Consider the following 72,089-nt stretch of genomic DNA (forward strand, 5'->3'; position numbering starts at 1 on the left):
ATTTTTTTTTCATTTTAATACGCATTCCAGAAGGTGGTCATAGGTCAAGCTTCCCAGAAAATAGACTCTGGGATGGATATGTGTGTACAAAAGTTTATTGGACATTATGTTTGAGACAACAGCATTAAGTGAGACAAGGAAGCGGAAGTGGGCAGGTTGAGAGATGTTGAAATGTGATGCAGCCGATCCCATGAGGCGTTCTAGACCCCCGTTCTTCCCAAATGGGGCAAAGGGGCCAGCCCATTGAAGCCCCACAACTGTTAGTCTGTGGTTGCAGTCTGCTCCCAGGAAGGGAGCACAACTTTGGTAAGGCCCCTCTCTTTAGCCTAGGGCAAATTCTGGAGAGAGACTCACCAGTGAGCCATTAGCAGCCAACACTTGCCACAGCTGGGGGAAGGGGTGCCTCAGTCCTGAAGGGGTCGTCTGGGCAGTGCACCCCAGTATCCTTTACAAAGACAGTTCTAGGCTCTGTTCTCATGGTTCTTATTGTAGTTTCTCTCATACTAGATGTATGATCTTAGACAAGATGCTTAATTTTTGTGCTTCTTAACCCACACTTTCCTTATTCCCAAATTGGGGATAATAACGGAACCAGGTAAAGTTATGATGAAGACTAAAGACATAATCTTTGTAAAGCATCTAGCAGAGTGCCTGACATGTAATGGGCTCTCTTTAAATGTAAGTTTTGCCTTCCTCTCTTGTTAAATAATAATCCTTTTTTCATGTCTAAGGATAGATTCCAAAAAGAAGGAAGATCTAACAAATATTAGATTGTCCTCGAGGTTCGTCCACAGATGAAAATGTTTTCCTGTTGTAAAATGCCATGTTTTCCAAGGAGTGATGACACTTTGGATCTAGGTTGTGCTTTCAGCCCGCTGAAGGATGTCATTCTTGTTAGAAAAAAACATATTGAAAGGATGTAATCTCCCCACCCCACCACGCCCTCGTCCCATCTCAACACCAAGGCCAGCCCTAGCATTACTCAGCATTAACTGTTAACACATTAGGGATTGAGATGGGGGGTATCCTCCAGAAAGGCTCTTTCTGCCTCTCTTATACATAATTTGAGGGGCTATCACTAAGTATCCTGCCAAACTCCTCTGACATCCCTTTATTAAGATGCATAGGGTTTAGATGGGATAGAGAGGGGAGGTAGACAGAAGCATTTAGAGTTATTTTTCTAAATCCCTTTTTAAATATGAAGCCAAGGCAAAAACAAATAGTATGCACAGTTCCCAACACTGTTTTCTCATTGGAATGCGTTAATATTATTGTTATTGTTTGATTCTTATTGATTGCCAATGACAAGTTAGTTTCTATAACGGTCATGGAGGAGAAAGGGTTTTTGCCAAAAGGAATTACATTCTAAGGAAGATCAAAGAGTGGGTGTTTCATCTGATACACATTTGCTCTCTGTTCAGATATGGGGACTTATGGCCTGTTTTGAAATTCTGATGTGCGTGTCAAATAGTCAGGGCTTATTGTTCATTCTTGCTTACTCTCTCCTTCCCTCCTCCTTTGCCCACAGAGGTTTCCTTCTGGCTTCTCCCCTGCTCGGCATCAGTCAGTCTGATGTAACTATCTCAGCAGGCCAAAGAAGGAGATGAGATGTCATAAAATCCAACCCTGTTGGTACATATTTTGATTTCAGAAAAGCTGAAAAATAATTGTTACTTCGGAAGTTGGAGGGCTGGGTCCAGAAAGGAAATTCCTGAGAAGGGACCTGGCCCTGGCATTAGCAATCCCTATAGCTAGGAGATATTTTTATCTTTGAATATGGAACAGGAAGATCATTTTCTCCGAACATTAGAATGAAATGGAATCTTTACCAGCCCGCCAGCAACCTATAATAGGAAAGGAGAAAATATTTGAGCTCTAACCATGGAGAAGTTAAAATCATAACAATAAAACAAACTAAAAAGACCCAAACAAACAAAAACCACTTTCCATTCCACTGTGTGAGCTAAACGATCACATCCCTCAAGGTATATTGGTTTTTACACTTAGATATCCACTTTGCCTCTCTTTAAAAGAGTGAGGTGTCTTAGGGATGCAAATTAGTTTTTCTAGGTCGTGTATATTAGCAGTTTTCATTATGCCATCTTGATGATTATATAAGGTGCCAGGTACTTCTTTTTTTCACTGTTAAAGAAAGTATGTAATGATTCCCTGAGAAATATTAGTCAATTAAAACTATTCATTTTAGCCCTTCAGTTTTGCTGAAAAGAGATGGTCAATCACCTCGTAACTGATTTATACCTGACACTTTGTCAAAATTTAATGGACCGTGTTTATGTAGCACAAACCTCAAAGTAAACTAAGTCTTGTGCTGAATTACAGAGTTCCAAGGAGGTTTGGAATGCTCACAAGACGGTGGGGAAAGAGTAGGATGGAGGTGTGAGGGGAGGGATGTGGAGGTGACCTGACACATTCTAAGCATCTCTCAAGATTGCCTTGGAGCCTCTCACTTTCCCTCACTTGCCTTGCTTTGCCACAGCCCACCAGCTCAGCCTGGCCTAGTGGCTCACCTGCTGGGGTGAGCAGTCTGTTGCGTTGTGAATGCCAAGTCCTCCCCCTTGGCTGCCTCTCATACGTCCAGAATTTCTGTCTCCTCCCACCATTTTCAGACTTGGATAAAACAGCATACCACAGGCATACTACACATGCTATACACGTTATGGTATCTGACATCCCAGCAGCCACCAAGATGACGTAATCCAGAAGAGTGGGAAGCCCTACCCTACTCAAACTTCAACCGATAGGAAAGGGAAACAGGTGGGGGCTGGTCAGATGAATTCCTTCTTCTTCCTCATGCCCGTGGACTGCTCTCAAGCACCATTTCTTAATATAGCCTGTATGCAGAAGTTCCTTTTGGATAGGCCTGCTGTGCAACCAGCTATGTTTCTTTTACAGTTGTGGCAAATCACTGGCCAGTGCAATATTGCCTCCTATTCCTTCCTTTCTTCCTTCCTTCTTCCTTACTCTGTCTGACTTCCCGAGCAAAGCATCATCAGTTAACACTTGCCTCAGCATCTGTTTTCTAGCTAAGACAAGAGGGCAGTGTGGAGTCTTCCGAGAAACTAGTCTTTTCAACATCCCTCATGGACTACTGTCTGAAACTTAGAAAAAGCGTGTACAAGTAAGAAATCCCTCTGAGGAGTTGGGAATGCTAGATAGCCCCCCTTTAAGATCCTGGTAGCAGAGGGTGTCACAAAAACACATCTCTGAGGGAAAGGGGAAGAGAGGTTTCTCTGCTTCTTCAGAGCAGCAACTCTGTAGGACAATGTGGGCACAGGCAGGCCCTGAGGGACCATTGGGTGGCAACACCAGTAGCAGGAAGAAGCCTAGCCTTAGTGATTGTGATGAAGAACCTTCACAGGAAAATCACGTAAGAGAATTAGAGGAGGAAAGAGTATGGCGGGTAGGTCCACAGTGGTTTGAGAGAACTTGTTCGGAAGAATTTGTGCGGCCCCTTTTAGAAGCTTTAGAACTATTTGGAAAATTGGAAAGGGGAGGATTAAGGGACGGGTTAAAGTTTCTGTAATATAAGTTGGAGCAAAGCCAACTTTTATAATGCAGTTGTTGAGTTAGAATGACTAAGGACATTGTATGTGAGCTAGCCACAGTGTAACGACTGTTTGCTGTATATCGCTGTGGGGTGTAGTGTGCTGGTTGTAAGGCCCATTTACTGACAGGACGTACCACAGTTGGCTTTACTTTATTGTTTGTTTTCCTACATCCTAAGCCTCGTAATCAATCCGTGAGATATTCCATTTCCCTTAAAATGATCATACCACAACATGACATCAAGCTTTCTGAAATAGGACTTTCCAGTTATATACTCAAAGCTAAATGCTTCTCAGATGGCAGCTCTGGGTAAAGGGAGATAGAGAACTTGACATGTGAAAAGAAAATATGTTCTAGGGGTAGGGCTCCTTATTAAAAGCGCCCTATTTATAATGAAAGGCAGATTCCAGAAACTCTCAAATTATGCTAGAGAAATTATTGTAATTACTAAGCTTGAGAAAAAAGTGACTACAGGAAAGAGCAAACAATACAACAGCTAAGTAGGACTGAGGGCAGAACCAATGGCTTCTTCCCTTAAATCTTAAATTATCTGTGTCACAATTTCTAAGTCCGGGAAAAACTGAAGGGCCTGCCCATTTGTGTAGCATAAGTGTCTGTAGGCCAAGGAGACCAATAAAATATAGTTGCAGTCATAAACGTATTCTCCATAACCTAGTCAGAATAGCTCAAAAGTCCATGTCAGCTATGCTCATCAAATTCTTATTTTGAAATCTTATTATTTTCTCTTCCTCCTAACCTTTCTCTGAGTATTTAGAGGGATGACTATTATTTTAATTTCAAGATAAAAATAATGAATAAAATTTCAGAATTATCACACATGACACAGGATTTAAGGTTCAACATCTACCTTATTGTCAGTAGATCTATTACTACTGCTTTGTTCTACTCTGACACGTTTGTCTATACATTATTATGTCTACACAAAAGTAACAAATGCATGCGCATTGCTGTTCATTTGCTGTCCCGCCTCTCAACCATCCCCTGCTGTCTCCATCTCAACCTGTCAATTCACTGTATCTTCTTTTCTTCAACCCAGGGATCAAATTTTGTTGATTTTCATTGATGTGTCTCCGGGATCATAGTGCTTGATATATGGTAGATATTCAAGAAAGTATGTTCAAAGAACGAAATTTATCCAAGGAGATCACTCTAGTGGATTAAATCTCTTGAAACCATCTCCTGTTCTGAAAAATCGAGACAGGCTTTACTGTTAGGCTACACACTAAACTACATGAAGCACATAATTTGAGACCTAATATTTATTCCTTTCCATTCTTTTACCCTGAAGAGTATATCTCAGTTAATCAGGCAAAAAAGAGACCACATGTATAACCATAAGATAGGAGCAATTACGTAATTTTTCACAGAAAAAGTATGCTTAGATTTGTGTGAGTGTGGAACAGGGCATTATCTTCCTCATCATCAATGTGATTATCCCCATCTTCACCATCCACTGCAGGGTTAAGAAACTCCACAGAGAAAAGTCTGGAAGGAGGAAAATGTGGTGCCCATACGGAAGCTTCAGGACGAAGTAGTGATGTACTCAGAAAAAAGCGCTACAGTAGGAGTCAGGAGACTGGGGTATTTGATAAGTTACTTAACCTCTTGATCCTCCATTTCCTCTGCTATAAAATGTAAATAGTAATAACTGCTTTGTCAATCTTAACTGGTTGTCAGGAATATCCAATAAAATCAGTACTTGAGAACTCTGAAGTTCTATATCGCTATACAGTGTTGTTATTGTTCATGTAATAACCCATTTAGGGGCATTAGAGTCAGACAGACGTGAGTTTAAATCCTGAGTCCCCTATACTAGAGCTATATGATCATGGCTGGGTTACTTAATTTTTCTGAACCTCTGTTCCTCATTTTAAAATGTGGCTAATCATAATTAGAGTGGACATACCAACAAAAGGCCATCATATTGCTGGACATAGCACTTGAATACCCTACTTACGTAAGTTTAGTTTTAAAATGTGGTTATTTTAGGGGACCGCCCGGTGGCTCAGCGGTTAAGTTCGCACGTTCCACTTTGGCAGCCCGGGGTTCGCCAGCTTGGATCCCTGGTGTGGACATGGCACTGCTTGGCAAGCCATGCTGTGGTAGGCGTCGCATGTATAAAGTGGAGGAAGAGGGGCACAGATGTTAGCTCAGGGCCAGTCTTCCTCAGCAAAAAGAGGAGGATTGGCAGCAGATGTTAGCTCAGGGCTAATCTTCCTCAAAAAAATAAAATAGGTAAAATAAAAAAAATAAATAATAAATAACGCTTTCAAAAAATGTGATCATTTTAAATGAACGGATGTTCGTGGAGGATTTCAGCTCTAGAGTTTAACAAATTGGAGCTTGTCATTTACTTACTAAAATAAATGGAAAAACTTTGATTCACTTTATACATATATAATGCAAACTAAATTAACTCTTTGAAAATGAGGCCGTAGTCTGTTTTCTCACTGGTGATGAGCTCCGGGAGAACCTAAGCAATTTCCACCAATTAGCAGTACCTCGGTCACATGATGCTCACAAACAGAATAATTGTTTCCCATCAGATCTCAGAACACAATGACTCCCTTAAGCAGTAGTTGACATGGAAGATTAAAATAGCATATAAGTCAACCGAAAAAATGAAGCATCTCTGATGAGCGAAAAACAATAAAAATAAGAAGGCTTACTCCTAAAAATGTTTACAAGTGGCAGAGGATATGATAAGTGCCAACAATTTAAATCAAGTTTTAAAAATAGATAAAAGACTAGCAACAGCCGCACATATAGCTTTTTCCCAAGACCGCTGGATTTGGTGGACAAAAAGTTTCAAGCCTACTTGACCAGTTTAACAAGGTTTGAATAACCCTGGTGTCTTTTTCTGTTTCTGATAAGACTTGAAGAGGAAAAGCATTTGAAATGAAAACACAGCAGTGATTCAAAGGTAAGAACATTCTTCACTCAAAATTTAATAAGAAAACAACTATGAAGATTTTCCATGAATAAACAAGAGTCACCTGAAAAGATGGGAGACTAGAATTTCCTGAACCAGAAGATTTACAGGTCAAAGAATAAGAGAAAGAGAAAGATCAGGCACATATGTAGTCGTGGAGTTCCTCTGGTGCGGAAGTGTGGAAAGCCATCTGCCAGATGGCAGCTGATGCCGACTCTGGGAAATCACACTGAAATCCAGGGCTTCCATTCCCTGCTGTCGGATGGAAACCTCTCCTGTACCCAGCACCAGGTTCTGCCTGTTCCCAGCCTTCTTGCTAAGATCTGCGCCCTTGCAGTCACCTGTGCCCTGTGCTCTGGACTTGTGTCATTCTGGACTCTTCTATTCTCTTTTGGGGCTGAATACAACATGTTTTTAAAAATCCTCATTGCTTTCTGTTATTCTGCTTGGGAAAAAATGTGAGTAGAAGAGGAATAAGAATGCGTGGATAGTGATGAAGGGCAGTAGACCTGTCTGTAATCACAGGTGCCTTGTTAGGACTGATTTATGCTTAGCCAATTTAGAAAATGTTTTTACCAAAACAATCCAGTCCTAATTCATAGAGCTAGGTAGTCTTTCACCCTCAATCTGACTTAAACTACTAACATGATTTAAGCTCTGAAATGCACACTTTGCCCAAGGCAAGGATTGAAAGTGAGAGTCAAGTCTGCAGTCTTTTACAAAGTATACTTTCTCAGCCCCTGTCACTTCTCCAGTTACCAAATCTTTTCCAACCTGTCTGGACCTTCTGGGGCTCGGGCATAAATCAGGAGAAATGTGGTTGGAAATGGCTTCCTTTTCTTCAAAGCAACATATACCCACCTCAATGGAGCATTAGAAATCCATAAGGGTGCATGTGGTTTCCATTATGCCAAGGGAAAGCCTGTCCTAACTGCTCCAAACTGTCTCCCCGGTGTATGACATCACAGCCCAAGTTGATTTAATAAATTATGGAGAAGTTCCTAGGTTAAAATCTAGAAGGGATCTTCTAGAATCTCAGATCTAGTTTCTTATTCTGATAGACGCAGAGAGAGAAGGCTGATGCATGGCTGCTTTGCATGGTCTCTGAAGAAGAGACTCTGTTATGAGATTTCTGGACTTTAAATACCACTATCCTTTAGGGAGTTTAGAACTCCTCAGAGGCTGTTCCCAGCCCGAGCCAGAATGAGCACAAGAGGCCTGGGAACAAACATAAGACACGCAGCCTGGAGGCAACAACAATGTGTTCATGGTTTTTTTCCTTCTTCTGTTTTTCTTTGTTTCCCTCTCTCCCTCCATCTTCCTTCCTTCCCCGATTCCTCCCTCCTTCCCTCTCTCCTTCCCTTACTTCCTTCTTTCCTTTTTCAACACCTTTATTATGGATGGCTTGACTTTTATTTTTGAGTTTTGTGGTATGTTTCTTAGCATGCTGGGCAGGTGGAAAAGGTTAATAAATTATATGTATTCATCAAATGCCTCCTTCTAGCTCCCTTGTTTTTTCCTTGATTATTATTATTTTTACTCTGCTATTGTTTCCATCAGTGGGGAGTAGCATTGAAGTTCATAGACAAATAGGTTAACTGCGATGATAAATGAATCCTTATGTGTCATTGAGAGTTTCAAGTAAGCAGGGAGACCAAGGACTCATGAGAAGCACTCATCAAACCCCCATGGTGAGTATGGCAAGAGATTCATGCATAAGCCCCATCCTCCAAAGATTACAGGCTAGTGGAGGAAAAAACAGACAGAAAGGAACCAATGTTTACTGCACACTGAATATTCATGAATTCCTTTCATAAGCATTAATTGATTGAACACCTATTCTGTGCTAGGAATTCTTCTAGGTGCCACAGATGTGGCAGGGAACAAAAGAGAAAAAGCTCTGACTGATTTTGTAGCGTAAGGGACTACGCACTTTGTCTATATGACTTTATTTGATGTTCCCAGGAACTCTGTAAGCCGCATAATATTATTTCCAGTTTACGCAAGAGAAAATGAAACTTTAGAGAGGCTAAATTATGACAGTTTGTTAGAGAAAGAGCCTGTATCTCCAGTCAAGTCTATCTGATTCCAAAGCCTATAATCCCACATGGCCTTCAGGGACTAAGGGAATCGTAAGAAATATCACAGGGCAAGGTAGACTAGGCTAAGTGCCAATTGAGAGGAATCCAGATGAGAGAGAGCTGGCAACAACTGGAGCAGCCCATGAGGGTTTCATAGAGGCACCCGGTCGGAAGGATAAAAGACAGCTTAGACAGAGAAGAGACAGGAGATAGTACATGTGCGCACAGCCGGGTGAGGGACATTGAGTAGAAATGGCTTAAATGAAAAGAAAGATTCTCATAGGAGAGAATTAAGAGACAGAGCCAAAGAGAGAGGTCTGGGACACACTGTACCGTGTCTTAGGAGAGTGGAGAATGTGGAAGGTTGGACTTAGACCTAATGACAGTATATGTCCTCCTGCTCTATTATTGCGAAAAGGATTTTTACCTTTTCAAAGTTGTCATTTCCTTGTCAGTAAAATAGAGGATAATCATGGATGTGTTTTTAGATGACTTCAAGAATGATCGACTAATAGAAACATTGGCAAATTACTGAACAAAAGGGCTGGGATATGATTAGATTTCTGGGGTGTAATATGGGATAGATTAGATGAGTTTTTTTAATACCCACTCAGATTCTCCTTTGGGCAGGCTTGGTGTTCGTACAACTGGATACATGAGTATTTAGCCAATAAAACTGGTTGAAGAATGTGAGAAATTTATCTACTATATGAAGTCATTGTTTCATATTTGTGTGAAGCTCCCAGCGGACTCTGAACACCAGATTTTTGTTCCCCTCTGCTTTCCACATTGCTCTTTCCCATGAGGAGACGCTTTTGATATCAGCATGGGGTATATGGAATTCTTTGGGGGTGAAAGGTGTTCTTTCTATTATAGTAACTTTTTATTTAACCAGTTCATTTCCATGTAAAAGCTGCTATTGATGCAATAAAATTAGAAGGGGCATACCAGACTTGTTTTTTAACTTTCCTCTGGTGGGGCAAAGTTGCTGAGCAAATTTGTTGAGCAGCTGGAATAGTTAAGGTCACACTAACATTGAAAAAAGAAGGTCCTGACATCAACATACCCAAAGATCTGAATAATTCTGGGCTGCCTCCAATTTTGAAATCCATTTCTCCAGGCTGTTCCTTTCTTCCTTTCTTTCTCCCACACTGGTTTCAGGCTTGTTCGCTTCTTCTAATGAACCCAATTTTATGTGAATGTTTTAATTTTGCCTGCTGTAATGCAAACAGTTCCTATGGTATAACCTTTAGGTCAATTCTATCAAGTATTATTTGCTCTGTCTGTTCAGGGAAAAAAAAAAAATCACTTTCTTCTGCCCAGATCTTGTGTAATTGCATGAATTCTCTGATTTAGTTGGCTCTGCAAGTCTCTCCCAAGGTGCATTGACTGCAGCGATGGAAGGGAATTCATTATACATTCCCTGCTGAAATGGTGACCTGCAAATAATGATGGGGAAATCAACCTTGATCGCTGTGCTTTCCCTTTAGTCTAATTTCTTCTGAACTTTCGACTGTAACTTGTTTTTTGGCTGGATAGCCCCAGGACATACTGGAGTCTGACCAAGGGGGTGCCGAGACCTGGATTTTCACACCATGAAGCTGGTAACAGTTTTGACTTCAATGCCTTGAAAAGTAGGTGATTTCAATTGCCCTGTTTCCTTTCAGGGGAAAATGCTTTCTTTGCACCTAAACAATCTTCCGGTGCTTTTGACTGACAAGCATATTGTTATGATTATGACTGGACTTCTTGACTCCTGCAGGGATAGCATTTAAAACTGCCTGAGACTGGCACAAATCAAAATATTCATCAACTTAAACTATGTCAGCTAAAATGGAAAAGCCAAAATTGTAGTGTTTTATATCATGTCAGAGTCTATGAACACCGTGCAAAACTGCTTAACTCTTTCCCTGCTGAAAGAAAATTTCAGCACATAATAGAAGGTATCCGGATATCTTTTCAAAATTATACCTGCCATATAAATATTTCTCCCCTTACGGTATCCGTTAATTGTTTGGGCTTGTTGATTCAATTAACTCTTTCCTTCATTCCCATTCAATGGTTCATTTGATCCGTCAGTGGATACTTTTGAATGTCTATTATACACATGGCACTGTGTTTGCCTTTGTGGGAAGGGAAACTAAGTTCTTGCCCACAAGTTGCTGGTAGTCCATTCAAAGAGAGGCATATCCATAAACAGCTATAAAATAGCAGTATGATAAGTGCTACCTGCTAGGCACAGATAAGCTGCCGAGATACTTTAATAAAGGTGAAATCACTCCCACTCAGGGAACGGTAAACTAGACATCTAAGGGGTTGTCTGCCCAAGCTCCACTTTTCAAGAATTTTCCTTTTCTCCTTTGGTGGTGGGCACATGGCAGCCTTTTTGTAAAATGGGATTCTGTCTTTCCCTACAAGCACTCTCTCGGTTACAGTTGCTTGATTGTTGACAGTGCTGACCTGATCAGAATCCCTTCCATTATAATTCAGGTATCAGAGCAAGAGTTTTTGGTCTCAGCTTGGGAGCAGGAAGAGTTGAAATTTAGGCCCTCTCTATAGAGGGGCCAGAGAAAGCGAGAGAGTGAAAAAGACAACATGCAGGGAAGAACAGAAACCCAGGAAAGCATTGTTCTGATGGAAATTCAGCTTCTGGTGCCTTCATAAGGCACGGTTGCATTTCTGTCTCAGTCTCTAGCCCTTCCCACTACTTCTCCCAGCACCTGCATTTCATTTTCAGGGAAAGGGTGGGCAAGAATGAGCTGATTTCTATTACTTACATCCTAGAGAACCCTATCTAGAGCAGAAGGCTCTGTAAGCAAGGAGAAGGGCGGATTTGTCTCCATTTAACAAAGAATAAGAAAAAGAAAAGAAGTCCTAGCATAGCAGGATAATATTTTGATGTATTAACAAATGTGTTTTTCCCCGTGATTTCCTGTTACCCTTGACCCTCCCCCATCCGGGCAGCTAGACCATGAGTCATTCCTTGCCTCAAGGGAGGGTTGTCACAGCAGAACCAGAGAACAAAAGAGACAAATTCTTGGCTTTTGAGTTTAAAAAGCTGAGCTTCAAGCTTCAGACAAGAAAGATTTGGAAGACTATTTGATCAATTTGAGCCAATTTTTTTCCTGCCCACGTAAAATAAAAATTCCCCTGGCTGGGAGACAAGAGGTTATTCTAAGGCGAAGCAAGAGGGGGTGAGTCCTTGAAAGGAGCTTCTGCACTCTATTCTTGCCCCCTCCGCCTGCTGAGCCATGGCATGAGTGGGTTTTTCAGGTTCTGAGAACAAGGAGACCTGTGCCTTATTTCCTGGTTGGAATCCCAAAGAGAACAAACCTTGGAGAAATCCCCTCTACTCAGCTCTGGCCAAAGAAGCTGCCATGTCACATCTAGAGCAAAAAGGTATGGGTTGCCTTAGAGAGTTTTCCACAGTCCTAGAGTGGTAAGGGAGGTGAGCCTAATATTTTCTGTGGCTCTGAGAGAGGCAGAGAAGTGGTTAAGGGAAAGCCAGACCTGGAGGAACCCCACAGACTGGTCCAAGTAGTGATGAAGATGTAATCCATATGAATTGAGCACAAGGGACCAGTGGGACAATATACAGTTTAGAGGATGCCAGCCTGGATAGAAAACAACCAAGAGCCAAATCCTGAAACATGTGAGCGCAATTCTGGAAAAGCAGCTCAGCCTCCCTTTGGGTGTAAATCTGAGCTTGACTCACAATTCTCTGTGCTCTACACGGAAAACCTCGCCAAATGGAGGCTCTGGTTGAGTGGGTTAGGCATCATTTAGATATGGCGTATACCTCCTAACATGGGACAGTTTCTGTTAATCACCCTAAGAATGGCTGGCCTCCCTTAATGGCCAGCCTGTGTTTCATTGCCTCATAGAACACGCAGGGACTCCTGATTTAATCCACTGTGCCATATCAATTGTCTATTGCTGCATAAAACAACACCCCCAAAATTAATCTCTTAAAACTATAACCATTTTATTTGCTTCTGATTCTGTAGCTAGAAGAGCAGAAGAATTGCCCACCTCATCCTAGTCCAAATTGCTGACCCACAGAATAATGAGAAAATAAAATAGCTGTTTTAAGTCACTGTTTTTCCTCAAAGTCTTATTTATTGAGGAGTCATTTAGAGTGAAATTTATCCTTTTTAGCTGTATAGTTTTATGTAAGCCATACCTGATTCAGGTAGTATTTAGATGAGACTTTGGGCTTTAGATTTCAGATGCTGGAATGAGTTAAGACTTTTGGAGCTGTTGGGTTGGAATTTGTTACAGCAGCGTCCCATTTCTAAGTACCAAAATCTGTATTAGTCAGCTGGGGCTACCATAACAAGACACCAGAGGCTAGATGACTCAAACAACAGAAATTTATTTTGCACAGTTCTGGAGGCTGGAAAACCAAGATCGAGATTCCAGCTGATTCTATTTCTGGTGAGAGCTCCGGGCTTGGAGATGGTTACCTTTTTGCTGTGTCCTCATAGGAAAGAGAGAGAGAGAGCAAGCTCTCTGTTGTTTCCTATAAGGACACTAATCCTATCAGATCGGGGCCCCACCCTTATGACTTCAGTTAATCTTAGTTACTTCCTTATAAGCCCTGTCTCCAAATATAGTCACATTGTGGGTTAGGATTTCAACATATGTATTTTGCGGGGGACAGAGTTCAGTCCACAGTCAGGGCAGTGGGTCACGGCTCCCTGACATAGAAGAAGTCGAGAGAGGTTTTCATAAAAAAAAATTATAAATGTGGCTTTAGAGTTATGAATGAACCCCACTAAGATTCAAAGAAAGCTACAAAATTTTGAGGGGAATTGACAAACCACCACCAGCTTGAGCTAAAAGAGACTGAGACTTTCCAAAATGAAAAGAGAACGCTGGACCTTCAAGTTTCTATGGACAGGAAGCAGACAGAGAAAACAGCTCAGCTGCAAATGTGGGGCATTTCTTACGGAAAAGGAAAGATATCTCAGAATGCAGAGCCGAGAACTGTGGAGAACCGGTGAACACCGGGGGCCACTCTCAGAGAGCAGAACTAGGTCCTGATTACTTTCCCTGTTCCCAGAAGAGGGAGACCTGACAACATATCCCAGACTACATTTCAGAATGTCTTCCATTTGCTTTGTGTGCCTCTTCCTTTATAAGGGAACGTGAACTGAAGCTATCCCGTCCTGTCTCACTTCTCCATGCTGAGGTGAGGGGACGACAGGTAACTTCATTTTAATTCACTGGTCTTTAGATTAAGAGGAGCCTCATTCACATCTGGACTTGATCAGATGATGCGATCCTGGACTCCATGTCTGAAACCATAATGGGAGGAGATTTTGGGGGATGAGGTGAGTGTATTTTGCACATGGAATGGATGTGAATTACTGAGCAAGAGGAGGCAGACTGTGGTGGATTGTTTGCAAAGATGACCACAACAATTCCTCCCATTCCTGTATGACTGTCTCTTTGCAACTTGATTTTCCTACTCCTCCCATCAAGATGTAGAGTCCATTTCACCACCACTTGAACCCAGGCTGGTCTTGTTACTTGCCTTGATCAGTGGAATGCAGTAGAACTGATGCATGTGACCTCTGAGCCTGGGTCTCAAGAAGCCTTTCACCTTCCCCTCTTGCCATCTTGAAACACTGGGATCTTCATGAATAGAAATTCAAGCTAGTTCTCTTGAGGATAAGAGACTAAATAGGGGAAAAGGGCTAGCGGGCAGGGCATCACCAACTGCCAGAATGCGAGTGGGGCTTTCTTAGACCATCCAGTCCCAGGAAAGCCACCAAATTATTGCAACTACCTGAGTGATCCCCAGCAATATCAGGAAACTTCCCAGCATGGCCTAGAGCAAATTATTCACCCACAGAATCATCAGCAAATAAAAGTGATTACTGATTTAAGTCACTAAGTTATGGGATGGTTTACTATGCAGCCGTAAATAACTGATACATGTAGCTAGAATGGCAGACTCAGTTTCACTTCTCTCATGGCATGTTGCACTAGCAATAGGAAGTTGGGGCAGGACAGGTTGGGGTAATTTTTCTTCAATGGGGATTACTATGACATGGGCAATGAAGGCTTCAGCGACTCATTTCTCCACTCATGCAGTGGGGCATGATTTCCGGATCTCCTCAAGTCCTCTCCAGGTAGCAGTACTACCCACCCTCCCCACACCCTCCCATCCTCACACCTGCTCTCTCATGCTTGAAATTCCTTTAGCTGGGAGTTACAATTTCTACTACATGAATTAAAATACATTACTTAAAAAATATTCCATTCCACTGCAACACAGACATCTTTGGGAAAAGTAACTTACTTAAAGTTTCCCTAAAGATGTAAGTAACCATTGTCTTAGTTTGTTTGGGCTGCTATAACAGAATAGTATAGACTGGGTGACTTAGAAACAACAGAAATTTATTTCTCACAGTTCTGGAGGCTGAGGAGTCCAAGATGGAGGCGCTGGAAGATTTGGTGTCTGGTGAGGGCTCACTTCCTGGTTCATCGATGACTGTCTTCTTGCTGTGTCCTCACATGGTGGAAGGCATGAGGGAGCTTTCTGGGGTCTCTTACAAGGGTACGAGTCTCATTCCTGAGGGCTCCACCCTCATGACCCAATCACCTACCAAAGGACCCACCTCCTAATACCGTCACATCTGGGGTTAGTTTCCACATATGAATTTTGGAGGGACACAAACAATCACTCTACAGCAATTGTCTTCAGATCTTTTCTTAACAGCGGATTTTGAAAGAAAGCACTGGTCACCCGAAAGAAGAGCTGGGCTGTCTAAGATAAACTATTGTTTGCCCAGAATTTTATCCAGGGTACAGCCATGGCCTGTGCTATGGGAGACATTAAGGACCTCAAAAAAGTTTGTCCTCTGAGTTTGGCTTAGAAGATTTTTATCTGTCTTCTGAAGTGATAAATTAGAATCATAGAAACATGGAGAAGAACCTGGCAGAGACACCTGCCTATATCTACAGGGCTTTTCAGGCCTCTGTCAGTGAGGAAATTTCTCACCCCACCTTATGGCTACTGGTTGCCTCACTTCTCGTCCTGGTGAGAGGCCTGCCTCCACTGCAGTGTGGGGTTTAGTGGACACAAGCTCCAGAGCGCCCCCTCTCTCCCACCAGCAGCACAGCAGCAGGAAAGGAAAGCTCAGACCACAAGGCTGGAGATGCTTCTGGACCTATGTGACACTGGGACCATGTCTATTGGTAGTTTCTGAGGGTAAATGAGCCAAAATAGTGAAAATGACTCAGTGTGGTCACTTGAGCTATTTTTCAGTTATAAAAGTCAGGTCTAAACAACCGTAACTATAATTCTACCAGACTGCAGTTCCATCTATATGGCAATGGACTTTCAACCTTGTTTGCGTCTTAACTGCCTGGTTTTTGCTCGGCTGAGAAAATGAGGTGGACAGCTCTGCAGGGTTTTAAATTAAGTGAAGGCTCTGCTGTAAATACAGAGCTTCAGGATGCTGGATACAACTAATGGGCACATGTACTATACACATGGCAGTATTACTCAACAACTGAAATAATGGCTCATGAAATGACTCTTCTAACGCCCATTACTCATTTCCTTCTCCTTCTCCTCTAACAGCATGATACTATACATTGCAGGGTTCTTATTTTACTTCTCATGTGAACCTTTGGCATAGCGACTTATCCCTTGAGGCATGCTATAATCACTGAGAAATGTGCTCCCTGTCACGTCTTATTGCTTAATTATGGCTCTATTTTAGGCTCCCAGTCATTTGGCTTGGAAAGACCTCCCTTATGTGTGATCTTTGAACACGCATCCATGTTGAGTTATCCTTGAGTTCACACCAGACTGTTCCATTTCCATCTTGCTCTGGTTTGCGCAATAATTATTGCCCCCTGGTTCAGCAACACCTTGAATTATTGTAATGAGCACTTACATTTATGCTATTCTCCTCATAAGAAGATACTATCAACCTTTTGTCAAAAAGGCACGTGCTTCAAGTTAATTTTTCCAATACTTGATAGGGGGTTTTTTTTTTGCACTTATAAATCCCAGTGACATGCAAAAATCCCCCTTCTTTCCATTCACTCTTGCTCTGGTGATTACAATTTTTTAACTCAAAATCTGGACACCCTGTCTGACAGAGGCTTTTTGTTGTTGTTGTTTTCCTTTTTCTAGTTGTCTATGTATTGCTCCCCAGTGCTAAAGGCAAACTGAAAGATATGGCAGGTCTTGGATATATTCATAGATTGCAAAACAACTGGATACAATATTTAAAATTAGAAGTGTTCTAAAATTTGGGGACTTCTGGAGGATGCATCCATGTTCAGTGTTGCAAGCACTTATTTTGCCTCCCATTAACACATTATGTACCAGACTCTGTAAATCTTAGTCCTTCCTGTACACTATAAGCTTCTTAAGGACAAAAGGCACAGATACATCTCTTATATAGCCTTGTCCATATACGTAGCTACAGACAGTTGTTTAATCAGTTGCATAGAGACGATGTGGCATTTTCAAGACAGCTGTTTGGGATTAGGAGCTTGCAAAACCGGCCTGACGTTAAGGTAGAGGCAGACTGGAAAATAGTGTCCTGCTTCATCCCTCCAGAAAGCAGTTCAAGTCAGGCCTGGGGTAGATCTATGCTGAGAAGGGGTATAATTACCCTGGTCCAGAGTGGCCCCAGGTCTTGTCTGGCAGAGTGAATTATATCTATCAGTGCCTTTTAAAATGCTGACTTGGCTCCTTAGAAATACAAAACCCAAAACATCATTTATAAAGGTCACTGGGAATGGCCTGGGTCAGAATAACTTGAGTCCGTTTTGTGCCAGTGCCTCGGAAGAGGAAGTTGCTGAATACTCAGATAAAGCTCCTTGAGAGTACTACGTTGCTAAATCCAAACAAAGAATGACAGAGGCTTATAGCTGAGTTTTTACTCTATAATTCAAATGCCAATCCAGCAATGAAATATGTTCTAGGAATTCCAATCAGAGATTTTTATCATCGGACTTGGAAACCAGCTGTGCTCTCAGTGAGTACAAAGATTCATCACCTGCAGTTGCTATAATTCAGTAGAATTATGCAGAGGTGAAAAACTTGAGAAAAATCCTGTCTTTAAACGCTATGAGAACCATGCTTCTCTGAAACCCACAAAAATGGCTGTAACTTAAAGAAAGTAGTAGGGAATCAAGGTATAAGACCTCTTAAATTCAAGTTTACCTAAGTAAAAGTACACTTTTTCGAGATGAGTGAAAATTACTACAATTTGGTAAAGACCATCTTTGAAGTAGAACAAGTCAGACAACACAAAGCAGTTAACTCCTAAATTACATATCACATCATTAAGCACCCTGATAACCTTATGCTTTATTTGAGAAGTGGGAGCAAGAGGAGAGGAGGTTAACACCAGAGAGGGAGAGCTCTACAAAGTGCCCCAGGAAACTCATGGCGGTGATTTTGAACCAATAATTTCCTTCATGGAAACTAACAATTATCGTGGATTTGTGAATCTATATATCAGAAATCTTTTGAATGTATTTTATGATTTTTAAAAGATATCAGGACTATGCTGGAAAAGCCAGTGCATATGGTCCTCATAGCAAGGAGCCCCCACTTCTCATTAATTTGCTCTTGTTCCTCTCACACATGGGATACAGCTGCCTTGTACAAAACTGATGCAATATAACTTTGTCACATATATCATCACCTGAGCACTTGGATACCACCCTGGGAAAGCCAAGCACGGTAAGTTTTTCAAAATACTGTAATGGTTTTGGTGGACACTTTATAGACATATTTGAAAGGATTTCACAAGCACAAACACAATCCCTGCATGGATTGCCAAGCCAAATTTTCAAATGGAGGGATGCAGTGAACTTCACGGCCTGATAGATGTAAGAAACACATCAAGAGTTTAGAACTGCAACTTGACTAGCACTTTAAGATTAGAACGAGCCAGTTGGCCAACATGGGAAATTTCTGGCTCTCAAATCCTTCATCTGTAAAATAAGATGATTAAACCAGATGATCTCTGAGGTCCCATCCAATTCATTTATTTCATGGATCTCATTTCTCCATGTACCTCATAAGATAAGTCCTCAAAGTATTTAGCCTGAGAATTAGATTGTACCTACCTGTACCTGGATTTAGCCAGTATTACAGAGCCTCATTTATTGGTGAAGTTTCCTTAACAGAGGCTCATACAAAAGTAGATACTGTCTCTACCACATGGAGATACAGAATGCATTATTGCCACAAACTGCTTAAGAATACTATCAAATTGTTTGAAACCTTTTTAAAAGGCAAATGAAAGACCACATTATAAATGCATGAGACTGGTTTATTCCTTAGAAAAATGAGTGTACTGACAATGAAGCTTTCAATTTTTATGTATGTCATTCATAAATAAAAACACAACTATCGACAGAAATGCCTCTGTTTAGAGAAGTCAGTAATGGAAAGCTATAATCTCAACTCAAATGATACAACATAAAAATACAAAGCTCATCTGCATCACTAGAAGATAATACCCTCAAACAAACTCATTTAAAAATCGGCTGTCTCCAACTTTTTCAGAAACTATTATGAATACAATATTACATTTGTTTTTATCCTCTTTTATAATAGTTTAAGACTTTAAATGCAGTATTTGTACTTTCAGCATTCCTGATAAATGGACCATAATTTAATGTAATATTCATAGACTTTTTGATAAAACTACAATATTTATTTACACATTCACATTTAGCACAATGTAGTGGTCAAGTAGTAGTGATGGTAATTACCAAACTATTAAAGTAATAAGAAAATTATCATTTTAACAATTTAAATGCTTTATGACAAGGATAATTTATATCCAACATATAAAATACATATTTACAATAACTTTAGAAAAAAATATATCAATTTTTTGGATAATCAAAAATAGCAATAACGTTTTCTGTATTATTTTCAGCCTCACTGTAGAAATGTTTTCATTGTCTAAATCTAATTAATGTGCTGATAAAAGACAATATATTAATAGTAAAATAGTGTGTGTGTTTGTGTGTATCATCTAACCAAAACTCGCGTTGTAAATTGAAGCCTTTTCAGGCTCACTGAAGACAGGTGCCCAGTGAAGCCTTTTAAAAGCCTCACTGAAGACAGAAGTACTGCTGGCTTAAGCTGCCTTGTTCTTTATATAAACTGTAATTTCCAATCGCGTTTTGTAACTTTAGTAAGATCCAAATAGATAATTCAGCCTACTACTTTTGTCAGTTATTTCTTGTTCTGTCTCCCTTCCACATTAATTTTTGAGTCTCTTTACTGATTACATAAAACAGGAGTCTCATTCTCAACACTTCTCCCAGAAGTTAAATTGAGTTTGATTAGTTACTGAGTATCGTTTTTCCTTTTACTTTTCTATGTTTATCTGGTCTAAAAACACTCTCAGCCACATAGTTTTTCTTCCATTCTTTTAAGTTACTTGTTTGCATCTAGTAATAAAGGTACACGGAAGGAAGTGGAACAAAATCAAGGTGAACTGTATATAAAATTATCATAATTTGAGACTTTAGAATGGTCAAACATGTTATACTAAAACTAATCATGGATTCAAAGATTAATGCTGTTTTAAAGAGGCATTTATTATCAGAGGTCACGGCATAATCTACAATAGAAAGTTTACTTTACTGAATACCTTATTAGTTGAAAAGAACAAACACTGGCACTTCACACGGTCGGAGCAGCTGAAATGTCATTTACAGTCGTTGTAACGTCTCGATTTGGGTGGTCTGGATTAAGATCGGGAATGCTATTGGAGTTTTCACATTGCTCATCTACCTTTGGGGAAGCAGCTTGTTCTGGATGCGTTTTGTTGTCTTTAGCAAGTCCTAATGTCACATGCTCCCCGGAAGGCTGAAGTGGCCTCTCTAAATGAACCGTTTGTTTCCTTGCCTCTGCTTCTTGTTCGTGCAGCAATCTCTCCACCTCCACCTCAAGCTCCAAAGTCTCCTCATCAGCTTGTACATCCAGTTGCTGCATCAACTCCTCCAACTTCTTGGCCTTGCGGAGCTCATTTTGCTGTATGATCGTACAAAGGTGCTCAGTCAGTTGCTCTTTAATCTCAGTCTTACGCTGTAGATCAAGCTTTGCTGTAACATACTCGGCTTCAGCCCTGTCAAACCGCTTCCTGCAGGGACAGGCACAAAAATTGGTCCATTAGTTTTCCAGTGAGGAAGACATTCAAAGGAGGGCCTAGAAACCAAAATTAAATTCCAAAATTGGGGAAAAAAGTATAAATGAAGATATGGATATCAATACTTTACGAACATTCGTCCACACATTAGACAAACTAAGCTATTGCTGCTGAAACTTCCACAACATCCACATTTGGACTATCCTAATACAACATTCCTCTGCATTCCTCTTTCCAAGGCTGTGCTTGAATGAAAGCAGGCTAGGAGGGATAATTCAGCGGTGTGCTAGCTCCAGTGAGAGAAAGCCCTGATGCGTAGTGCTTGTCAATTTCTGTAATATAAATGCTACCACTATGACCAATTTCAAGCTATGAGTGTGATATCACCAAATGCAGAATTGGGAAGAGAGACACAAAATGTGCTCTGTCATTCGCTACGTGTGTACCTGTTTTGGTCAAGGCCTTTTTTTTGGATGTACACAACAGATACCTAGTCAAACCAGCTCAGGTAAAAACTCAGTGGGTAGGACCCAAGAGGCAATCTCACAGGCATGCCATCAGAATCAAAGTCTATTCTCTACAACGCTTAGAAACCACGGTTTCTTGCATTTTGTCTTTCCTGCCATACTCACAGCCCAATATGGCCACCAGCTGTGTCTCTACCTCAAATTCACTCCCCTCAATCTCTCAGTGTTCCAATCCAAAATTCCAGAGGGAGGACTAGAGCTGGTGTGGCTTGGCATGTCCGTTTAAACAGAGCTCTTAGTGCCAGGCCATACCATGAAGCCCTGCTTAGCCTATGGATTAAAAGTTCTGGAGTTGGTGGCCCATCTTTGTTCTGATGAGGTGTGCCCGTCAGCATCATGAATACAAAAGGCAGCCAGGTTCCTATGGAAGGGGCTGGAGAATAGTCATGAAATGGCTGAAAATTCAGGTATAGTGACCTCAGGTAGTTTCTTCAACTGAGTTTTGGTTTATCTGTAAAATGGTGGTGATGATAAGATTTTATAGGAGTGTTAAGGATTAAATAGTATAAATAAGGCAAGTGTCTAGCCCAGTGCCTCGCAGGCAGTCAAGAAACAGAACCTTCCCTTCAGAGCACCCAAATCAAAAAGCACTGTTAGTATTTCACTAAACATGCAACTAAAATAGAATTACATAGAACTTAAGGACCTGTGTTTATATTTGAAAACTCTTATTTATGTAACGTTAATTTATCATATTTCATATTTTTACTGTTATCTAGTAAACATAAGAATGAGAAAACTAGCTATTTTTCAATTACCCCCACGTTAAAAGAACTGTTCTCAAGGAGCGCTGTTGTGTATCTGGATCACCTATTTCCATACTTATAACATATCCTGCTTATGATTGTCCAGAGCTTAAGCGCTCTGACAACATTCTCTGTAGGTACATGAATACCCTGCCTCTTCCTCCCACTCAAACCCCCTTCCTCTGCTAGTCTGTGGTCTCCTCAGCCAGGCAGTGAGTAAAGATTTACTGACTGGGCTTATGAATGCTGAATTGACATTAAAATTTGCAAATAGGTCCCTAGGCTTCCACTGATCTTTCACCCTGGATAAATCACTGAAGATTCTGCATTTTGTTTATTTATTTAAAGTCTCCCTAGCCAGAAATATGCATATATATTCTTGTACAGAGTGATTCATTTTTAAAATATTGATTAGTTTCACAAACTACACTATGAGCCTGGGGGCCAGGTAATAATACCAAATCAGGGTATGATATACTTTGGAATGGAATAATAAGAGCATTATACATAACACAGTATGACGTATTGAACTGGAAATGTAATCATAGAATCTTTTTGTTATTTTAAGGGGATAGTGAATAATTTAATGAATGTTATTTAAAGGAGTCTAGAAACTGTCTCTTGGTTTTGGTATAACTGAAATTTTGTAAAAACTCAATCATTGACCCTTGGCATGCCATTAAGTTCCACTGATCCATTTTTAGTTTTCCAGTTTTTTTCTGAGCAGTTCTAACTATTTATAAGGATCAAGATATGATTTTATCCTTTCTTAGAAGTCTTCCAGAGAACAGAGAAAATTTACTTATATTTAAAAAAAATAGAATCAAACTAATTATTTTGCAATATGGCTATAGTGGACCCTTTTATAAATCTAACACACAATATGAGACTGTTGAGGTATTATTTTTCCTGTATCTTCAAACATTTCGCCATTTTATCACCCTAGGAATTACTTCCTCATTACTCATCAATTATTCACACTTATGGTAAAAAATTCACACTTATGCTAAGAAAACAGAAAATGACGAAATGACCTAAAAGGATGGTGCTATAATGAAATAAATTATCATCATTTAGTTTCCCTACTGTGTTGTTCAACGTATTACATCACCTTTCAAGAAGGTATAAAAGAAGACCAGAAACATGGTATTTGTAATCTGCTCTCAGCTTTCATTGAATAGTCGAAAATTACTATTTTTTATTTTCTGCTCATAACCGCAAAGTAGAGAAAATTGACAGATGAAGACATTTTGCAGTTATTGGACAAATCAAAAGACGAATGTTGTGGTAGGCTGAAAAATGCCTCCCCAAAGATATTCACTTCCTCATCCCCAGAACCTGTGATATTACCTTATATGGCAAAAGATATGATTAAGTTGAAGACGTTGAGAGGAGTTTGTTTAGGATTAGCCAGTGAGACCTAAACGCAGTCACAGGTATCCTTTTAAGAAAGAGGCAGAGGAAGTTTTGAGAGAGAAGAGGAGGAAGCAATGTGTCTGTGGGGGCACAGAACTGAGTGGTGTGGCCACAAGCCAAGGAATGCCCACAGTCAGCAGAAGCTGGACAAGGCAAGGAAAGGATTCTTCCCTAGAGTCTCTGAAGGAAGAGCAACCTTGCCAACAGCTTGATTTCAGACTTCCGGCTTCCAGAAATGGAAGAGAATAAATTTCTGTCGTTTTAAGCCATCCAGCTTGTGGTAAGTTGTTATGGCAGCCCTAGGAAATCAATACAAATGCAGAGACAGACAGTCTAGATTCGCGACAGTAAAACTGATCATACAAGTGAAATCTCAGAGTATGAATCCTCAGAAAAATACATCCTAGATGAATTTTCTCAGTTTTTCTCAAACTCACAATCAATGAGTGAAAAATCTATTTCTGAGGACAAAAAGAAAATACGTTATTCTCATAGTTAATACTTTCAACAGGAAGAACTTAATCACACCATATTTTACAAGTATCTGGACCACCCTCTGTCGCTGAAAGGATGTAAGCGCATTCTTTCAGCTTTTTATAATGTTTGGAGTCAACCATTACTTGATACAAAGAGGTGTGCTATGCTTACCTTCTAATTAAAAATTTTAATAAAGCTGTTTTCCACAATCCCTTTTTTCTTACATATGTAAATTATTCATAAAAATGACAAAATATTTATGTATATATGTGTATGCACACATTTGTGTGCATGTGTGTTTAAGAGTACCTATTAAACATAGATAGCAAATAGTGATAACTGTTTTTCCCGGTATACTGGGGGTTAAAGAAATGTTCTACACGCAGCCACTCAGTTTTACAAGCTGGTCTGCAGAGCATATGGCAGCACTGTAGTCATAGCTGTGAGCAGCAGCAGCAACAACTCTCTCAAGTTGGCTCACTCAAAGTGCTGGTCTCCTGAGAGGTGTCTACCCTGACATTACCCTACAAAAAGGCCAAAGTGAACTCTGGCCTATTCAGTATCCAAGAACCTTTTGTGGACATAGCACCATACCAGGCACTATAGAACTATGATATCATTTTTATTTAAAAAAAAAAAAAACAAGGAAATCTCCAACAGAGACTGACTGCCCTGGGGATTACCTTCTGCAGAACTCTAGACCATAATATTATATCATTAATCTATAATTTCTCAATAACCACAGATGCAAATTCAGAAAATGTTATCTTAATCTTATGCATGAACAAGATACAATCCTGGTTTCAGTCACAATTGTCTGTGGCTTTTCTTCGACTTAACTCAAGAGCTTAGGTTTTTAAAAATAGCCTCACATAATACAATATGGATATTCACAGATAACCATATGTCTATATCAGTCCCAGGAGAAATTGTCATCTTTAGCTTGTTAAGAGATATAAAAATTTACTGTGGAAAATTTTATTATCATGTAAAAATTTACTAAAATTTCATTAAAAATATTTACATATTATAGATGTTTTCTCCTTTAACTAGTAATCGCATCTTCTCTGTGGTTCTCTGAAGGCTAAAGCTATGACATTTCTTATATAATGTTCAACATACAAAGGCATCCTTCTCCAGCCTTCTCTAGAACAGAAATAAAATAAAATTAGATGATTTTTTTTTGGTGAGGTATCTAGAATAATCTAAATTATTCAAATAAAGGGCTACAAAGGCATAAAAATGTTCCTCTGGCAAACTTGAGTTACAGAGAATAGAATGTGCTAAAAGTCTAGGCTTAGTTTAATCTTAATAAAATCTTGGTTACTTCCTCAATGACCTTATTAATAGAAATCTGGAACCTCCAGTTATCAGCTACTGATGGTATTAATTTAGGCAGTTAATTAATAAAGGCAGCCCATTAAATCTAACAGCATACGGTCAAACAACAATTTCAAAACTCACAAGGACACCACAAATCTCTTTCTTAAACAATAAACAGTGAATCAAAAACCACAATCAAGCATTTCCGCTTTATTAAATTGTTATATAAACATTCTGATGTTGTGGTTTACCCTAGTCTAATGAGGCATTCTGATTGATTTCTAGTGTTACAGAGAAAGATGCAAAACTGAGTCATTAACACAGCATTCTCTTGTGAAAAAAGACAAACCAGGATGATTAAAGCAATGTTGAAAGGACTGAAAACCCTGAAATTGGACTTAATTTTTTGCCCTTTTATCTGTTTGCAAAGTTCATGTAATTCTTTACATGTGTTAGTTCATTTAAAAAATACTTCATGATGATTTTTTCTCTTTAAAAAAATGCCAATAGTTGAAACCAAAGAGACACATGATAGCAAACCATTTTATACAGAGTATAGTCAAAAAGAAAAGAAAAAGAGAAAAAACTTCAAGCTTACAAGACAGAGTGGTATTTTCTTTAAAATACTCAGAGGTTTTTAAAAACTAAACTAGATCGGTTTTGGATGAAAACTGAAATGAGAACTAGGCTAACCCCTAAGGACCATCTCAGATAATCCAAATTTCTTAATAGAAAGATCACAGATGTGGTATTAGAAAAACAGAGTTTTGGGGCAAGTCATTCAGACATTTAAAGAGTCCCAAACATTAAATATCTGATGGTTTAGCAGCAAAGACTAAAATGTAAATAAATAATGCAAGACATGGTCTACTAGGAAGATGAGTAAGGTTAAACAGGTAGGGCAGAATTAAGGAAGACTCCAAGAGGAGACACTTGATTTAGTACAAAACAGGAATAAATACAGCACCTAATGGAGTTGTTACAAGGCTTAAATGATGACATACATTAACGTCCCCGGCCCAGGTAGCAATAAACATTAATTAAATTGGACATCTTGTTCAGAGTTCAATGTCCCCAACTCACCGAGCATATGAATAATCCAGGCTGGCCTGATCAATCCGGTTCCTGAGGATTCCAATGTCAGTTGACACCATGTCATCTAAAGCCTGTAACTCCTTCTGGATCCGCTTTAGTTTCATGGTCTCTGCCTGAGTTCTTTTAGATCTAAAAATCAGGAAAATGAGTGGAAAAATAAAAATATTTTAAGATCATGTATCCATACACGATATAAATGAAAAAAGCAAGCTATTGCATATACAATATGTTACAATGTCTAATTTTTCAAAATTAGAAAAATTGAAACAAAACAAATGTTGATAACATTTTGGTACATCTCTAACACTGATCTGTGCTTTCTTCCCTTCTTATTCCAAATTTTCTAATAGTATATAATATTTTCATACACAAGAGAAAAAGATTTAAAAAATACCAATAAATATTCACTCATAGTCTATATTCATGCCATAAAGATGAGAATAGGCACTATTATTCTGTATATTATTCTATAACTGTATTCTCTTTACATTGAAACACCCAACACAGCTTTCCAAATTTCTAGCCTTAACTTCTGGCTAAGCCCATTTTCATTTGTCTAATACTCAGTGGACACCAAAACAAATGCCTGCATGAAACACCATTTCTTTATATTTCTGAAAACATCTATTTGGCTTTAACTTTCTTAGGACTCATTTCTCCAGACTTTTATTGCTTTGATTCTTGTTCTTTGGGCAAAACTACAGGTCCTCAAAATTCTTCTTTCTAGGGCTCAAAAGCAAACACTCTTTTTTTTCTTTGTTTAAAAGCACAGCCACTGTCATCATCTCTCAGTTCCCTCACCACCCCAAGTACATTTATACAATTAAGAAACAGAATAAACAAATATAAAAGTCAACCTTTAATCATGATTTCACTCATTTTAAAATTTCACACACATTCTCACAGAATAAAACTCCCACATAAAACCACTGTATCACAACTTACATTCTCCTGACTTCTACTCCATTATGCATTTACCCTTGTTTTCTGCTTACAAAAGTTAACTTAACAATATGATACTTTTACTTCAAGTGCTTTACTGTCCATTTATTAATAATCTAATCAGGTCTTATTTCCTTACACTTCTGGCTGTATCACTGCTTTCTCTCTTAAATCAAAAGCACACAGAGAAGAACAAGTGCTGAGCCTAATCTTTCTGTAAAATCCCCAGCAAATAGCCTCCCCAACCTCTTCCAAATTGAAGACTATTAAAATGCTTTTTAATAATCATATGTTGTTTTTTTTCCTTGAAACATAGTAAGTTCAGTAAGCTGCATATTTCCCAAGCTTTCATGAAAGATCAAGCTATACGGGTAGGAGAAAAAAATCATCATTTTTAAATACATAAACCCCCTTGGCAGATAAAATTCTGAATTGCTTACACCCACCTGCCTTTCTCTCCATCCCCATCCCTTGCCCCAATCTGACACATATACCAGCTTCAAGCAATAATAGTTTTGCCAGACTTTTCTGGAGATCTAAAAAGAAAATGCCAATCTTCCTTGCATTTAGTTCTCACTATTCTCAATCACTTCTTTACTGACCGAGGTTGGTTTCCAAAGGCCACAGCACATTAGAAACTACAAACAAAACGGGCAGAAAGAGTGAGTAAGGGATGAGAAAAGTGGCTCAGATGGGAATGTTGCTGTTTAAGCCAGTACAATGTAGTAAGGGAAAAGGGATCGCTGACCGCTGACACTGGGCAGTCACATAAAAATCGAACCGCACAGTATGGGAGAGTGTTCATAACAGTGACCCTGAGTCATGGATAAAAGGTTAAATTACACCATGCATCTTCCATTAGTGGGGGCAGGGCAAGTTATTTAAGAAAAATGTCCATAGGAAACACAATTAATATTAGTAGGACTGTAAGCCACTTATGTGCAATACTCTCATTCCTCTACATGTCAGATGATTAAGGCCTCCCTACGTCAAAACTAAAACCTGCATTTGTTGCTAATTTACTTATATTGATAGCTATTTACTGCTCCCTTATGAATGTGTAGATGGTTAAAACTGAAAACACTAATGCTGATCCTTAAGTTTTGATGTACCTGTATTCATAAATTCGTTATGATCTATGCTTAAAAAGTCCTCCTTAATAAATTAATGCTGGAATTTCAGTATCATTTATAAAGCATCATTTGTTTAGTTAGCCTTAAAAGTAATGGTTGTAGAGAAAATCTCGGTTTATTAGGACAGACATGGCAAAATAAATATAAAACATGACAGAGCTGATTGCTGGTTATAAATAACCTCTGGTTCAGGTGCCTCACCTTTCTGCAATAGCTTTAGCCAAAAGAGCTTTCTTACGTTTATTTTTCTCTTCCATTAGTCGTTGTTCTTGTTGAAGAACTTCCCAACGAGACTTTTCTTGCCTAGGGAGCAAAAAACGTATAAAATGAGTTTCTGAAACACCATCCCACACCTTACCAGTTTCAGTCCCCTAAGTATAAAATTTAATCAACCAGATTACGTATATTTTCTTTCAAAAGTCCTCTTAAAAGGAACCCATCTGCAGCTCATTATTTTGTTCTAATAGGAACAAAGACTATGATTTGAAGCAAAGGCTTATATAAATTGGCCCTTTGAAATCCATTATATGTACATAATCTAGGAACCCACAAACTGGAAGCTAGAGTACTGTGGCATTTTTTAGGAGTACAAAGATACTTGCATAAGTTAATTATGTATTATTATACGCAAAATGGAGAGCAAAATAAATTGGTCTGTAGCTAATCTTATGTTATAGCTTTCAGGGTTTTCTATAATGAAAATCTTCATCATTTAACACCTTTAAGACAACAACCAATGTTTATTTCATTCATTTTAATTTGCTCACTTTCCAGTTCTCAAACATTCTTAAACAGAGTGAAACATTATGAGCTAAGAGTTGAATGCTGAGCTAAAGAAAACTTCAAAGATCTCAAAACATGAATTGTCTTCTAATCTAATTCTGAAAGAAGTATATTAAAATTCCCCATAAGTTCATGAACTTGCCGTCAACTCAAATTAAACAAGGTAATGATAAACCTATTTATTCCTATTATTGTAACTTCTTACAGCTATTATACAAAAAATCTGTTCCCAGACCTAGTAACAGCCTCCAAAATCATCCTTCTCTCCATTCCTACACCCTCCACCTTAGTGCTGGCATTGCTTCTTTCTCATTTTTACTATTGTAGGCATCTCCTCACCAGACGCCTTAGTTCCAGCTCATCAGCATCCTCTCCCAAATGGTCTGTGACAGTGACATCTGGATTTTCTCTAACCATTACTGTGATCAGGGAATTCCCTCCTTCAGAGGCCTTGGTGTTTTACTACTGCATCAGAGAACTCGCTGGGCAGGAATCCTCTACTTGTTCCAAGCCCTTCTTCACTTTCTTAATTCTCTACTGTTCTCTCATCTGTCCTTTGCCTCGTCCAGAGAAGTGAAATGTCGTCTCCGAGCACTCTCTAAGATATAATCCTCCTTTCCCCTTCTTAGAGTCTCAGAATTTCTCCTTTTCAACAATTCCTGATACATATCTTCCATGAAAATTTTCCCAAGTATCTAAAAAAAGAATAATTTCCCTGATGACATTCAATCTAAATTGTCCAGCTCAATTTAAACCACCTCCACTTGTCTCAGGCTTTTGCTGGTAAACTACACTTAAAGACACTTAAATGTATGTGCTTGTTCAATGTTGATCTCCTAATTCAAGTGGTTTTATATCTCTTGTGAAAATCATTTCTGGGGTGTAAACCCATGGAGGGCAGGAAATACTTCAAACTCTGTACAGAATCTGGATTGGCAGATATTGAAAAAACATCTGAGATTAGAAAAAATATAAGATACTTTGAAAAGAAAGCAGAAACAAATGCCATCCTTCCTTCCCTGTAAGTGATAAATCAGGAGGAAACAAATACAAGTAGATATTAAAACAAAAGCTATACAATCAAAATTCTGATTGTAAGAATTCACTAGTCACAGAATGGCAATTTCCACAAGAATGTGACTAAACTAAATTCTGGAGGTGGTTTCTAATACAAACACATTAAATAAAGAATAAAAAAAAATCTAATGATGCAGCTGAAGTATTTAATTAATACCCTCAATTTCCTACACTCTTTCTTTGACTAGCCCTTCACGTCTCTCCACAAGTACTCTTTTCTGGGCCAAGAGAGATGCAGTCTGCATTGAGGTGAAGAATGGGTTCAATCTGGGGAGGAGTACTATGGGAAGTGCTTCTGGTAAGTGTAAGGTGCATAGACTTTGGATCTGAGAGACTTGTATGTGAACCTGAACTCTGCTACTTACTAGCTGTGTATTTGCTTTGGGAATATAATATCACGTCTGAGTCCAAGATATCTCATCTCTAAAGTGAAAATAATGAACATGTACTGTGAGGCTGTTGTGAAGACTAAATGAATAAAAACATAAAAAACGCCTGACATCGACTGGCTAAGATAGGTGGTAGGTATTTTTCAATAGTTTATTCATTACATTCCTACCTTAGAACATAAAACAGAGAAAATGTCAAAACTACTATTTCTTCACAGCCCAATGTGGAAAAAGGTTAAATGGAAAAAAGTCTCATGATATATAGACTTACTAACAATTCCACTTTCTTTTTCTCCAATTTGCCATCTGGCTTTGGAGGTAGAACCTCAGCACTTTTGTGACCATCATGGGAATTCTGGAGTCCCAGTTCCCTTGGTTGACTTTCAGTACCATGTGGTTTTCCATCCCCAACAGGAGAGGTGAGCACAAGAGGACTAGGAGGAGTAGGGGGACAGCGCGGTTTTTGAGTGTTAAGCTTCTGTTTCGGTGCAGAAAGCAGCTGCTCTGGAGGTAACGAAGTTGATCCATCATGAAGTCCAAGTTTTTGGCTTTGCTCTTGAAGGGCTTTTTCTCGCTGAAGTTGTTGTCGGCTTTTCTTCATAGGGAGACGCCGCTGTGGTTCAAATGGATCTAACATAAAAAAGAGAATGGAGGAAAATTCCTTGTGTAAGCAGCAAATAATTACAATTTCTCCAAGAAAATAATGCATCAAGATTAAACTTTGATAATAATTCTAAAGAGTTTTTCCCCCTTCTCTATCTTAAAAGCCCAGGGAAAAACAGCCATCTACCTGTCAAGTTTCAACAGTTCTCTGATGATACTGTCAGTATTTAACAAAAACTGTCCTAGCTCTCAATATATCTTCAAGGAAGTCCATTTGTCCACGATTTAGGCCTTTGGGATACAAAACAAGCTTTCTTTTTAAACTTGATTTGATAACTGTCAAAACAATCAACTAATATGACCAAACTAGAGAGACATGAATTCTTTGATATGTCTTAAATTTGATTTATGGTTCTGTCTGCTCTCTTGAAATAAAATGGTGGTTCAGTTTTCAAATGGGCTTCATCATTCTTAAATTTTAATAGATATCAGGGCAATTTGATACATAGGTACATGCTATACATAAAGTAAAACTGAATGAAGTCTCTTATGTCTAGGAATGCTAGTTAACCCTAAATTGTTTTCTTCCATGCTCCAGAACAGTCCAAGGTTGTGTTCTTGAAGTCTAAGTTAGCCTTTAATCAATGTATGCAAGCTAATTTTAATAGCCTGAGCAAAGCCATAGAGGAAGATAAACAACTGGGAGAAATTTTTTTAAAAAGCATTATAAACTAAATAATAATTCTATTATACTCTTTGGATTGTCCATGCCAGTGTTAAGCTTGTAAGGCGGACAAATGGAGACTCTGACTCAAGTTCATACTATATTTAATAAGATCTATAAATGGTATTCTTTATAAAATGCCTGGGAAATGAAATTATGATAAGTCCTTGTAAATGAACTCAAATAGGGCTTTTAAATACTGCATATTGACCTTTGAAGAAACACAAGCTTATTATTTAAATTTCCCAAAGGAGAGTTAAAAGTTCTACAGCCACAGTTCAGTGTTGCTTTTGTCCAGCTTAGTACCCTTAGGCAAGTCAATTAATTATGCCCTACCTCAGTTTCCTCATCAGTCAAACTGGTTGAAAATTTACAGGCTCTACTTAACTCAAGGAGTTGGTGTAAGGATTAAATGATATATATAAAACATTTTTAAAAGATAGACACACTATCAAAAAGTAAAATGGGGGTTGGCCCTGTGGCTGGGTGGTTAAGTTTGCACACTCCACTTTGGCGGCCCCAGGGTTTGCAGGTTCAGATCCTGGGCACAGACCTACACACTACTCATCAAGCCATGCTGTGGTGGCGTCCCACATAGAAGCACTAGAATGACCTGCAACTAGGATATAAAACTATGTACTGGGGTTGGATTTTAGGGAGAAAAAAAGAGAGGAAAATTGGCAACAGATGTTAGCTCAGGGCCAATCTTAAAAAAAAAAGAAAAAAAAGTAAAATGTTACAGGCATACCTCATTTTATTGCACTTCGCTTTGCCTTCACAGTTTTTTACAAGACCCTTCACCAGCAAAAAGATTACAACTCACTGAAGGTTCAGATGATGGCTAGCATGTTTTTAGCAATAAAGTATTTTTAAATTAAGATATACATATTGGTTTTTTACACATAATGCTATTGTACTCTTAAGAGACTACAGTATAGTGTAAACACACCTTTTATATGCACTGGGAAAGCAAAAAATTTGTGTGACTCCCTTGCTTTATTGCAGTGGTCTGGAAATGAAACCACAATATCTCCAAGGTATGCTTGTATTATTGTTGACTTTAGCCAGAAACACAAAGTAGCCTCCTTTACCTTGCAATAGGAACTTATTCTTGGCTACTGATCTTTATTCACACCATCAGAAAATGTCATTGAGCCTGTTTACCTCCCAGTTACACTCATTAGCTGAATTAACAGTCCCTCTGTAATTCAGGCTCCATTTTATTTTGCATTTTCACCAAACTTACCAACTCCCAAATAAACAAATCAGGACACTTACAAATAGAACATATGACCAAAAAACTTTTGAAACTAATAAGCCATTATAGTAAGGCTGCAGAATACAAGACTAATATACAAAAGTCAAGCGCTTTCCTATGTACCAGCAATGAACAAGTAGAATTTGGAAATAAAAACACAGTATCCTTTACATTAGCACTCAAAAAAAAAAAATGAAATACTTACGTAAAAATCTAACAAAATAGGTACAAGATCTATATGAGGAAAACTATAAAACTGATTAATGAAATCAAGGAACTAAATAAATGGAGAAATATCCCATGTTCATGGATAGGGAGACTCAATATTGTCAAGATGTCAGTTTGTCCCAACTTGATCTATAGATTCACTACAATCCCAATCAAAATCCCAGCAAGTTATTTTGTGGATACTGGTAAACTGATTCTTAAGTTTATACAGAGCAGCAAAGACCCAGAATAGCCAACACAATATTGAAGTAGAACAAAGTTAGAGGACTGACATTATTTGACTTCAAGACTTACTATAAGGATAGAGTAATCAAGACAGCTGTATTAGTGAAAGAGCAGACAAACAGATCAATGGAATAGAATAGAGAGCCCAGAAATAGGCCCACATAAATCTAGTCAACTGACCTTTGACAAAGGAGTAAAGGCAATACAATGGAGCAAAGACAGTCTTTTCAAAAAATGGTGCTGAAACAACTGGACATTCACATTGAAAAAAATAAATCCAGACACAGACTTTTACATCCTTTACAAAAATTAACTCAAAATGGGTCATAGACCTAAATGCAAAACCCCAAATTATAAAACGCCTAGAAGATAACATGACCCTGGGTATGGCAATGATGTCTTAGATACAACACCAAAGGCTCTATCCATGAAAGAGATAATTGATAAGCTGGACTCCATTAAAATTAGAAAGTTCCACTCTGCAAAAGATAATGTCTAAGAAAAGAGAAGACAAGACACAGACTGGGAGCAAATATTTGCAACAGACACAGCCGATAAGACTATCATGTAAAATACACAAAGAACACTTAAAACTCAACAATAAGAAAACAACCCTACTAAAAACTGGGCCAAAGTCCTTAACAGACACCTCATCACCAAAGAAAAGATACAGACAGCAAATATGCATATGAAAAGATATTCCAAATCATATGCCATTAGGAAAATGCCAGTAAAAACAACAAGATACCCCTATACATCTATAAGAACGGTCAAAATCTGGAATACTGACAACACTAAATGCTAGTGAGGATGTGGGGCAACAGGAACTCTCATTCATTGATGGTGGAAATGCAAAATGGTACAGTCACTTTGGAAGACAGTTTGGCAGTTTCTCACAAAACTAAACATACTCTTACCATATGACTCAGCAATTACAATCCTTGGTATTTATTCAAAGAAGCTGAAAACTTAAGTTCACACAAAAACCTGAACTTGGATGTTTATAACAGCTTTATTAATTGTCCAAACTTGAAAGCAACCAAGACATCCTTCCATAGGTGAATGGATAAATAAACTGTGGTATGTACAATGGAATATTATTCATTGCTAAAAAGATATGAGTTATCAAGCCATGAAGAGATATGAGGAAACTTAACTGCATATTACTAAGTGAGAGAAGCCAATCTGAAAAGGCTACATACTGCATGATTCCAACCACACGACATTCTGGAAAAGGCAAAACTATGGAGACAGTAAAAAGATCAGTGGTTACTAAGCACTATGAAGAGGGGAGGAGGGATGAATAGGCAAAGAGAGGATGTTTAGGGCAGTGAAAATACTCTGTATGATACTGTAATGATGGATACACATCATTATGCATTTGTCCAAACCCACAGAATGTACACCACCAAGAATGAACCCTAATGAAAACTACGGACTTGAGTGGTGATGATGTGTCAATATGTAGGTTCATCAATTGTAACAAATGTGGCACTCTGGTGGGGGATGCTGATAACGGGGACGACTACGTATGCATGGGGGCAGGAGACATATGGGAAATCTCTGTATCTTCCTCTCAATTTTGCTGTGAACCTAAAACTGCTCTAAAAAAATAAAGTCTTTAGGAAAAAAAACAGAACATACTATTTTAGATACTTATATTGGGGGCTGCAAGCATCAAGGAGACTGTGGTAAACTGGGGAACACAAATCTAGCTTAAAGGGGGCAATCAGTAGCCACCTTTAGCCATTAAAAATACCTTGTTGGGGCCGGCCTGGTGGGTAGTGGTTAAGTTCATGCACTCCACTTCAGTGGCCCAGTGTTCATGGGTTCAGATCCTGGGCACAGACCTAGACACTGCTCATGAAGCCATGCTGTAGTGGCATCCCACATACAAAATAGAGGAAGACTGGCATAGATGTTAGCTCAGTGACAATCTTCCTCGAGGAAAACGAGGAAGATTGGCAACAGATGTTAGCTCAGGGCCAATCTTTCTCACCAAAATAAATAAATAAATAAATAAAATGCCTTCTGTCATTTAAAAGTTTAGGTCAGTGTTACCAGACATTATGATTTTTCAGATTTCTATCTAAAATATCCTGATTTTTAAATGTAGGGAATTGTTTTAATCAAGAAAATCTAGATTATGCTGTAGGCATAAAGAACTCTGGAATCTCTGTGGTTTTAAATAACAAAGGTTTATTTCTCATTAATGCCTGTGCCAACTAGAGGTCAGCAAAGAGGTTCTGCTGGTCAGTCTTTCAAGGCTCCAGGCTGACTCTATAGCCACCATTCAGTGTTCCTAGGCCCCAGGGTGGGGGAGAAGAGAGAGTTCAGGAAGGTCTTGCTATAGCAATTAATTGCTCTGACCCAGCAGTGACATAACACTTCTGCTCACAATTTACCGTGGAACTAGCACTTGGCCCTACCTCAAACAAGGGCAACAGAAATATACTGGGAAGAGAAGTAAACTACAAGTATTTGGCAAACAGCACTAACGATTATCATCACTATTAAAAAAGAAATTTAAAGATTAAACCAAAAAAGAAAAGAAAAAAATTGAAAAGACAAAATATTTTTGGGTTAAATTAAGACAACTGGCTATGAGTTTGAGATCTCTGCTCTATATCCTTTATTTAAGCCCTGCTCTTTCCACCCAAGACAACCATCATTTGAATCATGTGCTGATCACTTCTTTTCTTTGCTTTTTATGTCATATAATCTCTACAAATATTTCTAAAAAATTTTACTTTTATTTAGTTGTTTTAACTTTATAAAAAGGGTATCATACTGTATGTAATCTTTTTTAAAAATTAATATATTGCCAATATTCATCCATATTGTTCATGTTACTATAGTCATTCATTTTTAATGCTGTATAATACTCTATTATGTGACTAAATGAGAATCTACTGATCTTCTTCCACCGATGGACATATGTTGGTTCCAGGTTTTTGCTTCCATGAATATTGCTGTTGTGTCTCCTCTTGTATATGTCCAAGAATTTGCCTTGGATATTATCTAAGAACTGCTGGGTCATAAAGTATACCTTTAGGAGAAATGTCAATTGCTTTCTAAAGTGCATTCCCTCTAGCAATGTATAATATCCTGTGGATGGACTTTCTTGTCAATATCTAATATTGTCAGACTTTCAAATTTCCGTCAATCAAATGGGTATGAAGTAGTATGTCACTGTGCTCTCGATTTGCAATTCTCTGTTCATTATGGTGAAAAGCATCTCTTCATATTTCCTTTTCCAAGAAATATCTATTCATATCTTCTGTCGATTTTTCTTTTGGCTTGTTTGTATTTTTCATACATCAGCAGCAATTGGAAAACAGTTAAAGAGGAGATATTTCAATACCAGAAATTGTCAAGTACCTAGGAACAAATCTAACGAAAGGGTGTTCGAAACCTCTACAGGAAATTTTCTAAAATTTTATTAAAAGATATTAAAGAAGACCTAAATAAGTGGAGACATATACCATGTTAGTGGTAGTGTTAACGTGAAGACGTCAAATCTCCTCAAATTGATCTAAAAATTCAACGCGATTCCAATCAAAATTCCAAATGAGTTTTCCATGAAATTTGGTGCTTGGTTTGTTTCCAGCTTTTTAATACTATAAACAAGAATGTAAAGCACATTCTTAACCTTCCCCAATGCACATATGGGTTTCTCTAGAGTATCAGTGTCCTTATTTTTGCTAGCAACCAACTCCATTTTCACAGATTAACTGTATTTTTAAGGTTGGAGAACAGCTGGAAGGAGCCTTAAAATTAAAGATCCAACTCTTCTAGTTCTACACATGAGAACTCCAAGGTGAAAAGACAGAGGCAGAGCTGGGAGATCTATATGCCAATCACTGTGTTTGGCTATGAGTGCTAAGGTGCTTTCTCTGTCCTCAAGGTGGACATAGACTAGTGAGCTATGAGTCTAGAGTCTATGCTCTAACATCTTGCTATGAAATGACAGGCCTTGAAGTTAAGGTCCTTCTGCCCCGTCTCTATCCCAAATCGCAGAGATATTTAGAAATGTTCTTCTACATAATTAATCTATGGTTTAATTTAGACTTCTCCATCAAGTCTTCTTTCCTCTGGCAAACTCACCTCTGCTAACACATAATCTCTGTGAAATCTTAGCAAGCTCCACCCAATCCCCAGCACTGTGAGGTTCCCACTAGGTCTGAAGCAAGCTCCTGTACATCTATCACTCTACATAACAGTCTGTCTCCTCCCTAGACTAGAAGCTCACTGAAGGCAGGGATGATGCCTTGTTCATCTTAGCATCCCTAAGGGAGAAGCCCACACCTGTAACTTCGGGTCTGACCAGAAGCAGGGGTACTTGTACTCTGTACATCGGAATGAGTGAATGGATGTTGAAAACACAGAGCAAAAGAATTTGAGAACATCAAGCTAGACAGTCAGCTAATTATACACTAGTATAACTTTTATGATAATAGTTTTTAAATGCCTCTAGACCAATTAAAATTTCCTCCCTCTACATAGTCCACACTGGTCCCATGTTACTAATTTACTTCCTTTTCCATTTGTCAGCCCCAGATTATTCTCACATCTATGCTAAAAATCCACAGACATACCTGAGCAACATCCAAATTTCTCACAAACTATAAAAAAATGCATGGCAAGGCTTATTTAATTTTCTCCCAAAGTAACATATGTAAGTTATGGTACCAAGAGTGATGTAAACTCACAGAGGTGGTGTGCACTACCAGGATCACCATAGAGAACTTTACGAAATTTCAACCACAAACAAAGCAGTTTATATCACCAAGAGTTTCTTACCAAGTATCAGCAAACGTAATTCCTTCCTTAAAAGATAACTAAACAGTACAAGTCCGCTCAATGATTACCCTATAAAGCTGGAGGGGGAAGCACAAAATTTTAGCTTACGCGGAAGTCAGTAGATAGTTATAAACACACCCATAGCTAGATATGTCACATATAACCTCTCAAACACCCTTTTGATTTGCTGACTCTCAAGAGTTGGAAAGAACTGCAAAAATCATCTGGCAACCAGAAGTAAATGCAAGCCTCCAGATATATTACGAAAAGCACCAACTTTTTGCCTTTCTTCAAAACCCCTGTGCTCCCTTTTCCCCAGTCGTTGTCTGCATCTATAAATCAATCACAATTCTTATAAGGTGTGCCCCCCCTCCTCCTTCCTTTACCCTGACCCCAACCGTCCAAGCCCTGATCCTCCTACAGGAGACAGCCAGGCGGTAGGCTCACTTCCTCTCCCAAGTCCCACTCCTTCCACAGGAAAAAGTCAAGTCCCTGAAATGGATTCCGGAACTCTCTTTTCTAAAAGTAGAACCCAGAACCCTGGGTCCGCCCCTCCCGCAGTGGCTTCAGGTACATCCACCTCCGGAGCCCCCTCAGTCCTGTCCTCCCACTTACAGCTCCTTCCCCTGACTGACAGTGACACACACACACCCCTCTGGAGCCCCCTCAGTCCTGTCCTCCCACTTACAGCTCCTTACACACACTCACACACACACACACCCCCTATTCCCCGCCCCCTTGCCCCCTCAAAAGCTGCAGCCCCGCCCCTTCCCCTTAACAGACCCAGGAATTAAACATCCGCAGGCTCGTCCCGTTACCTTTATTCTGCTTTAGTCGCCTCAGCTCCTCCTCAGAGAAGCCAGCCCAACCCTGCGCCATCCGCCCCGGCTGCCAGCACCCTCAGTACACCCAAACCTCAAAGGCCCGACTGCCAACAAGGCTGCCTAGGCACATCCGGGTTCTTCCGTGGCCGCGGCCGAACACCCAATCAGCACGTCGAGCTCTGGACACAAGGCCCCCTCTCCCTGGCCGCAGGGTCGGGATGCCTTCGAGGCTGCCCCCGGCAGTGCCGGACAAACTGCCTCAGGACGTCTTGGCCTCGCAGACATTCATTTCCCCTGACCTGGCTCTGCTCTCTCTTCTTGTCACCTGATCTCGTTGGGTTAGTCTCTTCAAGAGACAAGGGGGAAACAGCGATGGAGATAAGGGTGGAGATAAAACAGGCAGTTGGGAAGGGGCCACGAGGGTGGCGGAAAGGGGCGGACGAGACTGCCTCTTGGGGTCCTCTGTAGCGCCTCCGGGGCGGAGCCTTACGGGCTGGTCTCTCCGCGGGCGGTTCTTGGCCTGGAGGGCTTCTTAGCAAAACTGCGGTGGTGTCAGCCTGCTGCCTGACTCAGGGAATGATCAGGTTTAGGCCTTTCATTACGAAGAAACGTTTGAGAGGACTGGGGTATAACTAACGGAAAGGGAGCAAACACGCTGACCGGGGCTTCTCTGCGTAACTGGGGCCCCCGCAGGCCGTAGCGTCTCCCAGGTTTCTGTTGATTGTTGGTTGTTTGCTTGGTGTTTTGTGAATGATTCTCGCTAATCTGCGGCCTTTCTCCTAAGGGATGTCCAAGTCTCTCTCCCCTTAAAAATGATTTCTCATCAGTTTTTATGTTTAAAGAAGACAGTGTAAAACGTCGGCGCTGAGGGATGAGAAAACAGTTCTTAGGCTTCCCCAGCTTGAAGTCCTCATTTCATTGTTCTGGTTCTTCTTTGAACTCTTAACGTCTCTGGGCTTCCATTTTCTTTTCTTTTTTTTTTTTTTTTTTTAAAGATTTTATTTTTTTCCTTTTTCTCCCCAAAGCCCCCCGGTACATAGTTGTATATTCTTCGTTGTGGGTCCTTCTAGTTGTGGCATGTGGGACGCTGCCTCAGCGTGGTTTGATGAGCAGTGTCATGTCCGCGCCCAGGATTCAAACCAACGAAACACTGGGACGCCTGCAGCGGAGCGCGCGAACTTAACCACTCGGCCACGGGGCCAGCCCCTCCATTTTCTATTTGAAGCAAGATTTCGAAGATTTAAAGATGCGAGCATTGTCAAAGTACATATAGATCAGGATGTCTTAAAAGAGATCAGTTACTTCATTTTTCATGTCTCTTCTCTCTGTTAGGCATTTTTAAAAACTTTTATTTTGGCTTACACTTAAAAATCCCAGGTGTGACTTTTGGCTTTAGTCAGTGAATGTTTTTGAATAAATTGAAGTAAAGAAGTAGACTGAAAATAAAGTACACTAAGAGAAGAATTGGAATGAGTTTTTCAGGTTTAAATAGGTGATCAGAAGGTGAAGGATATTTGGAATTCCCCTTTTAAACTTTGCAAGCTTTTCAACTTAAAAGTGATTTCTGAAATTTAGATGGGCACAAATGCTTCATTTTAAATGTGGACTAATTTTTCCTAACAGTTAAAAGTAAAATGTCATCCAAAAGCAGTGGAGGAGAGAGATTCACCCAGTTTTTAAACACAGACTAAATATGTAAAGACGTACATTATCTGGCTCCAAAACAGTAGATGGGGATCAGCAGTTAATTCAGTTTCCCATTTACAGGCACCAGCCATCAATTTCCCTCTAATAAAAATGAACCACCTCGTGTGCCCCATGTTAAGTTTTATACATAAACTTTCTTTAGCTCACTCTGAGTGAATTTCAAGTTATCAATAACCTCAATATAGACGGAAATGAAGGTATTTTAAAAGGTTTCACATTAGCCTTGAATGAGAAACAAAGCATGAGCGAGATAATGGTAAAAGATAACATCTGTACAAAATTATAATTTCTACTTTGCAAGGTTCTAAATCTCCTGTTTGTGAGATTTACTGTTGGCCTTCCCTCATGGTGACTGGTTTCTTCAAATAATGTGTAATATTTTGAGGGGAGTTTATCTTCAAAGAAGTTCTCTGTTCTGTGCGAGTCCTTTTTACCTTGGGTTGAGAGACTGTCTCTACAGATTGGTTATGCTGGGCCCTAGAAGTTTCAGTTGCTTTAAGCCAGATTTAAGGTAAGTTTTTACAACTTGTAAATTTGCGTCTTACCCCCATATGTTATACAGGCTTCAGGTATCAGTTTTGTGTAGGTGCCCTTTAAAAAATATATATATATATATATTTATATATATCTAATATTAGTCACAGGTAGCAGGCTTCCTTATTGCTTTCCCAGAGCAATAGGCTGAGTTTTGTTCTAATTCTCTGTTATTGCACAGACCATCCTTTCCAGGCTCTGAACTTTATTTCAGTGATCTGATCTTCAAATGTGTGTAGGAATCCCAATCCCCAGCACTTATATTCAGGTAGAGTCCCCCTCGGATTTACTTTCCACATCTTTCTGCTTTCTTTTAAGTTCTGTGATGTATTTTTTCTTTTAAATAAAGATGTGTTATGTATTACTCTGCGTTTTTATGTGTTATGGCGAAAGGGGACCACCTCTGATGCCTTAAGACTATTACATTGTCTCCAGTTGATTCTCGCCTTCTGTTGCACTTTGAATAAAGTCTCAGTTCCTACATGAGCCTGCATGATCTGACACCTGCCTACCCTTCTTACATGACCATTAGGCGCGCTTTCCGTTTCCTCCACACTCCCTGTCCTCCAACCAAATTGGCTTTCTTTGGGGTTTTAGAGCATGCCAGTCTCTCCCCCCATCCCCTACTGCCCTACCCAGGCCTTTCCCAAATGCCCTTCTGTTTGATTATGATGATCTTTCCCTTGTCTGACTGGTTCTTTCTGCTTCAGGTTTTGACCTGAATGTCTACTTAGAGAGACTTTCAACTACCACCCTATCTAAATAGCACCCCTCATTTCTCCCCTATTTCTGTGTTCTTTATTAGTTTCATAGCACTAATTGCAACTCCTGAATTATTTGCACTTGTTTGTTTACTTATTTATTTTCAATTTCCCTCTGTTAGATAATAGCTTCACAAGGTCAGGGGATGCGTCACTCAGTGTATACAATGATTGACACCTACTGAGTACTCAAATAAATATTGAGTAAACATTTCCAACTTAAGTATTGAGTTAAAACATTTCCACATGTCGTGTGTTCCATTTCTAGTATGAATCTCTGATGGTGAATAACATTAACCCCATTATTACTTACTGCTATTTGCAGCCATGGACTCAATGGTTAGTAAATAAAAAGCATTAAAAATAGATTGAGAAGAATCGACCTGCCGTTTTTTTTTTTTTTCCTGAGGAAGATTCGCCCTGAACTAACATCTGTTGCCAATCTTCCTCTTTTTGCTGAGGAGGATTCACCCTGAGCTAACATCTGTGCCAATCTTCCTCTATTTTGTTTGTAGGTCACTGCCACAGCATGGCTGCTGATGGGTGTTGTAGGTCTGCATCCGGGAACTGAACCTGGGCCATCAAAGCAGAGTGCACGAAACTTCACCACTAGGCCATGGGGCCACTCCCCCCCATTTTATTTTTTTACAAGGTCTTAAAATAGTATTTCAGCAATATTCTGTAGTTTTCAGTATATAAGTCTTTCACATCTTCTGTCAGATTTATCCCTAAGTAGTTAGTAACATGATGCCATTATAAACACTTTTTATTCAATTTTCAATTTTTTTTGTGTTGAATATATAGAAATAAAATTGATTTGTTTCTTGATCAACTGTGATAAACACACTTGTTAGCTGTAGCAGCATTTTTTAAGGTAGATTCCATTGGATTTTCTACATGGATGATCATGTTGTCTACAAATGGCAGTTTTACTTCTTTCTTTCTCACCTGTATGCCTTTTATTTCTTTTCTTGCCTTATTGCACTGGCTAGACCCAGCAGTATAGAGTTGACTAGAAGCAGTGAGGTTGGACACCCTGTCATATTTCTGATCTTAGGAGAAAAGTATAAAAAGTATTTCACCATTAAATATGATGTTAGCTTTAGGGTTTTTTTTGTAGTTGCCCTTTATCAGGTTGATGAAATTCCTTTATATTCCTAGTTTGCTGAGAGCTTTTGTCAGAAATAAATAATGGGTTTTCTTGCATGCTTCTTGTGGGGTCTATTGAGATGATAGTATGATTTTTCTTTTTTAGATTGTTAATACAGAGAATTAGATTGACCAATTGGCCAATGTTACACCAATATTGCATTCCTGGGATAAACTCTACTTAGACATAATATATTATGCTTTTTATATATTGTTAGATTTGATTAGCTAAACTTTTGTTTAGAATTTTTGCATGTGTTCATGAGGGATATTTGTCTGCAGTTTTTATTTGTGTAATGTTTGCCTTGTTTTGAGATCAGGTTAATACTGGTCTCAGCAAATGAGAAATGTTTTCTTCTCTTCAGTTTTCTGGGAAACTTGTGTAGCATTGGTATGAATTCTTCCTTATATACTTGGAAGAATTTCCCAGTGAAGCCATTTAGAGTTTTCTTTGTGGGAAACTTTTTAACTACAAATTGAGTTTTTTGGACAGATATAGGACTATTCAGATGATTTCTTCTTGAGTGACTTTTGATAGTTTTTCTTTCAAGATTTGTTTCATATAAGTTGTTGAATGTATTGGCATAAAATTGCTCATAATATTTTCTAATTGTTCAGTAAAGGAATTTTACCCTGCACATTCCAAAGAAAGAACTGATCCTTGACTTGCTCCTAGTGAAAACCTCTCAACTCTTGGAATATCTTGTGTGATAAGATTGTCTTTATCTACCTCTGGGCTTTGTACTCATCAAATAGTTTATGCTAACAATGCAATTTATGGTGAATGCCTGTTTTTGTTACCTAAATTCCTGGACTATGCTTTATCAGTTTGATCTCTGGAGGGGCTAGAGACTGCGTAGCTAAATTCAGTCATGTGGGTGCTCCATACCTACATGACTGACTCCCAATAAGAACCCTAGACAACAAGATTTAGATGAGCTTCCCTGGTTGGCAATACTTCATATGTGTTGTCACACATCATTGCTGGGAGAATTAAGTGCTGCCATACAGCTACACTGGGAGAGGGTGACTGGAAGCTTATATCTGATTTCTCCTGGACACCTCTTTATGTGTGTTTTGCCTTTGCTGATCTTAATCTGTATCTGTTCACTGTAGTAAACTGTAATTGTGAGTGTAACAGCTTTTCTGAGTTCTTTGAGTCTTTCTAATACTAATTATCAAAACTGAGGGTGGTGTGGGCACCCCCAACATTTGTTATCCTTCATTATTATTATTTAATATCTAGATTTTCTAGTGATATCACTTCTCTAATTCCTGTTATGGGTAATTTGTATCTTGTCTCTTCTGATCACTCTCCTTAAAGATTTATCAATTCTGTTTTTCTCAAACAACCAGCTTTTGGTTTTATTGACTTTATTTATTAGTTTATTTATTAGTTTGTTGATTTTTGCTCTAATCTTTGCTGTTTTTTTTCTTCTGCTTGCTTTGAGTTTCATTTGCTCTTCTTTTCCTAGTTTCTTAAAGTGGAAGTTGAGGTCATTGGTTTAAAACCTTTCTTCTTTTCTAAATAGATGTTAGTGCTATAAATTTTCTCCTAAGTACTGTTTAGCAGAATCCCATGAATTTTGGTATGTTATGTCTTGATTTTCATTCAATTCAGAATACTTTCTAATTTCTCTTTTTTTTCTTTTAACCTACTTGTACCTTTTTTTAGGCAGCATATAGTTGGTCTTGCTTTTCTATTTAGTCTAATAATCTCTGCCTTTTAATTTGTGTTCATATCATTTACATTTTAAAAATATTTTATTGAGATTGTGTTGGCTTTTTTTTTTTAATCCATCACCGTGCACATGTGCCCCTTTACCCTTTCACCCTCTCTCCACACCCTTTTTCCTCTAGTACCACTAACCTCTTCTCCTTATTGTATTTGTTTGTTTATTTTCTACATATGAGTGAAATTATTATGTTTAGGTCTTAAACGTCTAAGCTAAACCTTAAATCTTAAAACAAAACATTTCAGTCTTTGTTTTTTCTTTTTCATCTGTTATATGTTCCCTTTCCCCATCTTCTTTTGTATTTAGTTTTTTTTTAAATAATTCTATTTTCTTTGGTAACTTATGAGCTATAACTCCTTGTTTTATTTTAGTGGTTGCTTTAGCATCATACTCACATACTCAGTCCTTCTGCCTGAGGACTTCTTTTGACATTTCTTCTAATACAGGGTTGCTGTTGATGAATTCTTTTAGCTTTTATATATATGAAAAAGTATTTTGCCTTTGATTTTGAAAGATATTTTACTGAATGTAAAATTCTAATTTGACTTTTTTCCTTTCAGTACTTTATAGATATTGCTCCGTGTCTTTTAGCACACATTGTTTCTGATGAGAAATCTGTTATTCTTATCTTTGTTTCTTCATATATAATGTATCTTTTTTTCTCTGTCTGCTTTTAAGATTTTCATTTTATCATTCTTTTTGAGTAACTTGCATATGATGTCTCAGGGTGTAGTTTTCTTTATATATCTTGTGCTTAAGGTTATTTGAGATTCTTGGATGAGTGGGCTTATGGTTTTTAGCAAACTTGAAAGTTTTCTGGCTATTATTTTTTCAAATGTATTTTCTGTCTTCCTTGCTGTCTTCTTTTGGGGCTTCCATTACATATTTGTTAGCCACTTGAAGTTCTCCTATAGTTCACTGAGGCTCTTTTCATTTTTTAACATCTTTTTATTCTCTTTTTGCTTCATTTTGTATAGTTTCTATTGCTGTGTCTTCAAGTTCACTAATATTTTCATCTCCAATGTCTAATCTTTTACTAATTCCATCCAGTGTATTTTTTTTTTTATCACAGACATTGTAGTTTTCATCTTTAGATGTTTGATTTGGGTCTTGTTTGTATCTTTGATATCTCTCCTTGACTTTTTGAACATATGGAATATAATAATGATAAACATTAATGTCATTGTCTGATGATTCTAACATCTATGTTAGTTTTGGGTCAGTTTCAGTTGATTAATTTTTTTCTTCATTATGATTCATACTTTCCTGCTTTGCATGCTTGATAATCTTTGATTTGATTCAAAATATTGTGAATTTTACCTTGTTGAGTGTTAGCTATTTTTGTTTTCCTACAAATATTTTTGAGCTTTGTTCTGAGATGCAGTTAAGTTACTTGGCCATAGTTTTATCTTTTTGAGAATTGCTTTTAAAATTTGCTACACATGACCAAAGAAATGTTTAGCCAAGACTCATTATTTCCTATTTCTAAGGCAAGAATATTCTGAATACTCCACCAAATGCTTTGTGAATTACAAGGTTTTCCATTCTGATGATGGCAGTAGTCTCTATTCCTGATCCTATGTGAGTGCTGTATACTGTACTCACTGATGCTTTTGGATTGTTCTTTCCCTGGTCTCACATAGTTTCCTCACATGCATGTACTGGTCACTACTCTGTTGAATACTTGAGGGGACACTCTGCTGTGCAGCTCTGTCCTTTCTGGTACTTTGTCTTGCAAATTCTCACCCCCTTGTTCTCCTAGTACTCTGAACTCCATCTCAACGTAGGAAGTCATGCAGGCTTTGCCTGGATTTGCCCTTCTCCCCTCCCGTACTGTGGCCAGGGATCTCTCTCAAGGCAGTAAATTGGGGCAATCATAGGGCTTGCTTCATTTGTTTTCCATGTCACAGGTATTACTGCCCTTCATCCCTAATACCCTGTGTCTTGGAAATCATTGTTTAATATATTTGATTTGTTTATTTGTTTTTGGTTGTTTCAGGAAGGAGCATAAATTCAGTGTCTGTTATTCTATTTTGATCAAAAGTGCAAGTCCCAGCACTGTTTTAAGTGGTTTATGTATATTAACTAATTTAAACCTTTCAACAACCCTGTGGAGTAGAGCTAGGCTTCAAACTCAGGCAATATGGCTCCATTATCTATGATCTTAACAACCCTGCCATTCTGATTTTATAGTATTCCTCATATATTCTGACAAAGAGAAATGAGAAATATTTGTGAAGTGTAGCGGAAGCTGTTTTCAGTCACTAACTCTTCCAATTTCACTCTACCTTGGAATTTTATGGCTTGGTTTCCCTAAGTTGCTCTTGACTTTTGTCAACTTCTCTTACTGCATTCTTTAGACTGTTATAGATGGCCTAAAAATTTCCCCTTTTTTAACCTTTTTATCCATGGCATCAGGTATTAGGAAAGATGGTGGTTATTTGTATGCAAGGGTCTTTTAAAAATGAAGTGCTACAAGTAATTTAACACCTTGAATTTTCCTTTGGGACACATTCAGAACTCTTTCCATCAGCTTTTGGGTTCCAATTTGTTACTTTGCCTTGCCACTTTTGTCTGTCTCCAAGTACATACCCATTAGGCACCTAGGAGAGGTATTTTGGGAAATACTTTTGTTTATGGCTACATTACAAGTAACTAGAACAGTGCCTGTGATAGTGGCTCACTGTTGTTGAATGAATGAATGGAGAGATGAATCAAGGTCTGCTGCGATTGGTGGACAATTGGAGGAGCACCAAAGGAAGACTGGACAGGGCAAAAGTATGTACCTACAGCATATTCACTCTCAAGTGAGTACCTACCACACGGGCAGTTGAGTCCTGACTGTATGATGTTCTGGCCTTGGGCTGTCTTTTCTGCTTACAGTTGAAGACAGTTGTGTTTTGATTTCAGAATTCATCATACTTAAAATAAGAAATCATACTGACTCTAAGAAGATAGTGGAAAACTGAAATTCTATCTTCACTGGAATATTTTGAATATGTTTCTCAGTGAAGAGGTAATTCTTTGAATTGCATTAGTATTTCAACCATTTTTTAAAAAGTGAAAACGCATTAAAAGCATTAACTGGAACTGCTAGGCAAAATAGCTCTTCTGTTTAACAGTTTCCATCAGTCCTCACTTTAATTACTACGTTATTCTGCCAGCTTTCTCCAGAAATAATTGACTCAATGAAGTCATTTCATTGGATATTTACAAACACTAGACTTGTAAAGGGGGTGTCTGTCAGTTCCCCTTTGGCTTGGAACTGACTGAGGCTGACCTGGCAGTGCTCAACTGCTATTTTTGGCTTAGCGTATTTTCACCAACTCAGGAAGATGATGGGAAGGAAACAGGAAGGTAAAATGTTTGGCTTTTACGCTCAGTCCTAGTTTTGTAATTTGGGCTGTAAGTTTACTTGAAAAATGAGAGAGTAAAGCATTGATTTGGTCTAAGACACAAATCAATGGTTGGATAGTGATTTGTGTGTGTGTGTGTGGTGGTTAGAATATCTTGTTAAATTATGGGTAGTCTGGAAGAAATCTGCAAAGTTTTGAGTATCAATAGTCAAAGCTTAAACATTGGCTTATCAATCATGGTAAAAATAAATTACCAAAGTCAGTCTGTTAATGTTATTGATTTAATATTCTGTAGTGAAGTGTTTTTGTTTTGGATTAAATAATAAGATTTGATTTTGAAGGCATAATGTCAAACTAGAAAGCAGACAAGATGAAGATTAGGCTGGAAATTATTTTATCTGAGGCAGCTTACGGGAAATTCCAAAAGACAAGATCAATATAAATGAAGCTTTTAAAGAGTTGAAGTGGAATGCGAAATTGCAGTACTGTAGCTTCAAGTTTAAAGATGTCAGTCCCTACTCATGGAAAAAATTGATGCAGAAACTTCAGATGGTCTTCAGAAGGAATTCCAACTGTGGTAATATTTACAAGGTGATGATTTCAGTGTGGCTATTCATAGTTTTAAAATATTGAGAGGTAGGGAGAGTGGAAGTAAAACTAGTGGGTAAGGAGCTTATTTATTAAAAAATAGAATAATAGAGATGATAAATAGTAGAGATAATAAATGTCTTAAGAAGAATTCTAAGTGAGGTGATTGAAGCTAATGTAATTATAAAGAGTACAGAAAGAATAAATCTGGATTTAATTCTTCTTTGGATCTAAATTTTAGCCACACAGAAGGATGGATACCTATCTTTCAAAGGTGACCACATAGTAATCCAAAGTGAATTTTATGTCATATCATCAATAATTCAAGTTCAACTTTCTCAATCACAACTTATACATTTGGTGAAAACCCATTGAGCCATTTTCGTCCTATATGGTAGCAGCAGGTTTTGCAGGACATGAAGGCTATACAGTTTTGTGGAGCCTCTTTAAGAAGAAAGAATACAGCACTCTAAATACACACTTCCTTACAGGGACTTGGAGGCCTGAAGCAAGTGGAAGGCCCTCAACCTTGAGCTTTAGTAGCTTCAGGTCAGTCTGCTTCTAGTTCACAAATTTCGTGTCATTTATATAGGATGAAAAGATTCAAGTAAGTGAAGAGTCACTAGAATATCAATGTGGAAAGAGGAGTGGAGTGGGATTTAAGGCCTGTGTTCGAGCCTACGCTGATTCATACATTCACTGTTCATTTACTGAGTGCAGCATTATAAAAGGCGATATGGAAGTGACTGTGAATGCAAAGACCTTGTACTTAAAGAATAAAGGATTCCATGCTCAATTTGAATTTGAGAAATAGTGTACACACTACCCTCTTAATGAGACACAATAGACTTTGGCATATTAATAGCTCTGAGAGGTGTTACTGTTAAAAAACAAACACATTACACACACACACACATACACACACACACAAGGTTTAACTTCGTTTATTCCCATTGTTAGTTCTTTTCTTTTTTAATGTGTGTAACACATAGTAACATCACCTGGAAGACATTTTGGGAAATGCTGCTGCTATGAGGAATTATCTCTTTCAGCCTCCTTAACTGTTACAGGTGTTCTTGGGTTTTCCTCTTTGGCCAGATGGGAACTGTCATTCTTAAAGGAATCAGCATTCCCAGCAGTGTATTTCTGATAGACTTGCACACTTGGATTCAGTCGGCAGCTCTTGTTAAATGGTACCACCCATCAAGCAGAGATTGGCAGTGGGATGTGGATAGGTGCTTAACTGGGATGTAAGACTGGCCCTTCACAGCCCAGGCTCCTTCTTCACGATTCCTGAGAAGACTCCTTTAAGCATCCTTCAGGCTTCTTAAATGAGCTCTCTGCTTTGCTAATGTTGCCTTCTGGGCTTGTTTGTGGAGGTCACTACTCTTGAGTGTGAATACCACCCAAGCAGCCTGTGCAGTGGTTGGAGGGCCAAGCAAGAATGAGATTCTTCCCCCTCTTCGGAGTATTTCTGAATGTACAGGCCTGAAAAGAGGCCTCTTTGCTTGGAATTCAAACGTAATGCCAGAGCCACCACACCTTTTTTAGGGTAATTACCACTTAACCAAACAATTCTGAGTTCCTTATAAGTTGGTCCCTTCAGTCACTTAATCATTTTAGTAGCTCTTCTCTGAACTTGGTCCAAGTTTTCCACAGTTTTGGTTACAAGGTGCTCTGTAGGGAATGCAGTGTCCAGGTGCAGCAACCTTGCCAGGGCACTTGGTGTGGTGGGAGGGAGCAAGAGAAAGATGGCAAGCACCCAGTATCCCTTGGGCTCTCATAAATGTATGGCAGCTTTCCAACAACTGTAGTTGAGCTCACAGTAAATGCGTAGGCAAGTAGACTGGAAATTGCCCCTTCCTTGATTCAGAAGAAAGGCCAGCAAGTAGTGTGTGTGTGTGTGTGTGTGTGTGTGAAGTTGAAGAAATCTTTCACTTTAAATAACGTAGCCATACTTCACAATAACTTTAAATAACGTTATAGCCATACTTCACAATAAGAAATCATTCTAAGGCAGAGGCTGAGAAGTTCTTAACAGGGATATTTTGAGGAAAGACAATGGCCCAATCTGAAAGTTACCATTGCTCTATCTTTTTTCGGTATTTTTACCATATTTGTATAAATAAGATCATTAAAATATTGTTCATTATTTTTGTTTTCTCATTTTTTGATGAAATCTAGATGTTACTTGAAGTTGAGTGACTTCCTCAGGGTCAAGCAAATGAGTAAATGGAAGAGTAAGAATTTTATCCCAAGTACCTCTGGCTTCAAGCCCTATACTTTTCACGTAATTCCAAACAAGCAAGCAAACCGAACAGAAACACTCCCACCTCCATATCCTGTTTCTAACACTGGTTCAGGAAGCCAGATGTTAACACTTACTGGGAAGTCTTTTGGCCTTTTAATTTAGTTACTGTATCATTTGTGTCCTTGTCTTTTAATCTTATAGTCATTAATTCAGTACTTTTTTTTGATAACTCTCTTTTACACCAAAAATGAAATTCCAAAGACTTTAGCATCTGGTACTAAGGTAAAAGTAAGTAATGTCAAAGTTTGTTGGGGTTCTGGGAGACCCTAACAAGGATACTGGTGAAGGATTGTTAAGCTTTAAGTACAAAGTCAATAATAAATTCCTGAAAAATATAGGGTGCTCTTATTTCTTGATATTTGGGACATTTAAACAAGTATTTAACAATCTGATTCTAACGCTAATTAAATATACATATAATGGACCACCCTAAGAAATACATTAATAAGTTACTCATGTGGGAAACTGCATACCTCTGTGGCAACTAATGTTTGAACCATATTTAAAATGCATAAATATTGCTATAAAACAAAACTGGGCAAGGAGAACCGTATGAGAAGGAGTATAATATTTAATGATAAATATGCATATTATTGTAGCATTTTAAAGATACTTTTTATAATCAAGAGAGCTTAAGATTTCAACTGAAATGCTATTATTTCTCACAACCCTGGAAGACTGCTTTTTAGGTTCTCAATTCGCTATTGCTGACATGAGGTCTCATGCTATTGATATTGGAACCGGGCTTTTGTTCCAAGTTCCTTGCTCTATTGTGAGTTTCTCCCTGACCATCGCAGAATGTTTGTTTCATTAAGAAAATTATAATCAAGTGAAGATTTTAGGGGGCAGAGCACTAGTATGGAATCCAGAATTCTTCCCTTCTCAACTCTGCCAACTCTTGTAGCAGCCCCGTCCAACTGTGGAGGCTGTCTTCTGCAGATCTTTGAACGCAGCTGGAGTCTCGGGTAGTTTGGTCTTTGGGGGCTGATATACCTAAAATAACTTTGAATAGTTAAATCTGACCACGTGTGAAATGGCAGTTGCCTTTTAATTTTAATGGAATATTTTAGAGCATTTTTATGGAAAAGCTCTTAAAATTCTTTTTTTCACTACCTTAATGAAAGGGGGAAAATGTGTTGCTGTTACTATTATTTTTTATAATAAATTTAAAGCAGTTCCTGCAAATCTTAACAAGTAGAATCATATATTTAATGCTTTTGGCAAAATGCCTTTATAAAATTTCCAGAACAAAATAAAATATTCTGAATTTAAAATTCTTTGACTAAAACAGACTGAATTGCTAAGGGTACTTACATCATGTATTAATATTTCCAAGTTAATTTAGTGTGTGGAATCATCAAACCAATCATTACCACCATAGTTACTGTTGTATCTGAAAAGATTTGTGCTCAGGTTTTTAAACCAGAATAGAAAGCTAGATTCACAAATATGAATATTACCGATAGAAACACACGTGTTTTGTTGTGTTTTTTTACCATAATTCTTTTACATAGGCAAATCATGATATCTTCTGAAATAAGTTATAAGCTCTTGAGATAAGCTGCCCTGTAAAGGATAATGTGGGCACTCTAACGCCAGGACTTCGTGAAGGCTGCTTCTTTTGGACTGGAGGTGGTGATGTGCTGGTAAAGTTTCTCAAAAGGCTCTCCAGGAAAAACAAAAGCCAATAACCACCTTGATTTGCTGATTCCCATAGTGTAAATATGAAATGTGGGGTTAAGAAGATATGCATAAACCACTTCTTACCAGTTGATGCCAGCCTGCTCCAGCAGACCACTGAAGAGGGGTTCTTTTATGTTTGCTAAACATGCGGTATGGAAGCCATGACTTACAGCCTAAATTTAATGGGAAAAATTGATTTAACTGGGGAAGATGGGCTAGTACAGTTATTTGGGCCTGTACCACCTGGGAAAGTTTTGACAGGATTTAGCCGTGTTAGCAGATGCAGCATTCTGAGTAAAAGCCTAGTTATAAATTTTAGTAGCTATTGGATAAGTGGCTTCACAAAATGAATGGAAATAGTGAAGTGATCACTTTATTTATTTGTTATTCATAAAGAATCTTTGACTCTTCTGCTCTGAATGAGCTTTGAGCTGGATCTCTCAAAACAATCATCGTTTGTATGATAGGATGCTAATATGGTTCTGGGAAAGATGTCTTCTAGAAAAATATTTTATTAAAATAATTGTAGCTAACATTTATTGTAGTCTCTATTCTAAGAGTTTCTCTTGTATTGTCTTATTGAATCCTCCCAACAGCCTTCTTATTATCCCTCTCATTTTGCAGATGAGAAAACTGAAGAACAAAGAGTTTAAGTAACTTGTCCACTTGCCACGCCTAGTAATTGGGATTGACCTAGACAGTGTGACTCAAGAGTTTGTCCTCTTAATCAATGCACTCCTATGCCTCAAGTATTGTTTTGTTTGGTTTGGTTTGGTTTTAAAGAAATCTAATCATTACTGTATTTAGCCAATCACTTTGAATATTTTAAAGTTCTTTTAGATAATTGAATTTACATGATATTCTTTCAATATATGTGGATAAGAGATACAGTGAAGCTGTCATTGATATTCAGAGAGTAAATAGTTTGTAAGCCATTTCAAGGTTAGGACAATTCTGGGCCAAATAATCTTTGGTTTATATTAATAAGATGGAGATTAAATAGTAATGTGGCCAAACGGTACCCTTGCCTTTAGTTAATTGAAATCGTTTGTCAAGAAACTATAAATCTGTACTCCTTATATCTCTGTGTAGGCCAGATATATAAATCTCACCTTAAATTCAACATATATATACACACATATGCACACGTGTATATATGTGAATGTGTACATATGCACGCACAAATGCATATACATATATATATATATATATATATACACATTTTCAAAGGACATAGGTGAATTTGAGTTAAGGGAAAATAAAGGTAGGAAAAATAAAATGGAGCCAAGAACAAGGATAGTACACAAAAACCATGTTTCAAGGTCTTATGTACTTTCTAGACCTGCATTACAGTTTTGGCTGTCAGCCTTTTTAGGGGGGAAATCATATACAGTGTCCATGTTATGTTAGTTTAAAAATAAATATTTTTATTTATACGTTTATAATAACATACCGATATCAACTTTTCTATCAATATCAAGAATTTATCAGAATCTGTGAATTTCCTCTATCTCCCAGAGCACACAAATCCTTTAGCACACTTTTTCATAACACTGCACCATCAACTTACATTTTCAGATCTTTTGGAAGCCTTTTGACTGATTTGGGTGTATTTGTATCCTCTCTATCATTCTGTTTCTGATTCCTGATTCCTTAGAAATAATTTCTTCACAATTGAATTAACTTTAGAGTCAATTTTCAGTTGCTATTTGAACTTAACTGCAGACTTTATCTTTGCTTACAATTTTTTAATTTTTTTCTTATCCTTTTTCTTGAATTCAGTTTTTAGTTTGTTATAGTACATTGTTTTGTGTTCTTTTCAGAAAGGTTATACTTGTTCAACTCTTAGACTTTGCATATTATTATTTGCCCTGGTTTTTAAATGATAGTTTAGCTTTGTATGTAAATTCTAATTGTCCCTTATTAATTTAAAGTAATGTTCCATTATCTTCTAGCATCCTTTGTTGCAGGTGAGGGGTCTGATGCTGTTTTAATTCCTATTTGGTTATTCTCTTTATCTCTTTCATAGTTTATTAAAACTACTCATTGTTGGAGTTCATATATTTTCATAAAATGTATCTAGATGTTATTCTTGCACTGCTGTTAATGGGTTGTTTCAATATGAAGAGACTTTCTTTTGTTTTTGCTGCTCTTCTTTGTTTTATTATTTATTTCATTTTTTCCCTCCATTTTTTATTTTCTCTTTCTTGAACTTTCTTGAACTTAGATACATGGCAGAACTTTTAGATATATTCTACATATCTCATCTTTTCCCTCATCCTTTTAATCTCTTTGTCCTTTTCACTGAACTCTAATAGAATCTTTCAGTTTACCCTTCCACCTCACTAATTTAATCTCACGTCTCATTCATTCTGCAGTTCAGCCCATATTTCAATAATCTTGATAATTTCCAAAAGAACTGTGCTGCTTTTTCATAGCATCCTGTTTTGGTTGAAGTATTTTTTTTTATTTGACACCTTTTCCTTTTGAAACTATCTGTAGTTATTTTATGATTCTTTCCAGTTTCCTCTAATGTTCTTTCCTCAGGAATTAGTTCTTTTGTGGAATTTGGTGCTTCTTAAAACATTTGGTTGGGGCCGGCCTGGTGGTGAAGTGGTTAAGTTCGTACATTCTGCTTCAGCGGCCCGGGGTTCGACGGTTCGGATCCCGGATGCGGACATGGCACCTCTTGGCACGCCATGGTGTGGTAGTTCTTGTATGTTTCATATTTGATTGCCTGTTCATATTTTTAGATGAACGTCTACGTCAGAGGTTCTTAACTGGAGGGCCACAGATCAATGAGTCCCTGGATAGAATTCACAGTGTCTATACTTTTAGATGGGAAAAATTACATTCTTTTTACTGGCTTCAAAATGAAATTTAGCAATTCCTTCAGTTATGAAAGGAGGCAACAACCACAGTAGTATTAGCAGTATCTGTGACTTTGTCACTGATAGAAATCACAGGTATTTCCATATCACGTTAATTTATAAAGATGACATAATCACTGCTGCTTCAAAATTTTGGCAGTGTTACTGCTAGATCTTGTCATTTTATGTGTTAATAAAGAAGCACATATATGTTTATATTATAATTTAAAAATATTTTGATAGTTTCATTTCAAAGTAATTGGCTTCCTTTTTAATCTTATTTTTTTATATAATACATTTCAAAACATTATTCTGAGAAGGGCTCCATGGGCTTCATCAGACAGTCAGAGAGGCTCACGGGGCACAAAAGAGGTCAAGAATCCCCAGGCTAGGCTGATCACTGTTGCTCGTTAGAATGTATTTCATCAGCCTGGGTGATGATACTTGTCCTTTGCTAAGTACATGAGCCCTGGCTCTGTTGGTTGTGAAAGGAGAGTATGACGTACTCCAAGGCAGGCTTGGGTGTAGGAGGTACTTGTTTTCTTTTACCAGATCTCCCAGGCCTTATGATAGCTGGGGGCACCTATTTCTCCCACAGCCCATTCTATCCATTCTGGATTAGAACTCCCATTTTTTTTTCTTTCTTTTTTTTTTTTTTGTGAGGAAGATTAGCCCTGAGCTAACATCTGCTGCCAGTCCTCCTCTTTTTGTTGAGGAAGACTGTCCCTGAGCTAACGTCCGTGCCCATCTTCCTCTACTTTATATGTGGGATGCCTGCCACAGCATGGCTTGCCAAGTGGTACCACGTCCATACCCGGGATCCGAACTGGTGAACCCTGGGTTGCCGAAGTGTAACATGCGCACTTAACCACTGAGCAACCGGGCCGGCCCCAGAACTCCCATTTTTACAGGAGACCAGAACTCGTGCTTTCTGCTTGGGGTAATTCCAAAGCAAGTGGCTCTGTGTGTGGAGACTGGCTCAGTGGCTCTGCTGCCCTTCATCACCTGCCCACTCTGGGCCCATCCCTTCAAGCCCCTGCTGCCTCTGATTCACGGGTTTAATCTATGGTTCTACTAGGTAAACTCAAATTTTCAAGAAATTTTCTCCTTCATTTTTATGAGATTAAGGTTTGTGTGTGTGTGTGTGTGTGTGTTTAGCTCTTTTAGAGTTCGCAGTCTGATCTCATCTATAGAAAATTTTCTATCAGTGGACACTGATGCTATCCTTCCCAACATTCCATGCTTGCTGTGGATTTATTTTTACTTTTATGCTTTCTCTGATTTTGGGGAGGTAGAACAGATGGACAAAGATGTTTAGCTTGTCTTCTTGAACTGGAAGTCTTATCTTCTTTATATTGGTTTAAGTAAAGGATTTAGAGTGTATAGCAGTGGTCCTCAAACTTGCAGACCCCTTTTAAAGAAAAGCCAAAACTTTTGCAGGTTCCTAGAGGTCACAGACTTAACTTGAGAAACACTGTTGTACCTAAAACATCCATTGTCTTTGTACTTTTTTTTTTAATAAAAGCATTTATAAATAGGGCATGATTATTCTATAGTTCTTTCCTTTGACCTAGCACCCCTCTCCTTCAGAGTTTTTAGTGGTCTGTGTAATTATCATCACATTCTTTGGTGAGACACCTGTGTTATATCAGGCATTTATAACTGTGCTTTTTTTTGGTTGCTGATTGAATATAAATTTAGTGAAGTCCCACGTGTGGTTTATCTGTCAGGTTACACTCTTCTGCCTGATATCCAGATAGGACCTGTGTTGGAGCCTTATCAGTATGGACCCAGGGTGAGTCACACTTGCAGGGACTGCCAATGATAGAATTCTGTATGCTAGGTTTTCCCACCTCCAAAAAGTCCACATGATTCGACATTGACATAAACAATTACTGGTATTTTGGTTTGCATCAAATGAGTTACTTTGTCATCACTCAAATTTGGAGATTGAAGACATGGTCCCTGCTTATATGTTTAGCTTAAGTAAAGTTTGTTTCTTAAAATATTTAAATTTTATTTTAGAGTTAACTCATAATGGAAATTCTTCTTAGTTTCAGTTTTTTAGTTATCTCAGAACTTTTTAAATAACAGAGAAGAATAATTTTGAGAGAAAGAAGATAGAGAATTGAAAAAACCATCCCACTTCCCCCAGTTTTAAGCATAAGATTCAAAATCTAAAAATGTTAGTTTCATCTCAGGTTATAAATAAAAGAATGTCAAGAGCTGGCTCCTTAAATATCACCAACACAATCTGTTGGTAAAATAGAGCTGAGTTTATTGCTTACTGTGGTGGTAATAGGTACCAGCTTACAAAGTTTTGGCAGTGTCTGGAAGGGGGTAAGGGGAATAGGTAAGTTCAGAATTTATTGGGGATTGGAATTTTGGTTTCAATTTGCTCTTTCAATATGGGGACTTGATTAGGATTGGGTGAGAAGTCCAAGATTGCAGAAAGAGCAAGGGGAAGATTTTGAGGCAAGGGGTTCAAAGAACCTGAGAGCACACCTTTCTGTCGATGCTTTCCATTGAAGAGTTGTTCAGTCTTTTGGGAAATTCCTATAATGGATGACCAAACCATTTGCTTGGGTAGGACAGTCTTGGAACAGTGAAAAACAAAAATGAAGATGAAGACAGTGGACCAGAAAATCATGTGAATGCAGGCAGTGAGGCGTGGTTTCCCTTCCTAGTGCCCAGGCTGATGTATGGGTAGAGAGTTTTGCTTCTCAAGATTCTCAAGAGTTATCTGGGTTATGTAACCCTGCATTTACTCTGCAATCATGTCTCACTGGAGTCCTCCTAATTCTCTGCTAGTCCTCATTAGAAAGTGGTAGAATAAAATTTCACCTGAAGCAGACACGCTGATGGTGTAACTGGCACATTCTGAAGTCTTTGGATCATGGTGTGATTATCTGAAGCTCACAACTGGAAGACTGAAGCCCTGAGAGCCAGGTTCTCTACTCCTCACCGTGGGCAGGGGCAAGACACGTGGGCTACCTACTTCAAGCATTGTGATTTCATTATCCATGGAGAAACAGGGGCCTAGAGGTGATAACATCTAAGCAATTTGTTTCTAGAGTGGCTAGTGAGCTTATCAGGACAGGGTTAAAAACAATGCATCTTCAAGGGTGGCTTTCAATTACCTTTTGAAACTGGGCTTTTTAGAGGCCTCCAGTTGGGCCCAATGCAAGTAAGTCCCCCCTGTGATAAACATGTGCCATCCACTCATCTCCCTCCAAATACATATCACTTCAACCTCCAAGTAAAAGATCCAAATTTCCATTTCATTAAAATCTACATGAAACCCTCTGTTAATTGTACCATTTTCTATCATTAAGGTGCTTCAAAAGGGACGTCATACCCAAAGTACCAGAGCACACAGCACATTGTTCTGTGCCTGTGTAATGAACTGGAAAAAAAAATTTTTTTAAATAGAAAAAGAAAAAAAAAAAAGAGGAGGAAGATGACAAGTAAGAGGAAAAAATAAACATTTCAAAGTCTTATTTTGGTGATGCTCAAAGGCTCTCTCTTGCTCTCAGAAACTTCAGAGCAAGATATGGCTCTTTCTTTTTTGTAGCTTGGAGCAACTTTCCTGTCAACTGCCTAGCTAACCTCTGTCACTAGAAAGCTATGCACTGGCAAACTGGCCTCAGCAGTTCAAGGTTGGAGAACCCCAGCCAACGCCCGAGGGTGGGACAGAACGCAGGCGCCAAGCAGTATCCTCGGGCTGCTAATTTGCAGGACACACAGAGCCGTGTTCTGTAACCTCCCCCTAGGCTGTGGGTGAGTGGAACCCATTAACATTTAAAAATATTTGCAGAAATCAGAGGGGGGAAAGGTATTTCTGGAGGGCCGGTACTCTGTGCACTTTCGTGTGTGCCAAAGTTTGCTGGCATGGCTCAGGCTTTGATAGAGAACATCTGGGCCGCTGCTGCTGCAGCGTATAGATGGGGTGGAGGGCAGGGAACAAAGGGGGCTTGTGAGAGAATGTTCAAGTGGGGGAAATGCTCTCTTACTTAATGCCTATCCCATGCTCAGCTGGGGGAGGGGAGTGAGGACAGGAATGGAAGGTTTTGCCCTCGTGTTGCCTTAGTAATGAATTCTGGAAACAGAGGCAACACAGCACTGGATAGTGGCGCTGCAGAAACCTTTGTTTCCACTGCTACACAGACATGTGCCTAAGTGCGAAGATGCAGCCAACAGCAATCATCACTGGCGGCGGCATCCTAATGCTCCTCCTTCTCTTGGGACCACTGGTTGTGGGGCAAGAGAATAGGAGATGGATTGGAGAGGAAGGAGGGTTGGCAGAACACTTTCCATTGAGACGGATTTGTCATTGTTTCCCCCATTGCCAGTCCCATCCATATGGAAACAAGATAAAATGAGTTGCATATCATGAATAGGTATATTTCAAACACAAAACTGCTTTTATTAACTGAAGCTTAAGGTCAGACTGTTGAAAATCTGTCATTTATGAGTAGAATTTTGTATTGGATTCTGATTTATGCACGCCACACCTTACCCTGCATGGATATATATGTAAGAAAAATCCATGTTCAGGCATTTATTAAATCACGGAAGGCTGACTTGCTGATATATGATAGGAACCACTATAGTTCTTTATAAGAATGAATAAACTACCATCCCCTTAACCAACCAGATACTGGTTGTAGATATAAGCCGGTCTAGGTCTTCTCATAAATGCAACATGTATACTTCATTTACAAATTCCTCTCTCCCCTCTTGCCTGTGCTCCCCAGGTCATGCCATCTTCTGACTCGGCTCTGAAAAACTAGTCCCACATTTTTAAGATAGCTAAGAGCATTCTTCCCTATGGATTCATCTTAGAACCTGGTCATTAATACTTGAAAGTGCTACAGGTTTTGTGATTGTAGGGAAGTCAATACCAATTGGCCCAGAAGTGCCAAATTTCTGGAATCTTCAGACTCCATTCATTTAGTAAATATTTATGAAGTGTTTACTGTGTAATGGGCTCTAGGGTTATGGTTTTCAACGAGATAATCCTGCCTTTCCAATGCCGAGAGCCCCAAATGATGTATTTAATGTTTCAAATAGTGGATTCTGGCTTGCTTGAAAATAAGTAGGTAACATTTACTTTATTAAATATCCCTTACTGCTCTGATGACTTTTATTTTATCTTAGCTCTTACTATGTCAGATTGTTCACAATATTTTAAAACATACTACTAAGATTGCCCATTCTGCTGCTCAAAAACTGCTAGTAAAATAAGGCTACTCCGTGGCTTTGAATTTTAGGTGCTCTGGTATCCATGACTGATCTATCTATCGTCTATCTATCTATCTTCTATCTATCATCTATCATCTTTAGCCTAAAATAGACCAATTAGTATCTTAAGAGGCTTGGCTTTGGCAAAAAGTAATTGTCAGTCCTGGGTTTGTTTAGAATTTGAGTTTAATTCAATTGTTTATGTTAAGAATTATATTTTGCTGCTTGTATTTTCACATTTCTAATTGATTTTTAAGATTTTAAGACTTTTATTTAGTTCTAATTTTTTCTAAGACTTTTCCCTTTCCTTCTCCTCTGTTTCCTAAGCAATAAACCAAATCCATTTGCATGGCAGATTTATGGCCAATAAAAACAGTTTTTCAAACTAAAATCACTAGAAATTACTTCAGATCCTATCAGGTATTCTCTCTCTAAAGTATAATTATTATAAGCTATCAGTTCTCCTATCTCAGAAATAATACACATCTGATGTTGTGTAGAAATAGGATCTACAACTCAAACTACAAAACAATGATCTAGACTAATTTTTGGTTTGATGAAAGGTATGGTCCCTTTTTCCAGAAAAAGAATGTATATTACAGCCAAATTTGTCTCCATCCTTGCTCAACCATGTATTTGTTAGTAAGAAACTGTATCGTAGGTGACTAGCTCCACTTCCTTTTGAGGTTAACTTACATTTTTATGTGATTACTGCCCCCTGGACAAAGATCATTCCTTGTTTATCTGAGTATCAGTGTTTTGGATATAACAGATACTCAAACATTAAATAGAACTTACATTCTTGAAATCAAGGCATTGTAAGGATTAAGAAAATGGAATATTAGTCTTAGTCATATCAGTGATATAGAAGTTGACATTAAAATCCTGAAAATAGTGTCTAATTTATCTAGCCCATATTGATTGAGAGCAAAGCAATATGTAGAATGTTTGTTTCTCTCATCTCCAAATTGTTAGGTCCCTTTTCTATTACATAGAGACTCAAATGCCAGAAATGATTCATTAAATTCCAAAGAAAATCGAGAAATTATCATTAAGCCCAAGAGTGATTGTCTGAATTCACTATTCTGAAGCAAATCATTGAATCTGGACTGAAGCCTTAGGGTATTCTACTCCTATTTTGTTTTCTTCACCAGGCTAACTATAGTGAGTCTTTTGAAATTAATCCTCCGTTTAAGAATAGTGCTAGTGATATAGGTCCATGTCATGATTTCTTCCTTAATCTGTATCCAATCACCAATGGCATCTAATATTTGACGTCTATTTCTTTTCTTCATCCACTAGAAAATTGGTTCATGTAAACCTGTTTTGGCTTGAAAGGCAATGAAATGACAAAAATATCCAGTGGTCAGTCTTACAAATGCCTATTCAAATTACGCATAGTTAGACAATTGGTTTTCAAAGAGGTTTTCTGATTTAATGTCAGGGACCTACTGCCAATGGAGCATTTGAGGAGTTAAGTCCGCCTTATGCCTAGTCCCAAACTGTCTCCTGGGATGAAACATCTGCATACAGCAAGAGAGTTTGGAGTTACCCATCTGGGCATGAGGGGAAGATTGACCCAGCTGCTACAGATAATCCAAAAGCTCTCTGTTTTCTACGACTGATTTTATAACCTTATTTCAGTCCATCTCTGGATGAGCTCAGCTGTTTTGTCCAGTATGTTATCTGCATGGCGGCCCTGCTCTGCAGTTTCAGCCTGTCCCAGCCTTGGTACTTAAACAGTGAGACATTGATAACAGTGGCAGTAAACACTCTGAGTATCCTTCACCCAGGGAGATGTAACATGTTTAATGAGCTGCATAGGCATTTCTCTTACACAACTTTACAAACAACTTCCACTGCTGTCTGAGATTCTGAGCTTTTACTTAACCATCTGCTTGGCCTTGAGTCCATCCTTATTCTAACTGCGTTATCAACCACACCCTGAGCAAGACCCAGAGTCCTTGTAACAACCCACTTAACGATCACCTGCAGCCTAGCTTTTATGCAATTCACTTGTCTCTAGTGTGTTCATTCCCTGTATAACGTAAAAACTGAAGTGGTTCTATAAATGTAAGCTCAAGTATCAGCTGATAATTTTGACAGTATAAATTTCTACTTATATCCATGAACTGTCATTAGTAAAATGAACTTTCTTGAAACATTCAGAAATTTGGCAGCAGATGAGATATCAGAACTTGCCATTTCTATGGTTGTTCAGAGATGTGGAAATCATCTTGAACTGGTCATTATTCCAAAAGAGAGGTGATTTTTTCTTTTGTGTAAAATATTATTTCAATTAAAAAATATAACCTCAATGAGGAACAGCATTCAAGAAATAGGATTGAAAAGACACTGAGCTGTTATCTCAGTGACACAAAGAAAGAAAAATCTAATGGAAGGTACTGAAGTAGCAGAAGGTGATTAGACTCAGTCTAAGCAAAAAATACTTTGCTCTTATGGAAAAATTGGGCATATTAGTGCAAGTCTCACTTAAGTGAAAAGTCATTTTAAAAAGAATAACATGTATTAAATTCACATAAAACTGACAGTTATAAGAGTAATATTTATTTTTTCATTTTCCTTTTGAGATGAATGTAGGATTAGCTGTTGTGTAAAGAAGTGAATCCTTCCAGGGATCTTCTCCTGACTTAAAGTTATTCTTTCTAAGAGAACTAATAACAACAAAGGCCCGACGCAGCCACTGCAGTACAGTCTTTGGTGGAACCACTAGAGCTAGCGTTCCAGTGTTTATAATCTGATTTGGGGGCTCCATTCACCACAGAGGAGATTAAAGGCTTCAATTCATCTCCTTCCTGAAGCATGCCTCCTGGGGAGAATATGTTGTCCCTGGTGATGTTTAAATAGTTCCCCAGCTGGTGGGTTTCTAAAGGTGTTTCTCAACCTTTTTATAACCTCTGCCCTTCTCTGATAAAGAAAAATCTCATGTTTCCCTGGAAATTATTTTATGCCCTGTCTGCAAAGGGGGAAGACCAAGATGGGTGAGGAGAGGGGGAGGGATGGTCGCTCTATTTGTTTTCTATTTTCTGAGTTTCTTCACCAGCCAAGAAGATTATATCAAACTTTTTCTTCTGTGGCTTTTGAAAAAATCTTTTATTGTTTATCTGTTTCTAGATATTGAAAAATATAACATTGAAAACATATTTTGTTCAAACTTTGTCTGTTCCACTCTTAGGTTCTATAGCTCCCTTCTAGATATGCAAGACTAGAGCAGCTTACCCTGATAAATGGAGATATCATTGTTCCTCAAATATTTAAAATAAACGAAATTTTTGGAGCTCAGCATATATTTTTGGCCTCTCTGGGGATAAAAATATGGATTTGACTAATGTACACCTCAAAATTATAATACATTTTTTAAACTATTGAACAAATGGTTTTGGAACAAAATGGGCAACAACCGACTTCAGAGGACAAAGAAAAGTCTATCCAGCCAAGGGAAGGAGTTCTTAGGGGGTATCTTGAAACTGTTAGTGATCACTAGCAAGTGATGCCCTGAAGGCTATTATGCTTTCAGCTCTTTTTGTCTTCTTTAGGTGATAAACTTTTCCACTGTCTGATGAGAATACATCTAGATATCCCGTGACCATATTCTTCAAATCATCTCCAATTGTTAGTGAAACCTCCTTTTTATTCTGATCCTGAATTTGCTTTATGTGGTTACTAATAATCAGTCATTTTACTTGGAAAACCAGAAGATTTAAATGGGGTTTCTGGACTTGTCACACCCTCTCACTTGTAATGACAGCACATTGCTCCTCTCTGGTTAGTCCACATAACCTTTTGTAAAACCTTTTGGTCACATCTCTGATCCCCTGGAGTAGCCATTTTGTTTCATCTCCTGCTGTGTGCCAGGCGCTGTGTTAAGCGTTCACACTCTTGTGCCCACCTGATCTTATAGCAGCCCTCTGAGGTAGTCAGTGTTATCCCCACTTTCCAGGTGAAGAAACTGAGGTTCAGAGAATTTAAGTAACTTTTGCAAGGTCAGTCAGCTAGTTGAGTGGTGGAGCCAGAATTCAAACCCAGATCTGTCTGACTCTAAAGCCCATCGTCTGCAATGTGACCCCATGTAGCTTTCAGGAGTAATACTTGACCCTTCTTACAGCATTCTGTGGCTCCTCACCGAACTACTTGTGGAGCCAACCAATTTACTTGATTTGTGTTGTCTGAACTTTTGATAAAGAAGTATCTCATACCACCTTGGACAATATGCAGGTCACATGTTGATGCTCGCAGTCTTCCGGTTTCCTCTTATCACCCTGATCTAGAGACTGTTGCTAAACAAATCCCTGTTGCTAGAGTTTGCTCTGGCCAAGCTATATGAATGTGTTCTTTTATACTGTAGAGTCCATTTTTTTTCCTGTAGAACTTCTCCTGTGAGTGAAATAGGAGTAAGTTTTTTTAAACTTAAAAATTCAGGAAGCTATGAATGGAAATTAAAATATTGTTGGCTGTCCTAAGTTGGCAAAGTTCACCCAAGACTGCATTTGGACACAACAAACTTCTTGTGTGAGAACGTTCCATGGCATTGCTGTCACAAGATGTGAGGATGGTGACCGTGTCTCTAGGAGCACTTTTCCTTCTCAGAAATTGAAAGACACTAGTTGACAGGAATTTAAGAACACAAGAGGGTCTTCACTGCAGTGAAGGCTCTGTGTAGTAAAATACACTATCTGGAATTTCTTCAGTGAGGAAAATCAAATTTGAGAATCAACTTCATTTCTCTTACTATCTTATTTGCTTAGCAACAATACTGTTTCACTTGGTAGAATTTGGTCCTGGAACTTTCTGATGGTGAAGAAAACTAGCATTGCTATGCCCTAGAGCTGAGAGGCAAAATCAAGTGCAACCATATGGACCAATTTTTTCTTTTCCTGACGGTACTGGCAGAAAGCTAGTCAAATTTCACAAAATATACCCATTGAAATTCAACCACTTCTGAAATGAGAGTGTCATTTTTATGCGCTGAATAATGAATGTCCTCTGGAGAAGATGCAAAAGAATAAATGTTAGCATAAGGTATTTGATATCTTACTTAATAACAACAAAGATATTTAAGAAAACACAGGGGCAAATAGAAATAATAAATTTTTAAAGACCAGCATTTTGTGAGTTCAAATATCTGGTATATGTTCTTCCACTTAAAACTAGGTAGCAAATGAAATAATGTCAGGTTGTATCAACAGAAAATTTCTATTTTTAGAAAATCCAAATGCTAAACTTAAACTGAATTGTAACTTGATAAATATTTAATGAGTGAATTGGTTCATAAATGCTGATAGTATTTTTAAGAGAATGTCAATTGCATTGAATTATTAACCAGCCCTCTGAGAGGTCCTGTATATATTTTTTAATTGAATTTATTTTGTTTGCTAATATAGGAAAGATTAGTTTCAGTAGGGCTTTTCCCTACTGAAATAGGAAAATAAGTTGCACAGTAATTAGAAATTATTTGTTGAGTCCAAAGTTAGAAAACATAATCAATTTTTTTTCCGCAACCAGCTCTATATCTCTAAATTCTTACTAGATTCAAGACTATGTTGCAGAAAGGTACTAGGGGTATTGCTTTTTCCCAAAGAATACATTTATTATTTTGAAAATATGATATAGCTTTCTTAGATATAGCCTTCACCCTACTAGATGGCTTCCATGTTGTACACAACCTCAGGCGGTTTTGAGTTTATTAAAATGGAAGTATTTCAGTTCATTTCATTGTTATTTACATAATGTCTATGCTAGAACCTGGGAAAGATACAAAGTTAATTCCCATCGCCAACCTCCAAGAAGATGCCATCTGGTAGGAATACTTTTTTTGAATAGTACTATTTACCGTTTACAATGAATGCTACATGCCATATCTTTATTTTAGTCTAATAATTCTATGAAACAGGGCAGATGAGAAAATTGGGCATAGAGAGCTTGCATAATGCTTTTAGTATACAATAGCTAGTTGGTATGGGAGCAGGTACTAGATCCAGAGTCTTCTGATCCCTAAACCAGAGAAAGTCTGCAAGATGAGCTCTAATCCAGGTTGATAGTTACTAGCTGTGCAGCCTTGGGTCAGTCACCACCTCTGGGCCCTCAGTTTCCCTGACTGTATAATAATAGGATTGAGATAGATGATCTCTAATATTCCTTCTAATTCTAAAGTTCCAAAATTATTTTCTTGAAGAAATGTGAAGCGACAAGCTGGAGGAAAGACCATACTATTTAGAGGCATGGTTTCCTCAACTTTCTCTTCTTGGGTCAATCCTCCTCTGCTTCTTTCTGTGAATCAAGATAGAACTGAGTTTTTCTAAAGATATCTCTTCTTCTTTGTTCCTAATTCACTTCATTATAGGTCAGTACTTTTGCCATCTTCTTTAATACTTTACTGCTGTGGTTCCCATTTCTAGGGCCTCTTTTTCAGAAGTATATTTGGCTCCTTCCAACATGTTAAAGCTCTTTGTCCTGGAAAACTTTCTGAATTCTCTTCAGCAGCAGCAATGTTTGCTCTCTAAGGACTCATTGTAAGGATTTAATGTCACTTCCACATCATCTTCCATGACCTCATTAAAACTCTCCAGTTGTACAAACCATGGAGTGTTGGGAATTTGAGGCATATCAAGTTAAGGACTAAGGAAATCAGGTCCACTCTCAAATTAGACTTCTTTCCACACACTGTTCCTATCACTTCCCACCATCATTTTTCAATATTTTTCTTAACCTGGTAGTAGAATTGTGCCAAAATCCCTGACACATGGCACCCTTAGCCTCAGTCTCATTGGTGAGCTGTAAAATGGATGTTACATCCAGTCCATCTTGGATACACGGTCACTCCCTGCTTCGTCGGCTGCTGTATGGAGTTGTGCTGGGTGGAACAAACTTAAAATTGAATGTTTGCTGCCAAAGACTCAAACTGTATTGAGTGATCAGGGGCATTGTTCAGGAGTAGCTATGCTTTCTTTGAAAGGTCATTATTCATACAATACTTACTAACAGCTAAGCAATAATCATAAATCAACCACTTACTGAATATGTCAAATAACTCCTGTTCTGTTTGAATACCATAATACCAGCAAGTTTGTTTCACTGTTAGCCTGTTGGTAGTGGATAGTTTTTTGTGTGATGAGCAAGCTGTAGTTTTAATTTTAAATTCTCTCTTGAGTATCCTCTAAGCAAGAGAGTGAGGTGGTCTGTGTGGCTATCTTAAAGCCAGACACAGTCTTTTTTTTTTCTTTTACATGCAATAAATGTACAGAAAGGTAGCTGTTTCCATGAGAGGCAGGTTCTACCTGCATTAAAAGCAAATTGCAAAGGGAATATGCCAATTTCTATTATGAACTTGAGAAGTTTGGGAAATTTCTCTACTGCTTGCTAGTCTGTATTTACTCCCTATCCTAAAGTTTGGTGCTCGACAAGTGTCTGTAACATTGAAGTCAGTTAAGTTAGCCATGTCTGGCATTTAAAATTCCTCCGGTTGTATCCTTATAGTTACATAAACTGAGTGCCTTGTATATTAGTGCTCAGAGGCAGTGAATTCAGTAGAACGGGCACTGAGACGATCTGTCCCGGATGACAATGGGATGTATGTGGTAGTGGTGGTGGGGTGGTGTGTGTGTGCTCACACAGTGGAGGGATTTAAGGGGATACTTATGCATTAAGCTAACAAAACCTTATAAAAAATCCACTAAAGATATTACATATTGACTTGGATGTGTCCTCAGCCCGGCTAGAGCATACCATGCCCCAGTGAGAAAGTCTTCTGGCTGCACTGAGTTCTTGGACTTCTTCTGGGAGACTCTTTCTGATGAGTCAGGTTGATTCTGCCTTCACAACCCAGGTGGAAGCCATTTCTTTGGTGAAGCCTTCCCTGACATTCACAAACTTCACGCCAAACTAATAGCTTTCTTCTCCGTGCTTAGTGCATTTTACATACTTGTGAGAAACAGTATGGTGGGTATTTACAAATGTGTCTTTCCAGCTATATTGTGACTTCTTTGAGGGTGGAAATTGTGTTTTTTATATATATGTATTTTTTTTTTTTTTTTGAGGAAGATCAGCCCTGAGCTAACATCTGCTGCCTATCCTCCTCTTTTTGCTGAGGAAGACTGGACCTGAGCTAACGTCCATGCCCATCTTCCTCTACTTTATATGTGGGACGCCTACCACAGCATGGCATGCCATGCCGTGCCGTGTCTGTACCCAGAATCCAAACCGGTGAACGCCGGGCCGCCGAAGCAGAACATGTGCACTTAACCACTGTGCCACCGGGCCGGCCCCTGTTTTATGTTTTCAAATAGAGGCAGTGTAGCAAGTTAGGAAGAATCTGAGCTTCTAAGCTGGACCTGATTTCAAATCAATTTCACTACTATGTCGTCTTGAATAAAGTACTCCAAGTTTAGCCTCTATTATTTTATATGGAAAACCAGTGTAGTAATGTCTATTTCCATAAGGCTTTTTGAGAAATGCAAAAAGGCCCTCATATATTTCATTTTCTTGTATCTTACCTAAAGCCTGGTGCCTTTCCGAACCATAAGAAGCATTCAATATTCTCATGTCCTTTGACCTAGAATATCCTGGTAACCTAAAGTTCTTCCCCCTTCCTCCAAAAGAAGTTGGCTCCTTCTTAAAAATGGCAGCCCCGCAAGGGCATGGGACACTTTGGTAATTGGGCAGGCTTTATCAGTGAGGATGTTCATGGAGACCACAGTTAGGGAGTCAACTGTTCAGGAAGTTATAAAAAAGGTGTCATCTCTATGTAGAATGTTAATTCTAAATGACCTCATTCCTTCAACAGATAGTTTTTGAGTACTTGCTATATACCCTCCAACTGTGCCAGATGCTATAAAGATTACAATCTAAAAGATGGCAAAGATTTTTAAATTAAGTAAATCAAAAATTACAACTAAATAAAGTAAATATTATGAAGGGCAGAAATAAAATCTAAGATCCTGAGTTCCTTTCCAAATCTGAATTTCGTGATTCAATGTATAAATGTCCAAGAAAGTAGAAAGTTGATCCACAGATTGAGGATGGAAATTTCAAGGTCCTTTGTAAATTTGTTCAATGCTATTTATATATTCTTGTGTTCTGTTTCTTCCTTATTGGCCCATGTGGTCAGGGTCTTCTCCTGGTGGTTCGGTCAACATCCCTGTGTCTCTGCAGATGTAGCTCCTTTTACCTGGAAACTTTTCCATCCCACTACTTAAAATGCTGTTAATCATTCTGTCCAGTTTCCACAATTACAAAATGAGCTGGTGAGACTAAATGACCTTTAAGATTTCTTAGCTCTAAAATACTTTGATTTCTTTAACTCCCCTAGTGAAGCAGGAGGGCAGATTGTGCTCCCTGCATTTTTACTTCTAAATTTTATTTTCTGTGCTTGGTTATTATGATGAACTGTTTTTAGCTTTTCTGGTATCAGAGCTCCAAACAGAAGAAGCTGGAATGTAGGGCATGCATTACATGAAAAGTGAAATGTTTTGAAAGGGCTTTGAAGTGTTGAATAGGAATATTGTATTAAGAACATTCCACCAAATGAAAGAAGCCTGGAGACTGGACAAGCTGTGGATGTGCAGCTGGTATTACTAACCATAAGTCAAGTAGAGAACACAGCCTGTGTGTACAGATCGATATGTCATGTGTCTTTATATATTGGGATGTACCAAGAAGTTGTCAGCAATTGTTATCTCTGTATGTATCACCTCCAAGGAGAATAGTCAATTTGCCTGTGTTACACAGCCTAGAAGTTCTAGTTTTGTCTGTACCAATATGAATGAATCCATTTAAGACGTCTCATATGAGAGAGGGTGTTTCCATAAATGCAAATTGGCATAAAATAGTGGATTTGTTTGTGGATGAGTTGGGGGGCAGGAGAGGTGCAGAAAGGAAGATCTGCTAGCTTTATAGTACTTTAAAAAAATCTGTTATCCTAATATCAGACAACCTAAAGCTGTAATAATCCAGTGTGCTCCATATCACCCCACAACGTTTTATAATAAGAATATGGGCAAATCGCTCTGCCTCAGTCAACACTAATGTTGAAGAACAGCAGAGAGTCCTTTAGTTAGGTAAGATCATGAGTCAGTCAGCCATTTGCAGTATTACAGAGAGGTGTTATTTCTTAGAGATAAGGAACAAAGAGGTCTTAATATCCGGCTCAGCCAGGGCAGGAAATTGCCTACTTCCTGAGCCAGAGTGGTAGAGGCTGTGGGATGGGAGCCAGAGATTGGAGGGAGGAGGCAAGTAAGCACTGGAGACCTCAGGATTTTATTGTCAGGGACATGGACTTTGTATCAGAATGTCGAGACTTGTTTTGTCTTCAGCACAGAAAGATGCTTGGCAAAGAATTAATTATACTAAAGCATTCTTATAAACGTCATGGAGAGACATTAATTTTCACAGATGGATATTCAATCTCAGATGTTTGTGCTTTTCATTCCTGAGCCTCCCCAGTCTGTGGTATGTGACAACATTTTAATTTTAAAGACTATCAATTATCCTGTTAATTCTAAATTCTACTATAAAAGTGTAAAGTACCGGGTTGATCTTATATCCCTAGTCCTAATTACATACATGTGTTTTTATAGACCTTCTATCCAACCCCAATGACACTAACAAACTAGTTTGCAAAGCACTTAACCTCTCCAGCTTTCTTTCCTCATTTGTAAATCAAGAGCGTTGAACAAGATGATCTCAAAAGTGTGGGTTCTAAAGAAAAGTGGCAGAAATCCTGTAAGTACAAGGCTGTATGGTAGAAAAAGGAAATCTTTGGGTTCCTAGATACCCGAGTCCAAACCTCTGCATGTCCAATTTTTA

The 72,089-nt window shown here is 38.4% G+C and overlaps 1 protein-coding gene across 3 annotated transcripts; it reads right to left on the reverse strand.

Moving 5' to 3' along the window:
- Window positions 1–18,901: 18,901 nt before the first annotated feature.
- On the reverse strand, window positions 18,902–39,510 carry GORAB (golgin, RAB6 interacting). Of its 3 annotated transcripts, none has more exons than XM_014845171.3 (5): window positions 39,324–39,510; window positions 30,940–31,294; window positions 28,617–28,718; window positions 26,329–26,469; window positions 18,902–20,750 (listed from the first exon to the last, which is right to left on the reverse strand). In XM_014845171.3, the coding sequence occupies exons 1-5, from the start codon at window positions 39,382–39,384 to the stop codon at window positions 20,291–20,293; spliced, it is 1,119 nt and encodes a 372-aa protein (XP_014700657.3). In that variant the 5' UTR covers window positions 39,385–39,510; the 3' UTR covers window positions 18,902–20,290. The 3 variants fall into 3 exon arrangements, with proteins under 3 accessions (XP_014700657.3, XP_044614208.1, XP_070353716.1); XM_044758273.2 differs by having other exon boundaries at window positions 18,908–20,750; window positions 30,936–31,294; window positions 39,324–39,503; XM_070497615.1 differs by lacking the exon at window positions 39,324–39,510 and adding an exon at window positions 38,506–38,577 and having other exon boundaries at window positions 18,908–20,750.
- Window positions 39,511–72,089: the final 32,579 nt, after the last annotated feature.

The sequence above is a fragment of the Equus asinus genome, chromosome 25, assembly GCF_041296235.1.
Source record: "Equus asinus isolate D_3611 breed Donkey chromosome 25, EquAss-T2T_v2, whole genome shotgun sequence".
Classification (NCBI taxonomy): domain Eukaryota; kingdom Metazoa; phylum Chordata; class Mammalia; order Perissodactyla; family Equidae; genus Equus; species Equus asinus.

Bases quoted from the DNA above. Each gene is read 5' to 3' on its own strand.
- GORAB (XM_014845171.3), bottom strand. From the start codon at position 39,384: ATGGCGCAGGGTTGGGCTGGCTTCTCTGAGGAGGAGCTGAGGCGACTA. The intron at 28,719-30,939 runs GTTAGTAAGTCT...TTTGCTCCCTAG, and splicing joins GAGAAAAAGAAAGTGGAATT to GCAAGAAAAGTCTCGTTGGG. The intron at 26,470-28,616 runs GTGAGGCACCTG...CCTGATTTTTAG, and splicing joins GCTAAAGCTATTGCAGAAAG to ATCTAAAAGAACTCAGGCAG.